The sequence below is a fragment of the Polyodon spathula genome, chromosome 4, assembly GCF_017654505.1.
Source record: "Polyodon spathula isolate WHYD16114869_AA chromosome 4, ASM1765450v1, whole genome shotgun sequence".
NCBI lineage: Eukaryota > Metazoa > Chordata > Actinopteri > Acipenseriformes > Polyodontidae > Polyodon > Polyodon spathula.
The window spans coordinates 31,019,989-31,080,936 of record NC_054537.1 but is presented as its reverse complement, the minus strand read 5'-3'; the positions used below and the strand labels follow the sequence as shown (position 1 = coordinate 31,080,936).

Here is a 60,948-nt window from a genome sequence, read left to right as displayed (position 1 = left end):
CATCTAAACACCTTTGAAGTTGCACACTTCTTATCCAACCAGAGTGCCTCTGTCAGCTGCTGAAATACAGATATAGACAGGGATATATTTATAATGCATTCTGTATTACTGTGTTAGCTTGAGGCAGGCCTATCCCCTCTGTGTGTTTTCGGTGGTGTGATCACGTGACGCAGTGAGAGCCGACAGTGAGGGTGGAGGCAATGAAGAAAGGCGCTGCCTGTCATCCGCGCACTCACACACACACAGACAAGGAAGCGGAGAGCGCTGGCTGGTGAGTCAAGTGTATTTAAAGATGCACTATCCTATTTCAGATCATATTTAAATACTGAACCGGCCCTCTGAAGTAATCTGTTACAATGTCGCAGCTTCTTGCTTTTTTCAATGGTTGTGTTTTGTGAAGGCGCTATGTTAGTTTGATTATGTCCAGGGGAGCAAAGTTAAACAAGCGAGTATTTTAAATACATGATTTCATGCTTTGGACGTAGCGCATACCTGTTTTTAGACTGTTGCCATGTGTGAATAATTCTGTGTTTGCTTGTGACAATTCATAGTTAAATAAATGAATGCCAGCAAACTTCAGTAAAGTGTCGGTGTACTGTCTGTCTGCAGTAAAACAAATTAGAGGGATGAGTACCGATTTGAGTACTAGTACCAACACTGTATCACTACTACCACTTTTATCATGGCCAAACACAACGTTTGCAGGATGTAAAATGCAACAACGTTTTTTTTTTTTTTGTTTTTTTGTTTTGTTTTGTTTTGTTTTTCATACCCTGCACTTATGATATGAGCGAACCGGGCTTGTGTTTGATTTTAATTAATAAGCATGTACCAAAAAATGTAATCCGCTATTGTTATCTCCAAGTGGAAACCGGTTAATTGATAGGATTGTTCATTCATACACAACATGCACGTGTAAAACACGTTTCATATGCTTTTTAAAAATGACTTGTCGGGTGTGCGGTTTTTTTATGTTTCGTGTCATTTCATGTAAGTATAGTATAGCTTTAATATTTCAATTCACAAAGCCGTGAATCAATCTTTATACATTTCTGTCTAATTCTCAATAAAGTGCAGTATCTGTAATGAAATGTAATACTTTGTATTAAACTCGGTGACTGCAACATTTTGGAATTAGCCAACAGTGCATAACAGACTAGTTTGACACTTGTTCTTCCTATTCTATTCCTAGTATGAACGCATAGAATGAATAGGCCTATAGCCCTTTAGGAAATAGAAGTAACGTTTTCCGCTGAAAACCCGTAGTTTCAACCCGCTGTTATTTGCATAGCGCTTAAATTGTGAATATTGTGTTCAATTAGTTCAGTAGATAATTCGCATTACAGCGACATGTCTGTTAAACACACAGTATTCTGACAGTTGGACCGGCGAGCCTTTGCATTGATGTGTGGCTTGTGCAGAACCGGGAACTTTTAAAATCTAAACCTTGCTTGCATTATGGACCTAAGCAAAAGTTTCTATACAGCGTATCGTTTTTGTGGTTATAACGGTGCATTCTATAGACACAAAGGGATACGCTTCTGTAAAATGCAGTGCGTTCTGATTTCAAATTTCAGCGGTTATGTCAATACATTTGATGGGGTTAAATCTGTAAATGTTGAATTGCTTTTGCCACGTCGCCTCAAAATTGCCTCAGGTTTTTGTTTGCAAGATAAGGATTTCTTTGCAGGTGAAGACACGCCCTGTCTGTATTAGGCCGGAGGGGGAGGGGAGCAGTGTTGCCTCAGCATTCATTTTTGTTTGATCACGGGTAACGATGAATGGATACAGTGGATCATAATCATATGCTAAATTGTAACGTGTAAGCACATTGTTACCTTTTCCCGCTCGCTGTGTTTTGATACAATTAACATTGCGTAACAATGGGAGGTGTTTTGCCATGGAGAGCAACCGTTTTTGTGTTTTTTTTTTTTTTCTGTATCGGGGATTTTGCATTTGACATTTCTTTTTTTGTTCATATCCAAACCCCTTGCGGTTTAATGTTTGCTAAGAGATAAACCACACCCCGGTGGGCGTCATTTTCCATCCCACTTAAGGTGCGGTTGTTCCTACCACCCCCCACTTTATCACGTGATAGAACAAGCTGTAGAAAGGGATCGTACGGTGTTAGACTGCCAGTAAGGGGTTAGGTTTTCATAATATGCTTTTGACAGTACAGTTGGTTTATCATTTCATTTTTTAATTACATATTTAAGTTTGTTTGCGATTTCAAAACACTGAAGGCGCGTATATATAGTGTAAACTCAATTTATGCAGACAGCATACTGCATTATTCATGGGGAATTTTAAAAGGTTTGAAAAAAAATGGCACACAATAACACTTCAGAATCTTGGGCCTAAGGGCTTTGTTCAGGCTTTGCAATAAATACATTTTGAATTACACTTTTATTAGCTGTTATAAGTGTTGATGTTTTTGTATCTGTCTCTGAGGTCTAACATATATAAGTGGTTGAAACTCATAAATACCAGGATGCTTAGAGATTGTTTTTGCATTATATCCCACTGTTTCTGAACAAAGAGAGATGGGTAGTTGTGGGTGCAAATGTGTGCTAAAACTGTTGTTTAATAAGCCTCCACATGCCAATAAACCAATAAGGCACACACACTACTAAATATATAGAATAACAGGACCAGGTTTTTATTCTCTGTATTGCATTGGTACAGTAGGTGCTTATATTATGCAATCTCGAGAAATATGAAAATCTCTAATGTTTCATCAACATTATTAATTCACTGTCCTTTTCACATAAGCAAATTCTACTGATTTACCATAGTTTTTTAGTCCAGACAGGATAATCCCTCAACAGGTTTTATTGTAAATCAATTAGCTTTGAAGAAAATCTATGAATTTACCCTAACTAATATTTAGGGAATTGTAAAATAAGAAAGCAAAGCTGGTTTGGGTGGCACATTGGCGGTGGTACGCTTCTCTTTTATTGCAATGTGTTTTGGAACTGGACATCTCCATATGGCTAAAACAACAGGATAGTCCTGGCACCTTCATTCTGAATTCAACCCACTGTGGACCTGGTAAATATTGGAAAAAAAAAATAATCTGGCCTTCCTGAATCATAAAGATGACTTGCTGATCGTTGTGTTTTAAATAAGCATGTTCTCTGTACACTGCACTGTATTGAAAGTGGGCTTTTTTATATAAATTATTCAATAATTCAGTGAGATGTGGCAGTTTGGCTGTGGTTTTATGATACAGTGGCAGCATTTAACACTGCACTAGATAAGCAAATACACAAATCAAGCTAGTGGGAAAAATTAACTAGGCTTCATTGGTATCACAAGACCTTTGTAAGTAGTTGAAGCTAATAAAATAATTATATAAATCTTACATGTTGTGTACTGCCATTTGCTACAAAGGTCTCATGGGTGCAGTTTTGAAAGACACTTTATTTTTATTTTTTTTTAATTTTACATCACGGTCTATGGTACTACATTAGGTTAAAGAAAGTTCTCAGTGTCTTACACACAAGATTGATACTGCTTTACTTCCTGTAACTTCAGCAGTGTTTTCTGGGTCATAATAAGCCAGTTAATAGGGGAAGCAGCTAGTTAGTTATAGACCGGAAATAAGGTGTTGTAAGGGGAATAATTTCACTCTCCCATTGAAATGACAACAGAAGTGCAACACTACATGAAAGCATGACTTGCAAACGAAGATTTATTTAACCTTGTATGGTACCAGACATCAGGTTTAAAAATGAAAATACATGTCTAGTATTTGGCAGAGCGCCGCCAGGGTGTCCTCGGCTCACCGCGCACCAGCAACCCCTGCAGACTGGTTGGGCGCCTGCTGGCCTGCATGGAAGTTGCCCAGAGCTGCGTGGTCCTCTGACACTGTAGTTCTGAGGCAGCTGTATGGCGGGCCTGCAGAGTGAAAAGAAGAGGTCGGCTGACGCCACACGGAGGACACATGTATCCATTTTCGTCCCTCCTGAGTCAGATCGGGGGTGGTGGCATTGAGCCAGGTTGAAATAAACAACAACTGCGCTTACCAAAATGGGGAGAAAATAAGAAAAATAATTGGCGATTCCAAATTTAAAAAAAAAATCTAATTAAAAATGGTTAGCTACAACCACTTTAATCTTAATTTACATATCATCTCCATTTCCATAGATGTAATAAGATGATTAAAGCTAATGTTGATGACAGAAAAGATTTCTATGAAAATATCCCATGCGAAGAAGTTCCCTTAATTGAGCCTAGAGACCCATTTATATGCAGTAGTCTATAATGTTTTTCCACAGGGAGTATAAGGGTTTCATGCACTGACTGTTCCATGCCCAGTCTGATGGTTTGTACTGTCCCGTGACTTACAATTGAAACTCTCAACGTCCCTCTACCTTGAGTGCTTCTTATCAGTGTCGCTTCAGGATTTGCAGCTGCTGAAGAGTACTCTGTGTGAACAGGCCTGACAAAGACATTATTACTGACCCCACATCCATTGCTTTATACAAGAAAAAAAATAAAAAACAGCACTTCAAATTTTATGCTTATTTATAACAAAGTAGTAATTGTCAGATCTTTTACAAAGAACTCCTAGTGAAGGTTAGGTGGCTCTTCTCAATGTACTGTTCTTTTGTTGCAGTTTAAGCACCAGGCTTCAGTAGGGGTTATTGAGTGGTTAAAGAATCAAACTCTTTGGTGCATCTTTCCCTACTGTGACAGTGTTAAGTAGCTTGCTTTCCCAAGACTGTAGCACACCTTATATCTGGTACAAATGTAGTCGCACACAAATGTCAATTAGATTTCTTATTAATTAAGCAACAAGGGGTGTTACATGGTTATAGAACACCCTGCATTGTTTACAAAAAACACATTACTTTCACTGCTGTGTCCTGTGTTTTGTACATATTACAGTTTCATTCAGACTTGGAAATAAAAATATAAAAACAGTCAGGAGTTTGTTGAAAAATGTATTGCAACTTGGATTGAGTAAAGCGTTCCCTGTAAACAGTACAGGGTGTCCTGTAACACAAGAGCCTTAGCTGTTGCGTACTTGACCCCTAAAAAATCATGACTGTTTATTTTTTAAGCGCAGAGAAATGGTAAGAGCCTAAACAAAGAATATCTGTAGTGTGGCCACTCTGCTCAAACAGAGTTAATGGGACAGAAAAGTAGCTGTTCAGGGAAAACGTGGTAAAGTATTATATTGGTATTGTGGTGCCACCTCAAATTGCAGTCATGGGAGTCGCATCTGTTTTTTGCAAAGCTGTCTCTAAACAGACTGCTATTGTCTTAATGGTTGAATAGGGCTGCTGTTACAGAGCGTTTTTTCACTTATAACCAGTTTTATCCTCCCCCAAAAATAAATAACACTTTTTTTATGTCTCTCCATTTACTGAGTTGTTTGTTTTTTTCTATTGTTAGGTCAGTGACGAACAACTAAACATTTCTTCATTGCACTGGACGAAAAAGGTAAGAACATATTTATTTATTCTAGTCTATAACATTTTTTAAATTTATTTTCCTTTCACTCAAATTGTTCAAATTGCAATTTGGACTATAGTACTTATCACCTTACCCATGGTGTTTAAACCACTGTTAATTTAGCTTTTACCCTTAAACCTCTAAACATATGTTTTATTTCATTTTTGCGGTAATATTGTTTTTGATGGAGACGTTAATAAAATGTGCATAGCAGCTACTTGATTGTTGCAGATTGCCCTTGTTTTACAAGAGTACTGTAAACTTGTTTTCCAACAGTTGTACTTCATATCAACTGACGCCCGGGGGGAAAGTTATAATGGAAAGAAGGCTTTGTAATTGTTTCTGGTTGTGATTATTTTTCATGTGATTATAGAAAGTACGTGTCAAAAATCCTTATATTCCATTTGCACATAATTAGGGTTGCAACACATGATGTACTGGTGCTAACAGAAACAACAAGACTAATGTGCATTTTTATTTTAAACCTTATATAAAACCAGTCAGTTGTAAATTAAATACAGAAGACAAACTGGGCTGATGAAAATGGTACTTTACCGGTAACTGCCTTATCCAATTAGGTGCATGTCATTGGAAATATGATAACTGATTAAAGTGGTATTTTAAGGTGCCTTTTTCTAAGTTTCTGTACAGTAGGACGCCTCAAATGCTTCTCAACATACTCAGTACTGCCATCTGTTGGCACAAGGAGTGCTAAACTAAGTTCACTGTCCACTGCTCTCTGCTGTTCTTCATTGAAGGTTATCCTCAGTTGAAGTATTGCAAAAGCTGTGTCACGCCAGTTAAGTACAACAAGCAGAGGGGAAAGCGTGTCTCCCTACAGATCAAACTACCATTGAAGATGTCATGTATAAATTAAACTGCTCATTGTCATGGTACTTTCTGATACAATAGTACACCAATGACTAAAGTCAAATCCCGTCAATTGACACAAATGTTGTATTTCTATCAATGAGTTGACCTAAAGTATTATTTATTTATTTATTTATTAGCAAATGCTCTTATCCAGGGTGACTTGCAGTTATTACAAAATATCATAGTACAGAAAATGACATTACAGAATATCACATTACAGTTAAGAGTAGTTATAAAGTACAATAAAATTGGTAGACAATAACATCAAATTCAAATAAGAGCAAAGTAAAGAATGCAATAAATAATTACATTAAGAGTGAGTTTGACTAAGAGCAGTTAACTTATGGTAAAAATATTTGTTATACAAGTAAAGTTCATTAAGAGTACATAGTAAGAACAATAAATGGATAAGAACAATTTCAAATAAGAGCAGTTACCAAAAACGTGAACATGGATATCTGAGAATAAAATCAAGTGCAAGATACAGTGAATAGTTATAATTAAAAGCAATATTAGAATATGGCAAGATATGTAGCAATTCAGTACGAGTACAAGCTGATGCAAGTACTGGTACAATTGGGTGCCATCTAGTCCAGTATAGTCGAGACTTGTGAGGTTTACAGATGCTGTCTGAAAGGTGTGTCTTGAGGAGGTGCAGGAAGGTTGTCAGGGACTGAGCAGTCCTGATGTCCGTGAGTAGGTTGTCCCACCACTCGGGGCAAGGCAGGAGAAGGAGTGGGCTCTGGAAGCGGGGGAGCGCAGGGGCTTACAGCTCATCTACTGGTGGTGGAAGAACAGAGGGGGTGAGAGGGGGTGTAGGGAGAAATAATAGTCTGGAGATAGGAGGGATCAGAAAGGTCGAGACAGCGATAGGTGAGTACAAGAGGAGCCCAGGACTGAGCCTTGGGGGACACCTGTCGAAAGAGAGCAAGAGGCAGAGGATGAGCCACGCCAGAACACCCTGTGTGTGCGATCGGAGACGTAGGAGGACAACCAGGCAAGAGCAGTGCCAGAGAGTCCCAGGTCAGTGAGGGAGGAAAGGAGAATAGAGTGGTGTCAAAGGCAGCAGAGAGGTCAAGGAGAATTAGGACAGAGGAGAGGGAGATGGCATGGGCAGAGAGTAGAGACTTAGAAATGGAGAGAAGAGCAGTTTCAGTGGAGTGTTCTGGGCAAAAACCAGATTGGAGGGGGTCGATCAGAGAGTGTTTACAGGGAAGCAGAGAGCTGGCGATGTACCACTCGCTCAAGGATTTTAGAGAGGAAAGGGAGACAGGACAGTAGTTCTGGATGGATGTGGGATCAAGGGATAGTTGTTTGAAGGTAGAGGGGAAACAGCCCAAGAACAGAGAGGTATTGAGAAGAGAGGAAATGAAAGGGAGTAGAGCAGAGGCAGCAGCCTGGAAGAAGTGAGGGGGGAGGGGGTCCAGAACACACATGGTTTTATGGCTCTGGAGCAGGGAGCAATGATCAGAGTCTGAGAGGGGCAAAAAGAGGAGAAGGAGGGTAGACTGTAGGGGTTTCAGAGGGTGATGGGGAGTGAGTGAGCAGAGGATGGGGTGGATGGGGAAGGAAATGAAGTATTGAAGAGTTTGTGGATGTCCTGATTTTGGAGGAGAAAGAGGCAAAGTTGTTAGCCGAGATAGAGGAGGGTGGAAGAGGGGGCGAGGGCTAAGGAGGGAGGAGAAGGTAGAGAAAAGTTAACAGGGATTGTTAATAGAAGACTGAATGAGTGGAAGTGGAGAGTTTGTGTAGAGGAGAAGGAAGAGAAGAGCAAGCGATAGAGATCCAAGGCAGCAGGGAGATTGGAACAACCTGCATAAAGGTATGTGCCATTTGTACTTGAACAGCCAATGAACAGCCACTTTTTTAGAAACTACATTCGGCTTATATGTACAGATTCAGTTTTAAAGATATATTTGGGGAAAAAAAAAAAATCTACCAATCTCTTCGGCACATACAAATGAGATCAAATTTTATCCAGATGCTAGCAATTCTTTTCCAAGTGAAATACACTTTAAGAACTACACATTGTAATTCATACATGTTCCGCTTTGATATTATGTTGTTCTCGGATTAAGGAATCATGCAAGCCATACTTGGTGAATGCTGTTTTTTAATTGGCTTGACTTCGGTCAAGACTTAGTAGTTGTATGTACTGTAAGGCATTGTTTTAACATAGTGGCTTGCAGCAAGGAAATACTGGTAAAGTACACTTTTTTCTTTCTTTTTTTTTAAATATATTTTCCTACAACATACTGCAGTGGTAGGGTTACTGTAGACTGCAGTGTACTTCCATTCAGACTCTGCAGCCAAGCTGTCAGCAGGGGGCATATCGGCCTCAGGAGTTTGCAGCTCACACTGTACGTTTATTAATGAAACTAGGAAACAGTTGTAAGTACATGTCTCAGAATAACATTATCTTCAGGTTCGGTTTTGTCTATGCACAGGGAACCTCGAGAACCAGGATAAATACTGCACAGAATCCCTCTGTTTCAGATCCAATCTGCATGATATTGATTCTTGCTTTTAAAAAAGTAATCAAGCACATCAGTGGCTCCTAACTGACTAACTGAACACATTTACAGAGTATCTTTGCATAAACTGATCTCTTTTCGCCAGTTGCTACTGAAGTATTTTCCATTCAAGCAAAATAATTGCATCAAATGCACAGGATGTTCCTGGGATATTTAAATATTTTCCTGACCTATTCTTATGAATTGTTAATACAACGGCTTGTTTCCCTTTCTCTAAACTTATGGACAACAAAATAAAAAACATTTTTAACATCTTCATCTGTGATGTTAATCAATTAAACAGTTGCCAAAATTTTAGTTTACCCACATTTATTGGACGCTATAAGAAATGTATTTTATTTTTCTTTAACTGTGCAATAGAGCATTACTGTAGTGCAGTGTACAGCATAGTAGGCGTTACATTACTGTTGATGCCAAAATCTCTGCAAAAGAGTCCATGTGCCTGAACAATTATAGCAGCTCTGGTCCTGGCTGTTTTTTTTTTTTTTTTTAAATCTTGTGTCTCCATATGGCTGTTAAGATTTACATTTTTGTTCCATTTTAGTGTAGGAGTTGGAGTTTATTATTATTCAAAATGCTGTTACAACTTTTACAACACTGTGTTGGGGAGAGGGAAATAACATTGAATTAGAAACCCTCTTGCACTACAGTGGTAAATGTCTACAGAAACAACAGCTACAGCACATTAATTACCTATTTGATTAACGGCACGAAAAATAATTTAAATCAGTTTTAAGGCTGCTGTTTTCTCGTGGGCTTTGCAGTTGGCTTCAGGTTACTGTTAAGTAGATCAATCTACTGACACTTGTCTTCTTTTTTCTTTTTTATTTCATGCTTGCAGAATTTCACAAGATATCACACTTTCTATGACTGCATGCTTGTCACATATAAACAGGGCAACCAAGTGTGTTTAAGAGGGCACATTGCCTAGTTACTTGTGCCTTGCAATTCATTTCCAAATGTTTTAATGAACAGTATTTCTGTCTATGTTTTGTGTTGTTACAAAGGCTTCTCGTTAAAACTTTTTATTTTAAAGTTTCTATTTGATACTTCTAGGGGTGGTCTCGCAGACCCTGATTGGCACTATTTTATATAGAGCCTTTCATAGTGGACCACCATCACAAGGCACGTTACAAGAACAAGAATATCCATAATACTTCAAATATGAAGAAATGCACAATACATTATATATAGTGGAAAGTGCATAATACATGGAATAGTACATCAAATACAGTGGAATGTGCATAATACATGATAGTAACATGATACGTGAAATAGTAGCAGCATTTACCTAAATTAACATTAGGTAGACCAAGATTAGTGCTAATCAAGGTCTGTGAAACCATAGGGTAGTGTACATCTTGTTGATTGTTTTAAAGTTAAGAATGACATATTCATTGTTGCCTTATTTCTGTTCATTTAAAAAAAAAAAAAAAAATGTATTCCTAATATCTGCTATACTGCCACACTCTATTTATTAGATTTCCAAAAAAAGCAGTTTTTTGCCAATAGCAGCAATGCCTGATATGTTTGATGCAGAACTGGGATTAATGGGTGGGTCACTAACAACTCACTAAGTTCAAACAAAACTGCAGTTCATGGAAACTCTGAGACATGTGGCCACGTCTGATGGGTTTTTTTTTCGTATCCCAGTGACAATTACTCAAAGGCATGCTGTTTCTTTTTCTTTTTGTGGTTTATAAATTTCACTCCACCCTTGTTTAATGCCTTTGCTGTAACCAACCTCATTTTATATAATATAGTAATGTTTTTTGGGGGCCACTACCACCTGAAATGTCTCTCCTTGCTACGAAAGCCCTGTAAATATGCAGTAGTGTACTTTGCTTGACCTTGATATAGTTTTTAATGTATTTTTCGACACAGAAATAATTAGAAATGATCCATCATAAAAATGTAAATCACCATGGCCTACATCTACTGAACGTACATGTAAAAAAGTAATTGATATATGGACACTGCATGTCGTTCAATATTTAAAACCTCTGTGTATAACTCTAAAGTTGATTTTCATATACAGAACGCTACATCCTGCTCCTTGTCACAAGAGATATGAATCCCCAGCACATGATGAAGATGAATATGTCCTTCAGGACTCCCCAGTTGTGATCAAATTATGTGCATTGGGGCTTCCTTTTTTGTGTGTGCAAGTGTGCATGTTTTTGTCTTTCTGATTCTGTTTCCATTTTAAGCTATGGTTTAGCTTATTTTTGTTTCTTCTCAAACAGAAGAGGATTCAATCTGCTTAGCAGAACTGTTGAAAAGCCATTAACCCTAAATAAGCTCAATGAAAAAACAAATGCTGTCACAAGTCTGGCAGTTTTGTTTGTAGGTTTTTGTGTATTTTTGTAATCGCAATTTGTCCTGTCGCCCCCATTGTTAAAGATATATATTTTACAAGCATCAGACCCAAATATATATATATATGTCACAGATACAAACAATAGCAGACATTTCATGAGGCTTTTTACCTCTGCATTCTTAAATGGCCAACTTTATCATTCCACCTAAGACACACCTCAAATCAGTCTTGCATAGTTGCTGCAATGATATACTGTACTTGGCAGTGCTACATTAGTCATCTCAAAACACTTGGCAAGGTGACTGCAGTTGTTGGTCAGGGTGGAGTGTGTATACAACTTGTCTCATCAACCCGTCTTCAGTGATTGCATAAACTGCACATAATATGCAAATGGTGGAGGTTGTGGATTTTGTTCAAATGTCCCTAGCTAGCATGGTTTGTACAAGGCTATTGTGAACGCAGCAGCAGGTTAAGAATTCTCGGGGTTTCTGAGTTAGTGACAAAGGGAAAACATGGTTAAAGCAAGGGGGGGTGGCGTGCTCCAGATGTAGCAGACGACTACTAGACCTGCCCCCAATTCCAGTAAGTTCCGCTGAGGATTGTTTGTGTGGGATTGCTGTATCTAACTGATGAGTTAGCTGGTTGCCATGACGAAGGCCCGGTGCCATGTGACCAGGATGCTGCTCCTCTCCAGGGCTGCCCTTGACGTCACGAGGCAGAAGCGAGAGCTGTGTGTTGAAGAAGCAAGCAAACAGAGGAAGGAACACAGACGCAGCCTTTCCACACGCAAAGTGAGCAGAAACTGTTCAGTTTGGCAGAGCTCTAATGCCTGGTCCCACCCAAGCACTGTCCCCAAATGGCGAGAACAACAACGACATTATCCCGGACAACGGTACCAACGTTATCCCTTTCAGGAAACATACCGTGCGAGGGGAGCGCGCCTACAGGTAAATTGGTGCGTTGCTGCGTTCGGGGGTTTAGCTAGCAGCAAAGACTGCAGCAGAATGAGGAAATGCAGTGGATTGCATAACAACCATAATGTTCTTTTGTAGTTATATTTTACTGGCGCTGTAAAGTGGTGCAGTGTAATTGTGGATAGTATATTTTGCTACGGCTCTAATCACGTACTTGTGTGGTTTTTTTTTTTTTTTTTTTTTTTTATTAAATTGGGTTTATTTAAATTATGCGATGAGGACTGTGTTTTGTTCCAGTCATTCGCCCCTTGTTAAGGTAATGAGATGAAAGCAGGGGCTTTCGGACTGAATCAATAGTTAAAGAGACCCTGCATGGGCTGGCTGCCTAAAAATTGCGGTTTCAGAAAAGGAACGACTGCACAGCAACACTAGCGAAGTCTGAATAACGGTTTGCCCCGGTGAAGTTCTAGAAAATGGAATCCGAGATTAAGGCTGCAGCATTAAACCGCCAGATTGATGGAGCTTTGTAACTAACTGCTAGGACACCCCCATTGATAGCTTGATAGCAGAGGTCACGATGTTCCCATTGAGTGAGATTTTGTGTGGAAACTGGTGTTTTGGACTGGAATTGTTGTTTTTTTGTGTGTTTTTGTTTAAACCGCTGTTTTAAATCATGCATGAAAATATGACAGCTGGCATTAATTTGATGCCCTAATCTACCCACAGGCTGATGTGTTTTATTTATTGCTTTTATTTTACAACACAACGGGCTGATTTATAATTCTAAGTCACGTGACTGCTAAATTTACCGTCATATGCACCAAATAAGAACGCAGTACGAATTCGCAGTGAAATTCTTCGAAGTTGTCCAATCTTTCTGGATAGAATAACAGTATCTATTGTGCGCAGATTAACGAGCATTTATGACATGTTGTCGCGGAGCTAAAAACAGTAGCAGTTATCAAACAACATAAGAAAATTAAAATAGTTTGCATTGTTAAATGAAGATACTTTACTCTCGTGCTGTGTTTGTGCCCTTAAGACAGTTGTTGGGGGAGGGGATTTGGGAATGTTTTTTTTTTCTCCCCCATGAATACATTTGGGATACTCCTGTGCTGTGCTCCCAGTATACTGTTCAGACATTACTGATTTAAAACGGTTACAGTTTAAGGCCAGATAGCGCGCTTTACACTGATTTATTGTAAACTAACAAGTACAAGATATGTAGATGCTGCAAATAGTTTGCTTGGCAATATGAATGTGAAACTTGCAATGAGAGAGAGATTGCTCATGCAATTGGATGCATTATTTCACCTTGGCTCGACCCATTTCTGAATTCTCATTTAGTAAGAGCCAGGAAGATTGATGTAATTTACTCGTCAGTATTACGAAATGCATGTTATGTTTTTGTATGTCTAAAGATCATATACTGTACAAACCCCCGCAATGGACACATTTAGAATTGATTGTGCTTGTTTTTAAACAACAAAGGTCATGTTGCAGCCCCTAAATATAAGCCAACCATGCAAGGATTGTGAATTAGGTAACAAAAATATTCTTAAGTAGATCATTCCACTAACACTTTTTTCAGGGACATGCAGTATAGTTTACTAAATTATAAAATGATTGGTAAAGTAAAATAAATGGTTGACAGTTATAATCTCCACACATAATACTTTCATACAAGTGTTGATGTAATGTTCCACTGCTTCTAGGGCTAATTTTGACCTTTTTAATGTTTCCTAGACAATTTATTCAGTTAATGTTTGTTGACCCCTATCTCTTGAGCAATTAAATGAATATGATTAAAAATCTGGGATTAAGAAAACAAAAACAAACAACCATGAAGTTTACAACTAAACAATATCATAAAAAACACACTCTTAAATATAGAACTAAACTGGCTTCTGGAAGTGTCTGACATGCTGCATTTAAACTAGAAAATGCATTCAATTCTATTCTTGTAATATTTGTTAGACGGACAGACCAGGTTTAAGAGACACTTGTGACAGGTTATGCAGGACAGACATCCAAGTTGATGACCATTATACTACAATATATCCAGAGGTTTAATTTTGTTATTTTGACCTTTTTCATGTTTTTAGGACTATTTATTTTGTATGTATAATGATGCCTTTGAGATTCAGGTTACAAGTTTGGTAGAAGTATTTGTATAATAAAAACAGTAGTTTGTTATTCATAATAGATAAATGCTAAGACCTACAGTATGGGTCAAATTTTGGCAGCAGCAGCTAGCTCTCAATTCGCATTGTCATTGCTGGATCACAGTAACACACCCACTTTAAGCAATAGGTCAGCTACCTGGCATTCCTGTAATTTTATGTCAGCAATGCATGTGCATACAACACCTGCTGTTTTAAACTTCATTGCTAAATCTTCTTGTGTGGCTTAGCACCTCTGTTTTATTACTAAATGTAATAATTGCTTGTACAACACTTGAACTCAACTATTTTACCTAGCAGTTGAAACGTATCTAAAGTAATATCGGATTTTCCAATACTGTGCTGTGATTCTTTCCAATGACTTAATAATTTTAAATGAAGTTTTATACGTTTTTTTGGATAGTGTGCAATTTAGGTCAAGACTGTTTACATTCTGTGGCGAAGGACAAAATATGTGGTTTATTGTGATCACTGTTCGAGATGGTCTCACTCGTGGATTTTGAATGCAGTGATTAAGAGCTGAATAGTCAACCACATGCAATATGTTAGATTAAATTAGAAATCTGAACTCTTACAGTCCCCACCAGTGATTTGTTTAGTAAGTCGAGTAGGTTTGGCTCCAATCTCAACGGATCACTTTGTAATATCAGATAATAATCTACTTAATTCGCAACTGATCTGTTTTTGTGAAATCCCAATTCCATTATGTATGTACAGAAAAAACTCTCTTGTTTGATGAAGCAACATAAATTGGTGACTTTGAGAGCAGAAAGAGATGGTTCCTTTGTTATGCAGACGATATCTTGAAAGTCATTTCCATCGTTTGGTTTTGCCCTGCAGTTCTGTTGGTTCATAAAGAACACCATTGTGAAATTTCAAACAGAAACAATAAGGGAATGTTTTTGAGGGGGGATGCTGTATGTAAGTACTCTGTTGCAAGGAATATGAACTGATGTACACTTGTTTTAAGGAGGTAAAACTAGGAACAACCCCCATGCAAAACATCCCAGATTTCCCAAAGGTCAAAACAATTTTAAGTTTTACCTTACTGTACTGCTGTAGTACAGTAATCTCCTCCTTGAAGAAAGGACTGATGTCTAAAAATTGTTGTAATTTGCTGTTAGTGTTGAGTAGCTGGGTTTCATTCTTTAATGTGGTCTATTCCATGCATGCCAGCAAACTACTCTGTACTTACAGTAAGTGCATCAGCCCTGCTTCACATACAAGCAACTCATTTTATTGATTGCCTTTACTGCAAAAAACATTCTGATGGAAAAGATTGTTAGTGAAAGTAAATCTGCTGAAAAGCTTTACAGTACATGTGTTTTCTAAAGATGTAAAAGATCCACATGTATAGGATATACAGTACAGTACATATTGTGTGCCCCACCATTTCTAGCTCTTTCCATTTTAGAATTTTTTTTTTTCCCTTGCCAATTACCAACGCACTTTTCTGTGCCAGCTGACTGGTGGGAATAAATCCTGTGACTGCTCCCCTTCTTAGCTGGTATGCAGTGCATTCTCTGTAGCTGTAGCCAGCTTGATGTGTTGTTGCTACACACAGTCTCAGGAGAGCCAGCTAGTTAATGGTGTAAAAATTCATCTTTGGCTGAATTATACATGATTATTTTACCAGGAGGGGGAGGCAGGGGGAGTGCTCTGCATGGTGCATAATCCCAGAGGAACTAATCAATTGTACTTTTGAATCAAAACGTCTTACAAATAAATATTTTTGTTACTACTTGAGTGGGCTTTTGCATCCAAACCACTCAGTGGTTGCATTAATAATACAGGGTTACAATAAATGTACAGTATAGTATACAACAAGGAAGTATTTTGAGAGATAATGTGTTGAGACAACAGGCTGAAGTAGTCTGGATCTTTATAACAATACTTTTAAAGTAGGGGTTCCCAAACTGTGTCCGGAGTGTGCCGTGGGAGCAACAGCAGCAGTCTGTGTATTTTCCATGAAAAAATAACAATTTTGATTATTTACAGTGTTAGATTTACATTTAATTTTTGTTTTTTAAAGTGCTAATAGTAGGCCACACTGCCTAATGCAGCTGAACAGGTGGGCCACAGGTATGCACAAAAAATAAATAAAAAAATAGTTTGTGAATCCCTGCTTTTTTTTGGCAGTTGTGATAGTATGCGGGAACCTAGTTAATTACAGCTGCAGTTAAAGCTACAGTGTTATTTCTAACAGCTTGCACATTTATTTTCTTTAAGGCTGTAAAGGATTTGGTCTGGACCCGACGATTTTCTTCTAGCTATAATTGGTAGTCAACAGGAAGATTCTCCTGTCAGCGTCAGCTGCAGCCAGCTACTCAAATTTATCAGATTCAAACTGAAGTAGAAATATTAAGCCTAGCCCCTAACTTGTGTCTCTATGTTAATTATAAATGTATAATTGGTTGGTTCCAGAAGGTTTGGAAATTCCGGAAGCCTAAACTCTATAGTATCTGACTAAACATTTCCATGAAAATGTCCTGTGTGTGACTTTTTGCATAGATTTTTTTTTTCCCTAAAAAAGCTTAATCATTTATAGTATCTTAATATATTGTAAACCACTGTAATTGAAGATGATGTGAAAATCTTTAAATTTTTAATGCAAAATATCTTTTTCATTTAAGTTGTGTATGATAATTAAATGGTAATTGACCGTTTTACACAGGTTTAATCCATTGTAATCCATTAAGTATAGATTTACAGCTGTAAAATTTAAGGCAATGCTTTTGTGAGCAATAATATTTGCTCCAATTGTCTATTTTACAGTGTATGTAATGTGCACCTACATGTGTTTATCAAGGGCTTATCTTTGGTTTTTTCCTGCATGGTATGTAAGCAGGGATGTGCTATTTTTTAAAAAGACTTCTTGTCCAAAGGACATAATGCAAGAAAAGTCTACTTATCCTTTTTAAAAATCTACTTGCCCCTTCCCTGTTTCCTAAAACGCACACAAAAAAGCAGAATATAACTTGTAGGATTTTGGTTTTATTTAACAGTGAACACAATCAATCAATTAGTGCTTAACGGGAAGATCTACAGTAGTTTGTAGCTTGACTGGTACTGCTGCTTTGTGGAATTCTGACTTTTCTTGATCAGTTCCAGAGCGATGCATTTACACTTGTATGAAACATCAGGGGGTGATTCTCTCAGGACAAGAGTCTGAGCTTGCGTACTTTAACTAAACATGTGCTGACGCTGTGCTGTAATGACGACATGGCGTGAGTAAATAAATAAATAAAATCTTTATGTAATTTATTTAAATCGTTTCTCATTTGCTGCAGTGTCTTAAGAATTATGGGAAAGCGGCACTGTGATGACATTGCTGGTTGGCGTGCAGTGCCCGTTGGGTATTTTCTCCAATTTTGACGGAATAATTCCTCAGTGCGTTTAAGAAAACAAGCAAAAAATAACAAAGGCAGATGATAATAAATGCACTAAAATCTGTTGTAAGAAACTGGTACTTTATTGTATGGCTCAGAACTGAAGTTTCTTTTTTTTTTCCCACCAGTCGTTATTTTGTAGTCTTTCCGTGGGTGCCAGGAACACTACATTTGTTTTATCTTTTCCAAACAGGAAGGAAGCAGCAGACAAAATCAGAGCACTGTGGGTTGCAATGGTGGCAACCCGTCTTTGACCCAGCCTTGTAATTCTCCTCCCTTCTCCTGCCTAATTTAGATTTTTCTTCGAGACGTTGACAAAGTGCTGAGAAATATTACTTGTACATGTTTTCAGTTAGCATTTGGACTCTTGTGGTATGGGATTTTAATGATATGTTTTTTAAGAAACATTTTTTGTTTGTTTTCTAGTTTTGAATTCTGTCTGGACTGCTGTGGCACTCATAAATTCTCCTGTCTCTTTTGTAGCTGGTTTTAAGAAACTGGCAAATACGCACCATGTAGGCCAGGGACAAATATCTGAATATTTTAATGAACGTTTATTAACATATGTTTGAACGCAAAAAAACCAATACATAATTTAAATTATGTATCAGAACAAAATAATGTTTTTCCTTGCTACAAATTTGCCAGACAGTTTCTAAAATAGCAGGAAGATTTGCACACTTTCTTGGCCCCCTATTTACTGTGGTAATAGTGATCTCTACCTAAACTCGCCGGCGCTGCTTCAGATTTGGGAAGCTAGTCAGTCTGGGTCCATTTCTGTCTTATGATAGACACAAGTACGGCACTCCAAAATGGTTTTCTAACACTGGCCCAACTTTAGTGTAAACACTGTTTGTATTGTAGTTAATTCACTAGGTTAAAGTAAGACCTTTACAGCCTATTCTGGGATAGTTCTTATTTTAATATGGTGTTATGTATAATGGCTTTGAGAACTTTTTTCAACTTAACAAACATTCAAATGCTTGTCTGAATCTTGGTTAGATTTCTGAACATGAAAATTCCTTGTTTGTCCCAGTACTAGTTACACATGCACTGTATCAAAATGCAGTCTGATACAGTTCATACAGCACAGCATTACCTGTTAGGTTTTGGTAAATTTAATAATACTGATCGGGCACTTTTTTTGTTCATTCCTATTTCAAATTTAAAGACCTTTTTATATGTACTGGCTCTTTCTCTGTCTGTGATCTTTATTTTGAAATTGAATCTGTAATCTGAAAGTTATAACTGATACAGTAGATTTAGTTGCAAATCTTAACCAGTGCAGACTTAGCATGAGGCTGTTTGTGATACAAAGCTTTTTAAACTTCGACACACTGTTGATCATAGCACTGACCATTTATGAAAAGATGAAAATATTGATGTCCTCAATTTTTTGTTGTTTTGTTTTGTTTTATTCAATTTGCACCCCATCACCCCTGGATTGTATTACAACATTGTACATCAAGGGAATGCACTTGTACTGCATTAAGCCCCTATTTTTAGGGTAATCCTGATTAAACACAAGTATGTGGTTGATTTAATCCAGGGTAATTGCATTAGCCCAGTGTTAGCCCTGCCCCACAATATGTGTTCACCTTAGAAACAGCCTCTTTTGAGCATGTGTAACCTCACTGTAGTTGGAGTGGTTGACTACGTAAAGTAGGGATAATCCAGTTGATGATGGTAGTAGATATTCAGTCTCTTTGTGGCTTTGCTTGCTCATGTGGTTGTGCCAAGTGACTACTAGGGATGAGTACTCAAGTAGTGTAAATAATAATTACTCGAGCACTCAAAATTTTTTATTAATATCTCTTCATGAATGTAAGTTCAATATATTGTAGCGACCACAGTTCAGGTTATTTGTTTTGTCTGGTCCTGTGCCTTCACCAGTGTTCCCTCTTAAGCTTTTTAGATACTGAGAAACTTGCCATTTTGATGACAAAGGGTAAATTATCAGTGAGAAACCTGTGGCCGCGCATTAACCCCTTTTTAATATATTTTTGTTGCATTATACAATTTTGAAACAATATTACAACACAAGTATCTCAACAATTTTACAGTTTACTTTAAATTTAAACAAGACATTTTTTGTGGCTCTGCCTCTGATTTTGAATCATCCTCTGATCCTAGCAGCCCTTTTGGTTGTTGTCATAGATACAGACTGCCTGCTTAACTGGTGGCCTGCAGAAAATTGCTTTGTACTACTGCATAAAACATTGGCATCTGCACTGCCTTCAACTGTAACCATCTCTAGGGCTACTAATTGTTCCATTGTTGGGAATACCAAATTCCGTTTTTCAAAAATGTCCAATTCCATTTGTTCCCACTTTTTATCAATGTATTAATAACACCATGTAACAATTTTTTTTTCTTTTGGTTCCTGGGTAGTAAGTTTTATTTCCTAATTGCTTATGCCTCAAAAGTATAGAAAATGGCTATAATTCCCCACAGACTTTGCTTTTGTGACCAGGACAGTGATATTTTGAAATTTACCTATTTTCCAGAACATTCCAGATAGATTCAGTGCTGAGTAAACTTGGAGTAACTTCTAGAACTTTCCAGTAATATAAATAGTAGTATAAATACAGGGGCCTTAAGCCCACCAGTTCAGTTTAGTTCCAGCTGCCTAAGTGGATACATATCTGCATTTTTCTGAGATGACATCAAGAGGCTGCAAGCATCCGGCAGACGCATTTTGCTATGTCTGCGGCCAATTTATCAAGACAAGAGCGAGAAAGTACTCCGTGGAAGCATCTGTTAAGATGTGTGAGGCCTACAAGGCATATTTCAGCATGCCTGTCGGGGATCAAGACAAACGCTGGGCACCTCATTTCACCTGCGAGCACTGTAAAAAAAACTCTGGAAGGTAAGATGGACAATTGTTGCTCGGAATTTTATGTTATAAAATTTGTTAAAATTTTTAAAATTGTAAAAGTTTTTAATTTTAAAATGTTTTACAATTTTCAATGTTATTGAAAAAATATATCATCTATGAAAAATGATGCGAGAATCTCTTGCACATTAGTCATGGGTGAAATAAATGTATTTTTGTAGGATGGTACAGAGGGGAAAAGAGAGCCATGAAGTTCGCTATCCCAAGAATTTGGCGGGAACCCACTGACCACTCAAGCAACTGCTACTTCTGCATGGTGGACCCTTCCAAACGTCGGACTGGCAAGAATGCACCTGCTATCACGTATCTGGACCTTCCTTCATCCATCGCCCCAGTGCCACTCCCATGAGCTCCCTGTACCCACTCCTCCGGAAAGAGAGCAGCCATCTTTAGAAGAGAGCAGCAAGTCAGAGAGCGAGGAAGACGTTGTAGATCCAGATGACAATTTCAGAGGTGGAGCTGAGGAGAGAAACCCATACTACCCCAACCAAAAAGACCTCAACGACTTGATTAGAGATCTTGGTCTCACCAAGTCCAATGCCGAGCTTTTGACGTCTAGGCTCAAGCAGTGGAACTTGTTGGATGAAAGTGTGCAAGTCGCAGATCAGAGGAAGCGTCACCAACCTTTTTCCAGCTTCTTCACCCGTCAAGATGGGCTCTGCTTCTGCCACAATGTGACCAGTCTGTTCGAGGCAATCGGAATCGCCTGTAACCAGAATGAGTGGCGCCTCTTCATTGACAGCTCATCCAGGAGCCTCAAAGCCGTGCTGCTCCATAATGGTAACAAGTACCCGTCTCTTCCCCTGGCTCACTCGGTGCACCTCAAAGAGGATTACAACAGCATCAAGACCTTGCTGGACACCTTGAAGTATGATGAGTACGGCTGGGAGGTCATAGGAGACTTCAAAATGGTGGCATTCCTGATGGGTCTCCAAGGCGGTTTTACCAAGTTTCCCTGCTATCTTTGCCTTTGGGACAGCAGGGACACCAAGGCGCACTACCACAGCGGGACTGGCCACAGCGGACAGAGTTCTCTGTGGGGAGGAACAAGGTCAAGTGGGAGCCAGTGCTGGACCCCCGGAAGGTGCTGATGCCACCACTGCACATCAAATTGGGCCTTATGAAACAATTTGTCAGAGCTCTAGATAAGGAGTCGGCAGCCTTCAAGTACCTTCAAGACTTCTTCCCTAAGCTGTCTGAGGCAAAGGTCAAAGCCGGTGTCTTTGTCGGACCACAGATAAAGAAGATCCTGGAGTGCAATGAATTCCCCAAGAAGCTCACTAGTAAGGAGAAAGCGGCTTGGAACAGCTTTGTCGCAGTGGTTCGGGGCTTCCTGGGCAATCACAAGGCCGAAAACTATGTGGAGCTGGTTGAGACTCTGGTGAAGAACTACAGCACAATGGGCTGTAGGATGTCCCTCAAAGTCCATATCCTTGATGCTGATCTTGAAAAATTCAAGGAGAACATGGGAGCGTACTCGGAGGAGCAAGGCGAGCGCTTCCACCAGGATATACTGGACTTTGAACGCCGCTACCAAGGTCAGTATAACGAGAACATGATGGGATACTACATTTGGGGGCTGATTCGTGAAAGTGATTTACAGTATAATCGTAAATTTCGAAAAACTACTTGCTTCTAAATCTTTTGTAGTCATTTTTATATTACTTTAGTATAAATACATGTTAATTTGGATTAATATGTTGTTTTTTTCTGACTTTATGTGAACGAAAAGACACACATTCGCCCATTTTCTCATTGGAAATAGGTCAATTTCAAAATATCACTGTCCTGGTCACAAAAGCAAGGTTTGTGGGGAATAATAGCCATTTTCTATACTTTTGAGGCATAAGCAATTAGGAAATAACACTTACTAGCCAGGAACAAAAATTGTGTTACATAGTGTAATTAAATATGTCTCCCTCTCCTGCTCTGAGCCTCAAAACTAGGGATCGTTACAGTATTTTATTCACATATACCGCCTTAACACAGCAGGCTGCTGCAGCTCAACCTGGATTCGGAGCTGCGCATGACACACACGCAAGAGATAAACATTACTTTTGTTTTTAATTAAAAACTACTTTCGTTTTTACAGTTTTGTATGTACATACCTGTTCACACTCATTTACACACTAGTTTCTTTTTTAAATGTTTATTATAGTTTTTCATTTTTTGAAGTAGTGCTTTATATGTGGTAAGTTAGAAAATAAATGCTTTTATGTTTGTGTTCACTTAAATATGGCGCTTCGGCTGTGCAGATGTTTGATATGATGTGCTTAATTAAAACTTTTGAGTTGTATCGGATAGTTGTCTTTCATTTTAATATTAATGTTGTTTAAAATGTAACTGTCATAATGACTGCCGGCGACGGTTTTAGGTATGAGTATAACCGCGGCTAGTGTTAATTTTTGTGTTGCATATGTAGAATAATATTGTCTGGCATTAGGTTTGAGTACTCAAAATGCTTAATGTAAAATTCCCATCCCTCGTGACTAGTTACATTTCCTTTGTGTTTCCTTGTATCATCACAGTTGTCATTGGTGGCCTACAGACCAAATTAACCAGGGCTGTAATTATTAGGTTGTCTTTGTTGTACTGTAGTAGACGTTTGTTTTTGTAGTGGTTGTTTCCATATTCTTTCTGTAATTGCATTAGAGTTGATCCCTAGTGGTGGAGTGCAGGGTAAGTTCTACATTCAGGAGTTTGCTGGTTCGAATCCTGGTCGTGTTTAGAAGCTAATCTTGGCTAGGGGCCCAAAGGGATATCACTGCCATGGTCTTGGATTGCAAAGAAAATCCGTCTGGGCTTAGGCTTGGTTCACCTCATCATGACTCTGCAAACCCTACAGCAAAGTAGGCTTAGCAGACACTCCTGGTTACAGTCTTAGGGTTAGGGATTTGATTTCATAGACCGTAAAGGACTTTAAGAAAAGATCATTTTTATATTTAAAACCTCTTCTAATCTTGTTCCTGTTTCATCATGTATATACCAAGCGGATTTATGTCTAGAGCAGTCAAAATATTAGTTTTATCAGTACTACAACACCTACAGGGTCCTTTTAATTTTGCACAGACATGTCGCTCTGCTCACAAACCATTCATATGTCTTGGAAACAACACCTTTAAAAAAAAAAACATAGAGATTATAGATGGAATGCACATTTGAATTTATTCATATATAAAAATATTTTATCATGATGAAGAGCCTGAAATGCAGTTTACAGTCTTGCCCAGTGAGAAGACAAGCAATCATAATTTCACTTTTTCTTAAAGCTTACTTTTTTAAAATTGTTCAGTGTTGTACTAGAAACCTTGTAAAACGAGCAAAATGTAAGATTTTTGAAAGACCGATTTTCAAACAAAATAAAAATATTGATCTGCTGTCAAAGTTATTATACTAATTTTAGAAGCAGAGGAGAGTGCCATTTGATTCGAGTACTCGGAAATCGTAATGCTCAAGTACTCGTCTCGAGCAGCAATAGATCTCAAAAATCCCACCCCTACTATCAAAGACCGCAGACTTTTTTATATCAGTCACAGTGCTCTTTAAAATTCCAAAATATTGTGCTGTTTTATCCCTGGTAATTACCTTTTCCAGAAGTGAAAGTATTTCCAACTTTTTTCAATTGTAAGCACAACTCGCTTTCGCGCTGTACAGTACCGTGGGTGATGTTCATCTCTTGAATTTTTTTTTTTAAACCATATAATTTGTGGCAAAGTTACTTATAACAACAAACAAAAAAAACGTAATAGGTTTCTGTTTTGTTGTTGTTAAATTTACCTTTTAATTTACACTATTCTAAAAACATTATACTATCCGAAAATATGTTCAATATGTATAAAGTTATATATTCACTAGCAACTTGAATTACAACCATAAATATAAACATTTCAATATATACTTTGATGTGTAGGTGTTTTTTTTTTTTTTTTTTTCTTTTATTTATTTTACTTTGTAGTTAAGTCTGCAATGTTAAAATGTTATTTGCTTAGAAAGTACTAACCAGGGCTGTCGGTATCAGAATGTAATGTAAAGAGTCTGTGTGTGTGTGTGTAGATCTGGTTAATAAAAATTTACCAAAAGCACCTCCCTAATTAATAGTAGACAGTACTGCAGACCCCGATTTGCACTGCCCCAGCACAACTGCCTTGATCGGCTTGGGAACACATTCAGATATCTTGCAAGGCCAAAATATCACGGTCTGGTACAGCCTGCAAAACCTTCAGTGGGAATGCAACATCTGGGGCCCTCACAGCCCACTTGGCAGTGGAAGGAGGGTATAGGCCTAAATGTTGGGCACTTGCAATAGGTCAAACTGTCACTTTTGTATGAGGTCATTGCTGCTCCATAGGAGCACAGCTGTGCTACTAGTTAGAACAGTGCCCAGCCTTGGCAGGTCTATTTAAGAAGGATTTGAGACAATTTTAAAACGGAGCAGCAAAATGTGAATTCGTGAGTTAAGTTATATCTAAATCCCTTAAGGACAGATGAACAAGAGGGTCTCTCACGAGTCATGAATGAAGAGTCTGTTTCAGAAAACACAGGCTCTGTTCTCCCAGGGTCTGAATAAGAACCTTCGGCAGGTCTTGCGTTAAGTGTCTGGTGTCCTGCAAGAGCCAGCAGTGATATTCTTTAAATTCTTCGATCTGCATGCGTTCCATTCGTGGCTGCTGCTATGAAGATGTGTGTTGCATACAAAATTGTTGCTATTTGTTATTATGTTATGGGTTAAGCTCAGCTCAATGCATTGATTGATACGTTTTCAATTTAGCACTTACCTTGGCAAGAGAGAACCCTGCGGTAAGCCACTTAGTTGCTCATTTACTGTAGACATGCTTACTAATGCATTCAGGCCCTGAGTCCTGACTATAGCACAGTAAAGCCCATATTGAAGCACAATGTCCTAATCCCCTTTTGTTATGAAAAGGTTTCTTGCATGTCCTTCTTGTTCAGTGGGAAATGGGAGCTTTCAATTCCGAAAGTTATTACCTCACACTGTTTGTTCAAACTCTTCGATCAGTTTGGTGCCTACAAAAAAGTCTAGTGATGCAAAAGTACGGATCCGCACACAAAGAAATACGTTGCATTGTTCTAGTTAATTCATATTTATTAGTTAAAAACAGAAAACAAAAATAAGGCAAAATAAGGCAAAAAGCCGTCCTCGGTGCTTAAAATGAAAGCAAACAGTCACCACTCTTAATATAGTTGTGTACATGATTGGACACTAGTGTGTCCAATTAACAGTCAAATCATTTCAGGGAAAAACATAATTGATCACAACAGTGATTTAAAACGCCACCGTATTATCTTTCACACTAATCAACCCAAAAAGGAAGTTAAATCAGATTCTTCATTCATACCATTAGGTGTCATTGTATTTAGGGTTTGTATCCAGAAAGATTCCCGTTCTAAGAGTTTCTTATTAGTATCACCACCTCTTCACCCTACTAATACTTTTTCAGTACCCACATATCTTAAGGAATGTATATTGTGTTTTGAAGTCATCAAAATGTTTAGAAATTGGAGATTTTTGATCCTTACGACGTATTGAGCTTTTGTGCTCGCTAAGACAAACTTTCAATTGGCGAGATGTTTTACCAACATACCCATTACCACATGGACATAATCATAAATAAACAACATGTGTGCTATTACATGCGATTACATTTTTTATTTGAAAATCTTTTTCCAGAAGTTGGATGTGCAAATGTTGTTGTTTTAATAATATTGCTGCACAAAGTGCATTGTTGACATGAAAAACAGCCTGGGGGAAAGGGAAAGAGGGTGGCACTGGAGGAGTAAAACCATCTGCTTCTACCCAAGAGTCTCTCAAGATGCATCCTCTTTTATAAGAAAGGGGGGATTTTGAAAGGAAGCTGCCAAAGTGTTATCCGATTTCAAAATGTGCCAATGTTTTCTAACAATACAGCGTATATCTCTACAAAGTAGACAAAAAAAACACAGAAAAGGTTTTCTCTTTTTTGGTTTTTGGCTTTAAAAGATTATTTCTGTCCTTTTTTTTACTTTTCAGTAAAGCTGATTTTTCAGGATAACCATGATCACAAAATCTTTGTATCATCTCATTGGCATTTTTTTTTTTAAATCCTCTTCTCTGTCACAAATTCTCCGCACCTGGTATAATTGACTTAACGGCAACCCTGTTTTGAGTGAAACAGGATGACGACTATTAGCAAGCAGTAATGTATTTCTACCTGTAGGTTTCTTGAATAAGGTAGTACGTTCTTTATCATCCCCTTTTAAATAGTTACATCCAAAAAATTAACAGTTGTCTTTATTCTGTTATAGTAAATTTTAAACTCTCAATACAACTATTAAGAAACTCCACAAAATAATCCAAATTTGTTTCTGTGCCATGCCAAATGAGGAAAATGCCATCATGTTTATAGAAACCATATGGTTGTGTTAGAGGGTTTCCAAGAAATGTACAGTAATATATATATATATAGTTTCCAGTATCCTCTTGTGCATAGATACCACAATTACTGCATAACCAGTGAGCCCAGAATGATTTGTACGGTACATAGTGTGGAACGTTTTCCAAGGGTAAAACACAAAGAGATGGAACAAAGGGTCTGTAGTGATCTTTACCTCCACAACATCATCTAGTGTCTAGAAAGCCTGGTGCAGCAAGGATGGGATAGCTGAGCTTTCCTCTTTCTAAACTGCAGCAGGCTTCAAACCTGCAAAGACCTGATTTGATCTTTTAGTTATTGGAATTGCATTATAAACAGCAACTACAACCTACAGTTACTGGCACTCGATTTTGTTGTTATATTTGTCTTAGTTTTGGTGTTTATGTATTTTAGACCAAGGTAATGTGTGGCACATTTTAGCTGATTAAGCTTCAGCAAAGCATTGCATGTTTGTCATTAATCACTGCAAGGCTCATTGAACTAGGCTTGGTCTAGTGCTAAAACTATGCATTTCAGCCTGCTTGACTGCTTTTGATTACAATATAAAGTACTCTGGGAAACAAGATATAATTTGCATTTCAAGCTGTGACAAGTTTCCTGATGATGACTATTGATATGTATTTTGTCCATGGCAACTGTGACACAAAACATCGTCGGGGTGGTGTTAGTTAAACCTTTTATGACGTGTCTGTCATAATCTGAGTAAACTGTCGGTCGTACATTCTCTACATGGTATGGGTTTTATCAATTCAAGTGATTGAATAGTGTAAAGGGTAGGGCTGGTTATCGGCAGTTTCTTAACAGTATGATATGTGTCGCGATATGTATCACGATACAGTAAATGCAGCACGAAACATAAAAACCATGCAATTGTGTCATTTGCTTGTGTTGTGTAATAACACTGGTAAAGCACTTTTGGTCAAATGACCAGTTTTGCTTTTGTTTTCTGTTTTATCCTTTTAAAATTACATTTCTTTAAAACAAAATTACAAATCGGGGATCCAGACACAGTTGTTGCCTTGGTAACCAATGGCTCCATGGTCAAATCCAGTTGCTGGTGCCACTTCAGTGGCAAGTTGGTTGCTACCATAAAGTGATACTAAAACATTAACTTAATGTCTATACTCGCTTGTTTGTTGCCACATTCTGCTGAAATGGTTACTTTGTGCAGCTGATGACTGCAATGAACAGCATGTTTATATTTTAAATATTTTGCAAGCGTGTCTGGAATTTGTGATGGCACCTCTAAATGTGTACAGCTTTAACATGGGAAACTGCATGCTGCAGTGCAGCAGCTCCAGTGCTCAGTATCACTGAAGTCCTGATCTGACAGCATGTAACACAGACAGCTCTTATAATTACATCCTACCATTTATTACTCGGTAAACCAAACAAATTTAAGTTGCAGTGAGTTGGTTCTGCTATTTACGATATTAAATACTAAATGTTTACACGACACTCGAACACGTCTGGTCACCGTCACAACTGCTGCATGGAACTAGGGTTACCGTATTGTGCTGGTGTGCTACCTATCAGCGCTTATAAGCATCTGTATTTGATTAAATTGTTATTGTTATTATTGGTGTATTTGTTACTGTCCTTCTTGCACTTTAGTTTATTAAGTGCATGTTTTCCCCTTACAGACCGACATCATAGCGCGTTCATAAATATTGACACATGGTTTTAAGGGAGAGGCAGCTTTTTTGAGTTACAGAAGCAAATGCATCTACCCCTAAAAAAAAACTTGACACATTATTTCTTTTTCGCATTTGCAGCCGTTTTAGCCCCAGTCTGGAGCACTGCAAATTCGAGCCTTACTCATTTTCTACACCGCGTGACTTTTGTCAAGAACATGAAGCGAGTCCACACTAGATTTTAAACAGGGTGGAGCAGGTTGCGGTTCACAGTCACCCTGGTGAGATTATCAATATTAATAACCCGCATCCACTCAGCGTCTGTTTCACTCAGCTGCCGGTGGACTTGACCAAAAAAAAAAAACTGAACACGGTGATTGATAGGTGAGGCTGCTAGAGTACATACTAATAAATTGTATTCTCTAGTTATCAGTGGACACAAGTTTGCATGCTCATGTTTATGTTAGCATTTATGTTCAAATTTTACTTAAAACAGTGTGTCGATACATGTGTCACTGTATCGATAATCTATCGTCAAGAATAATGTCGCAGTTCACCATGTGAATCGATGAATTGGTACATTCCTAGTGAAGGGTGCAATTATGTTTAAATTCTGGGGGGGTAAGATTAAAAGTAAATGAAGTGTGCTGTATAATAAATGTGGATACTGAAAACATGCTCCTGCTACTGGAAGCTGATATGTTTTAAACTAACTGTAGTCGTCTTTATGGTGAAGTTGGTTCATTTTTGTGTGACATTTTCTGCACAGCTGCTTATTTTGGTTCTAAATTATTTATTTGGTAGACACCTTTATCCAAGACAACTTACAGGTGTTACAGGGCAGTACAGGGTTACCTTGCAAGATTAATATTTAAATACTCTGTAGTTTACAATAAGTGCAATAATTCTGCTAGAATACAATACGAACTAGGATGCAACAAGTTAGGATTACAAAATATCTACAATGACATAGTGGTGCAGTAGTGCATAGCTGAGGAAGCAGTAAAGTGCCAAATGCTCTGTAATGTTTGAAATTTCTACCATGTGGTACTTCACAGAGATTGACTGCTGCTTTGCATTATGTGCCCAATATTATTGTACGTGTAAACGTGTGATGTGTTTGACATTAGGTCTGTACTGTATCTTATAAAATGTAATTTTAATAAGATCTCCTCAGCAGCTGTTTGTGCTACAACAGCAAGGTGATTTACAGTAAAAGAGAAAGTGATACTAGATAAAGTGTTAAGCTTCCCTTATTGACGCACTGGTTAAAGCAGTGCAAGTTTTACAAGTGTAACAGCAAGCAGTTGATTTATCCTGTTTTTGTTATTCATCTGATATGACTTGGAGCAGTACAACAAACTGTAAAACATTAAATTATTACCTACATTTCAACTACCCTTTTCCTGTTCATTACACTGTGTTTAGGCGCAACTTGTTAATAGTTTCTTTCATTATTAATGTCTTTATTGATGTCAGCATTTCTACAGATTTTTGCAGACATCTAAGGTACTACTTCCTGGAAGATTAACCTTTTCATTTCCCGTACTAAAGCTTGACCGTACTGTAGAGGGGCAAACTGCTACACAGGAAATAGCTGCTTACATTCTGAATTTGTAGTGAACCCTGGGTCTACTACTTGTAGTATATTATGAGTAGGGCTTTTGTTTTTCGGTTTTTATTAATTGTGTTTTCCGGTGCTTATTTTTAGCTATTTTCGAGTTTTGTGTAAATCCGTTTTTTCCGGGGCTTTTGTTTTTGATATACTGTATGAAATTCGTGTTTTCGGTTACTTTCCAAAATGATTAAGCAGCAATGATAGATACAAGTCAGGAAGGCGGGACATTGCCCAGCAGCACTGGGAAATGTATTTATTATTATTTTTTTGTGGTAGGTTTTATTTTTTTAATGGGAAAAGGGTAAAGTCAATGTGAATTGTTTAACCATTTCCACATTTTTCCGGTGTTTATTGGCTATCCACCGATTTTTTTTAATTTTTATTTTTTGTATCGGGTGTTCTGTCGGGTTTTATCTGTTAAAACCGAAATTCAGAGGCCCTGATTATGAGGTACTGTACTGTAATGTCGAGGCAGCACCTGGAAAGATGACCAGTTTCACACCAACCGTACATCTCTTAACATTTCCATATTTTTGCAAAGTGTTCAGGAGGCAATGGGGCAGCAAGATTACTGTTGTACACCTGAGAGAAAACTGACAATGAACCATTCTGTAAGGCTCATCACTGCAAGAATAACATAAGAACTATAAACATAATACAAATAGAGAGATTATTCATGTTCCTCTTCTGGAACACTTTTTAAAAAGCAAGATAAATGCTTCAGTGTATACTTTATTATTTGCACAAGTGAGGTTGTGTGAATGTTTGCCCATGGAAGCTCAATAACGTGAATTTGCTTGGCCCAGCATGCTGGAGGATGGAGGACTGCAGCGAGAAGGGGCGTCGCTGCACTGCTGTGCGGGAGAGTGTTTAACCAGCATGCCAGACTATTTTGTAACTGCAAATACAGCATCTCAATATTTTTTTTATGTTTTTTCTTTCAGCTGGGGAATGGCGGTCAACGTGTACTCTACCTCAATAACCCAGGAGACTATGAGCAGACATGACATCATTGCATGGGTCAATGACATACTCTGTTCAAACTACACTAAAGTTGAACAGCTTTCTTCAGGTAAGAAACAAACTCTTCTTCCTTTACAAACTCTTTAAAAACAGACGAGGGTAACTGGAGGTTTGGCAGTAGCCAAACGGAAGGTTTTGGGTCATTAATGCACTGAGTAGCAAAATCTTTTCACTGCTCAGAAATTGCACCTTGCTGTACTGCTAACAAACAGTGGAGTTATTTTAAACATATTAGGTCGTTATGTGACTGAGATAAAGCAAGCTGTCTTATCTTAAATGGCTGATACAGAATCCAATAATCTAACTTGTAGTTGCCAAGCCATGTTTGTAAGGGGGCGATCAAGGATCAGTTGGCCCACCCCTTCCTGTGAACCAAACCTCCGCTCTCTGATTATGCACTCAAGTGATTGTCCAAGGGCACGGCCTGCCCCATGTAAAGCATCTTTACTGTAAAAAGCAATCAATTCCCAATCTTAATGTTTGTGATTTTATATATCATTTTATTATACATGAAATGTATTTTTTGTAGAATAAAGAGCGGGGGGGGGGGGGGTGGTATGGTTGGATTATTTTCTTGGTTTATTGTTTAATCCCTAAGAATCTTTATAAATGAATGTTGGTGTTTAGACCAATGTATTGTATAACGTATACACCTCATTTAGGGTTTTCAATTCATTTTAAGGTATGTGGCACTTCCAGGGTAGTAGGGGGCACTGGTCTCACAGTGGCACATAGGGCCGATTGGGAGAGAGTGTGGGAGGGGTGTGTGTCCCCATTTTTTTTTTTTTGGGATGGTTTAAGCATGTGCTAGACTAGTAGTGGTCTGCTTGTAGTGTCTGACAAAGTGCTCCGTGCAGTGAAAGCACTTTATTTCAGCACTGCTCGCAGCAAGGTCAACGAGAACAAAAATTGACCTTTTGGAGCATAAACCCTGCCGCACAAGATTAAAAATGTGTGTGGAATTGGTGATCGCTCCTGTTGTGTAACATGGGAAACCGCATGCTGCAGCTCTCGTGCTCGGCATTAGTCAAGTCCTGATCTGACAGCATGTACTGTAACACAGACAGCTCTTATGAATTACATGTTACTGTTTATTTTGCTATTTTCGATATTAAGTACACCACTGCAAGCACATTGTGCAAATGAAAATATATGACAATCTGAGAGCTAAATTTAGTGAATGGCCGTTTTATTTTACTGCAGTCAAGTAAACTGCAGTGCATTTTATTTGTAATTCTTTAATCAGCAGTCCACTTCCTAATTACAGACCCAAGTATTTCTATGTGTTCTGTTTTCACCTTTCTGGTCAGTTTAAAAAATAAACTTCATTTTCCCTGCAACAGCTGACCCTGCTTTAGTACAAAACTCAGACTACATTACTGTTTTTATTGTGGTAACGTCATAAATTACCGAGCCAGCTTCTTTGGTTAAAGAGATATTATCAGCTCATCGTCTAACTAGGGAATCTGCTGCATGATTCAATCATCCTTAAACTCGTATCGGTAAACAATGTTGCGGCTGATAGAAGATGCAACAGACAAAATCTGTTCATGTGACTTTATTTAGACACTCTACAATTTGACTGGCAAAAGATAAGAGCATTTTTTTGGATTTCACAAGAAAAAAAAATTCAACTTGGTACGGTAACCTTTCACTTCCTTTTTTTATTGAGCTTTTTGCTGCATTACAGCCCTTTATTAAAATATTTATCTGTTTTCAGGGCATTTTGTTCATGCTCATGTGCAACACATCATTTAGTGTATTTTTATTTTTGCTCTTGTTCTAAATTTATTGTATGCAACTGTTCATTTTAAGCTTTGTAAGCTTTTTAAGCTTTTTTACACAAAAGTACTCGTACATGTTTGTCACCATAAAAGCTGTTGCATTAAACTGGGGTCATCATATTCTGCTGGTGTTAATAATATACAGCACCTCTCTGCTTTTAAGCATTTTAGTGAGGCGTTTTAATACAAAAATTCATCATAGTCAAATTTGGTACAGATACTGACATGGGTGTAGAGATTAGAAAAATCTCATGCTCCAAAAAAATGGATTAATGGGTGCCATTATGACATCTTTTTTCAAAATGCCTGCCACAAGGGAAAGAAATGAAGTATGCACCGTTTCTCTCAAAATGCAATTAGATAAGTCAGCCTTGACAACAAGCAAGAGTTTATTTTTCATACATGCAATTGCACAGTTCAGTTAGATATTAATGAGAGCATAACAAATACAAAAGAAAAAAACAAGGGAAATACAGATCTTTTCAAGAAAGCTGGGAGACACTGTACAAATGGATTTTATATTTTTAAACGCTGCAATAACAGTTCTGCTTGTGAAGCAGATCAGGTGATTTATTTGCACTATGCGGATCCTTCTGTTCCCCCATTGGTGCTTGAGCCCGGGAGCGCTCACAGAATCAACGCCTGTGCACCGATTATCAGTGATGTAAAGCCTGCTTTTTCAACAAACTGATTGTCGCTCACTAGCACTGTATTGGTATAAGAAAAGTGTGGTGTTTTTAAAAAAAGTAATTTCACCTTCCAATCACTTTAAAATATGCTGATGATAATGTAACCAACACCAAGCTACAGACAGGTAGTCCCAAGCTTTAAGCGTGTTACTGTTTTATAGATAAGAACTCAACTTTTATTATGAATATATTGTGTTATTATGTTTTAAGCAACATACTACGATAATGTTCATTATGGTAATTGTTTGTTTGTTAGTTTTAAAATGTTTAGTAAAACGTGACCTATTGTTTGACCTCGTTATTACAACGGGCCCCCCTTTGCTAATGACATCTTCAGTCAGGGTCGTAACCAAGTATAAATCTCCACATTTTTGTAAAATGACTTCACACTTCCTTCAAAGATGCAACATGTTTCAGTAAATTCAAATGATAAACTTTGCGTCCCGCGCAGAGGGAGAACACAAACGTAAAACACCATTAAGTGGGTTGACTTGCAGGGGAGAAGAACAGAGGTTTCAGTTCAGTGACTGTTTTGTAAGCAAATGCGTATTCACCATTGCTACACCCCGTTAGAAAATTGACTGCCCTGCATTTTCTTTATGCAAGACTGAACGTGAGAGTGTATGTGTACATTTGTTTTAAGTACCGTACTCGGACCAGAGGACTACTGAGACACAGACATCAACTAGTACTCATCAGATTTAATTCGCCTCGGGTGAGCGTTAGTTTCTAACCCAATATGCAACTTCCCAACACACTGGACTTTCATGTCACTTTCACTGGACTTCCTCATCTGTGACAGTCACTGAAGCATTATTATTCCAGATAACTTCATAATATGAAAGGGAACTTCTATTCTTTTTATTTGGTATAAAATTCTTGCTTCCATGACAAAAAAGTATGACTTATACAGAGAAAATGCAATTAGTGTAAAGTAGGCGTACATTGCTTGGAGTATAAGGGGTTAGACCATAATTGAGGTGAAACATTGTTGGTTTTTTTTTTGGTTTTTTTTTTTTTAAGTTGACACCCTGATGAGTCCCAGTTTTGGCACTTTTGTTCATCGTGTAAAGATCAAGTCACTAAGCTACCTAGCTATTTTTATAGCAGCTGACAAGATTTCAGCTGATATCCCATCCTGCCTTTATTCTTAAAGGTATACAGTCTCTATACATGAACCCCAAATATCTTTGAGAAGCATCTGGGTACATATTTTTACGATCTCTCAACAAAAGGAATACACTTTTTATTTTTTGGTGCATATGTATAGCTATTATGTACTATATCGCCTTACGGTACGATAATACGACAAACAAAGGACTGAATGATAATACCAGAAATAAGCTTAATATTTTTAAATAAAGTAGCCAGTGCAAATATAGTATTAAGGTCTCCACACACCGGACGCGATGAGATTTGTCCTACGATAAAACGGTACTTTCTCTGCGACACTACCTTTCACACCAGTGGCGAGAGGCGCGCGTGATGTGAGAAGCGACTCTCCTCTGACTGTATCATCAGCTGAAAGAAATTACATGTGTGATAGTCCTGTAATAAAAATATAGAATACATAATAGCTTTTCAGAATACTTATTTCAGTAAAGGTCAACGAATCATACACGCCAGCTTCCAGTTCCCTGGAAATGGGCTGCCAGACGTTCTCCTTCATTTCCGTGTCTTTATAATTGTGCCCCTTTTATTGTACAGCTCCAGTTATTTTGTTACTGCAAGAATTATCTTCTGCTATTGTTTACTGAAGGCGCGCAAGGGAAGCTGTGGACACTGTGTGGACCTGGGCCCACCATCAAACATTTTGGCATCAGTGTAGTGGATTCTCAGGCTGGCCTTCAGAATCTAGGCATTTCAGCAAATCTGACTTTGTTCCTTGACGGAGTTTCCCGTAATCCAGTAGTGATGGTGGGTAAAGCTGATTTGTATTGGCAAAGAAAACTGCAGGATCTCCATCATGCTTTTGACATCATTGCGGTGAGCAGCCAGGTGGGAACCTTTATTCTTGGATTAAGGCTTTGGTGACCTCAACAAAGGCAGTGAGTTTTTCTTGATGGCTGCATGAGTTGACTTGGTCATCTCAACAAAAACCTCCTGCTTGTACTTCTGATATTGGTCTAACCCTAGAGCCTCAATGTTACGTTTTTGCAGATTTTCTTATTTCAGTTCCATTTCTGGTATTGTCCAGTAAAAATGAACCCTACTGCCAAATGTTTAACCTCGTCCCATAGCAATGAAACAGGCCACCCACATATATTTTATTCTGTGCTATCTGCCACTATAGATCTTTTATAGTTGATACAAGTCTGTGCACATTATTTTGTTAAATACTGTAAGGCAGTAAAACAAATAATACTGTACTATGCTGTTTGTGTTCAAACCTCTTTCCTTCTTGTCTGAATGCTCTTGAATATCAGGTTTGTGGTATGTTTTGGTGGAGGTGCGTGTTTATTGGAAATCGTGGTGGGTGTGGCCAGTTGCCCAAAGTTAGAAAATGCCCAACTTACATTAAGGGGTTCACTGCTAGCACCAGTGCTCGCTGATGTAGAAGCATGTCCCGAAATGATATAATGAACCACAGCAGTATTGATTGGAATGCAAGAGAGGTATCCAGAATATTAGATTATTTCACCCCATAGTGTGTTTGGCTTTTTCCATTAATTCATTTCAACTATAATCACTTTTTAACTGATTCAAAAAAAGTTGTAAAGCTGCCAGTTGTGAAACTGTAGCATTTTTGGTATTTGGGTCAAAGTTCGACAGGCATTTGTAAACATTTTCTTGCTTTTTTTTCATTCTATGGGTACACAAGACAATAATGAAATGTGCTGAAAACCATCCAACCATTGACTCTAAAAAAAATTAGAAAAAATTAGGGTTGTTCCCATCTTTGTACAAATTAGAATTTAGCTGTTGGAATGATCTGGCTGTTACAGAATCTTTGGATAAGCTATTGTGGTCACAGGGATGGAAACAAGACTCCCATTGCATAGCAGTTTGAGTCATTCCTGGTTTTACTACTGAATTTATTAGAACACATCTGAGCTTGTTACCTGGGAACTGTGGCTAACCAAGACTGAAGTAAAACCTGGAATGGGCGAAACTGCTATACAATAGGAGTCCATAGAATTTCCATCCCTGTGATCATGCTGTTTTCAGGCATATTATGTTCTTGTTCTTGCTAGGGCTCAGGTGTCATGTGGAAGCACTTAATGTAGAATAAACAAAGGAAATGCATTGGGGTTCAATCGGCTACCTAATATCTTAATCGATTATCTCATACGCATTTATGAAGAATAATTGATGCATCAGCAACATTTCATTTTTTCAAAATCAAGAACAAACATTAGGATTTTTATCAGAAGATCTGATAACTAAAAATGCTGCTGGTCGTAAAATACCTTATTCGAATTAACTCCTGACTTGCAGCAGCACTTGAATAAACACCGCTCTGAATAAAGAAACAAAGGGATTTTTTTCTACTCCTGTTCAAAAAATTAAATAAAGAAACGTGCAACTCTGGCTCTGTACATGTGACGCCCCCAAAGAGACTGCAGCCTCAATCCGGCATGTAATGCAAACTAATGCGCACACACACTTTAATAAGCACATTGTATTTTATGGTACAGCCCCGACAGACAACCCAAGATGAACTACTTGCAGCACAACAGTCATTCCAGTCCTTTTTTCCCCCCAGCAGAGTTCAGTGCCAACACAGCAGGGGACAAAACAAGGGATGTCTGTTTACCTCGTCATTAGCTTGGATGGTGAAAACTTAAACTCGGGAACCTATAGATTTGCCAGTCACTCTAGCGCTATCCGAAAGTTGGTCGAAGATGTCTTCTTGTAGGAGTTTTAGTTGTTTTTGTTTTTTATTCAACTGGTATTTTACTCAGTCCTGTACAATTATATACAGAGAAATTCGCTGGTACAGTTCTCCGCTGACTCCCAACTCCCACCTAATAGGCTCTCGTTAACTGTCAGCAAATTGTACTGTAGTCAAGCCCCAAAAACACACAAGTGTAGTGCTGCAGTTCGCAGCCTCTCACGGTGCCGCTTCTAAAACACTTTAAATTATGTAATAAAATATTGTAGCGTTTGTAAAGCATAGTATTACTAATAAAGGGCGCGCTCGTTTAAGTGCCGCAGTCATTTTGATCAATTTAAAATAAACGAAATAAACGCCGCGGTGCCAAATTGAAGTAATACGGTAGGTAGTTAAGCAGCAAGCCACAACTTGTATTCAAATGAGAACACCTTTTGGTAAAACATTAAAAAAAAAAAAAAAATCTTAAGGACCAAGTTCAGTTAACAACTGAAAAGAATATGCGTGCGTCCGCACCATATGTTTTGTTTAAGACTTTAATAATAAATCAATATTTGTTAAATAAATTCAATATTTAACATGTAATTCAATATGCTCGCTAATTAACATTACTGTAACAATGTCAAATTTACCATCACCAATAAATGTGAGATTTTAATACTGTATGTGTTCTGTTTCATTTGAAAGATGCTAATGTTGCTTTGCTCGTCATCATTCTGCTTCAGTAAATAAATATGTGGATACTTTCCCATTTTATTTAAATGTTGTTATTTTGAATTGAGTCTTCCATTTATCTTTGAAAACATTGCATTGCATACAAACATTGTGTTTAAATTAAAGGAATCACAGTTGGTGTCACATGTGTTCTGGTATTTTATAGCTTTCTTTAGGTTCATTACTGAACCAAAGTGCTGTATGTGTCTTTCAACTGTACAGGAAGCCCTGTTCAGATACCCGTTGTTGTAAAATGTTACCAGGTCTTGCATGACCTGAGAAGGAAATTCATGTTGAATTCGAGACTGAAGCTATTTTTTATTTATTTTAAAAGACATTGCTGGAATTGATGCTCGCATTCACCAAGTCAATGTCTGTTATAACTGTACAACAAACGGATTGATGCTACACCACCATTGTGCTTTTAAATGGAACAGTGCCTGGAGCAAACTTGCATTCAGCATGAGTGGCCAGTGTAGTGATTAATGCTGCTGGGTTTGTCCTTTTCTGCAGGCGCAACATACTGCCAGTTCATGGATATGTTGTTTCCGGGCTGCATCAGTCTGAAGAAGGTCAAATTCCAGGCCAAGCTGGAGCATGAGTACATTCACAATTTTAAATTGCTGCAGGCCTCTTTCAAAAGAATGAATGTTGATAAGGTGGGTACAAACAGCAGAACAGGGTGTTGTGTCTCAGGCATTTAAAACCAACTATAGAGATGCTGGGAACCTGAGTGCCCTAAATTCTGTGGTGTTTTTTTTTTTTTTTGTGTGTGTTTGTTTGTTTGTTTGTTTTTGTTTTCTGTTTTTTTCCTCCTGAGGTAGATGTAAACCTAAGTTTATCCCATTCCAAGTTCTGTTTTATGTTAAATATCCTTTTTTGCTTGTTTTTCAGTTTATATAAATAGCATTTTTACTTTGGGTTCAATATCCAGTGTATTTTGAGCTATTTTGAATCCTTGCCTAAAGCAAAATGAATAAATGCCAGCAAATTGGCATATCTACTGTACACCAGACTTTTTTTTTGTTACAGGAGAAAAATGAAGACCAACAGTTTGATTTCTAAATTACAAATGTTTCATCTACAGTGACAATTCAGGAGTATAATGTTGTTTAAACCATGTGAAATGTAATCGGTGACTTCAATAAATAACTATCTCAGAATAACTGTAGAATAAAATAATACAGACCACACAAGTCTCAAAAGCTGCCCATACCTTTTATGTACTCAAGACGACAATGTAGATATTAATTATGTACAATATTTAGGACCAAGGCATAGGCTATAGTAGTTCAGTTACTTTGACTGTATTTCCATTGACCCTTTTTTTTGTATTTTTTGTTTGTTTTATTTTTTAGATTATTCCAGTAGAGAAGCTGGTGAAAGGTAGATTCCAAGATAACCTGGACTTCATCCAGTGGTTTAAAAAGTTTTTTGACGCAAACTATGATGGCAAAGAGTATGACCCGCTACAAGCCAGGCAAGGCCAAGACGCCACCCCACCCCCAGACCCTGGCGAGCAGATCTTCAACCTGCCCAAAAAGTCTCACCATGCAAACTCTCCGACAGCAGGTAAGGCAAAACCGGAGCCAAGTGGAGTTCATTGGTGCTGTTCATTTATCATGGGCTGGGAAGCGGTCCCTGTCCACATTCCTCCCCTTACATCAGAGGAGCAAAAGGGAGTCTTTTTGCTTTAGTCGTGGAGCTCATGAGCATTAACCAGAGCACCAGAACCTTGTTACAGGCATAGCCTAACTGCCCAGCTCCATTTGCATCTGTTTTTGGTGTACAATATTGTGAAAAACAGACATGCAACAGTAGTCTGGCAATTTAATTCAATTTAAAAAGGTTCATCATTTGTAATCCAATGCTGTCTTTTTTTTTCATTTTAAAACGTAAATGTAAAAAGTACTGAAATGCCTACATATTGTTTCACTGTGAAGTTCATTTTGTAAACGTGACTGGCACACAGTGAGTTCTGTCGGCTCCATCTTGTTTGTGCTGGGGTTGAGTGTTGCTGTCAGCAGCTCCTGATCGAGGCAACTTGTAGTTGGTAAGCTTTTTAATGTGAAGGTTTAAAAATCCAAACTGATGGTGAGGTTAGCTGCTAAGAAAAAAATTACATGAACAAGGTTATGCAAAAACAGCCCTGTTCCTTTAAGTACGAAATGTAAGCATTCCCGTATAGGTTAATGGTTACATTTCTATTTCAGGAAACCTAACGCTCACAGCATTTCTAATATTTTAGTATATTCTTGGATTTCAATATATATTCTCTAATATCTGGGAAGGTTTACTTAATATTTAAATGAAATGTGACTAGGAGATATTTGAAAAAAGGCACAATTGAACAGTCATAACAGGCACTTTATGCCCCTGTCCATAGATATGTTATTTAGATGACCTATATACCGTACATGTTAGTAAGCCTGACTCACAAAAGCTGAATATTGCATATGATTTTAGAATTTTAAAAATTAAAAAAAAAAAACTCTTGTGACAGATAAAACAGGCATGGTAAATAACATCAAGACAAAAAGCACTTTGTATTTTGATAACTAAAGGCTTGTTGAAGAGTGTGCACTCCACCATTCTGATGCATCAGAGCTCTGGGTATCTGTAAATGATGTAGTTCCTGCTTGCACAACTGCAAAATTATTTGTTTGCGACCAAATAATTTATATGGAGTAAGAAATTGAGAGGGTTTTGCCAAGAAGACTTAACAGCATCACTTTTCTATATTTTTGGGAGGGCGGGTGTGAATTGGCGAACCGGAATCCAGAATTATTACAGTAGTCTAAATTGTAAAAGGTGTCATTAGAGCGTGTAATGGAATTCAGAATGTACTAAAGAACTATTGATTCATGAACCTTAAATCCTTGGCTTTCTATCTCTCAGATCAGTTCTACCATACCTGCACTGAACACTCAGTGATAAGCTGGAAGGTACTGTAATCCTCAAATTAACTAATCGATTTTAATAATGTTTAGCCTTTACAGGTTAAACGCGAGGCTTTACACTGAAGTTTGATAGTGGTCATCTTAAAGGTGTATGTTTCATAGTCTGTTTCCCAATCTTTAGTATTAGTATGCCTTTTACTGGCCTTATTTGTGCTCTTATTGAAATGAAAATAAATCTTTGAAATATTTCTGAATGTACAGCACTAGTTTCAGTTAAGCAGCATGGGTAAATTGGAATCTTTGTAGAAAGGGACCTTTTCTGTTCAGTAAAGTAAGCATGGGACACTATGTGTGGACCAGCAAAGAGGACGGGCCTACTCAATATTATTATGCCTTCTCAAAGTGATTTAAAATGTATTAGAAATTAAAATTGCAAAGTAAGTCATTAACACAGATGCTCATGGGCCTTAAAGGTAGGAAAATAAATATTATGGAGAAGGCTTAGGGGCTACACCTTTCAGCCTTCACTGGTTGCAATGTGCATACATAAAATTACAGCCAGTTAAACACAGCGAATCGGCAGTCATGAAGAGAAGCTTCCCTTCTGTCTTTGGAATCCTGGGTATAATCACTTAGCTGAGCAATAAGATTAATCAGTTCCTCTCCCAACAGCTGTGTGGTTTGATGCAGAGCCACTACACTGGAATCGCTGGAACAAAATGGAAGGTTTGCAGCTTGTAAAGAAAGAAGACACAAGCTGTGCTTCTGCTGGGTGCACATACAGAGACATGCACATACAAAGACAGGAAACTGTTTATATTGGATATTCAGTTCTGTAAAGGAACAGTCACAATGCATCTTAATTGTCTAGTTGAACATTCATTCAAAAACTGTATGATCAGAAAGAAGCTGTATGATAAAATTAAAGGTTAAAGCCACAAACATGTAATATGGTCATCACATGATGTCTAATCACCAACAGATGGCAGAAAATAAATGTTAATGTGGCAGGGGTCCCCGCCCCTGTGTGTATTTTATGTTACATCTTGTATGTTTAGGGTTTTCCCCATGAATTCTGTACCGCTGGGCGGCAGAACATTATAGCCGGGAGCACTTTTAACGGAAAAATAAACTTGCCTTACCTTTTAATAGATAATACGACAAAGAATTTGAACAATGTGTTGTCTTTCATGACTGTTTTTTATTATGGTAAATTGCTGTGCTTATTTGGGTACTCTACGATTTGACTGAGGAAAGATAACGTAGCTTAACTGGACAAAAAACCAAACAAAAACAAACTACCCTTTTCACTTGTTAATGCATGTCTATTTTTGTATTTTGCTGTTCTACTTTTTTTTTTAATGTTTATTTTAACCATTTTTTTTACACAACAGTACTCCCACACATTTGGTCGCCATCATAACTGTTGCATGAAGCTGGACTGTAATAATCCAGCACCTCTGCACTTAAGCATTTGGAATTGTATATCAGCTGACAAGTGTTACTTCTTTTATCCCATCACACCTTTCTTCTTAAAGGCGTACAGCTTCTATACATGAACCTGGGTACTTATTTTTACGATATCACAACAAAAGGAATATGCTTCTTTGGTGCATATGTATAGCTGTTATGTACTATATATCACCTTACAGTACAATAATACCACAAAAAATGGACTGAATGATAATACCCGAAAATCTTAATATTTTTATTTAAGTAACCGGCGCAAATACAGTATTACCTGGTGGATTGCGCCGATCGTCGGATTATTCTGAAAACCCTGCATTCATTGTCACTTTTTGTTTTGAAAATAATCTGTTATTTTTGTAGCAGTTTAACATTTTATCCTGTCGAAGTGCTTAACACAGAAAACCCGCCCATTCAGTTCTCTGATTGGTTAAATGTTTTGTCAAGACGTAACACAGCTGTCATGTGGTTCCATGATTTTTTTTTTTTTTTTTTCACCCAGCAACGTGCAAGTGATCTAGTCTGCTAGAAGTGCAATCAATCCTTATTGTTAAAGGCACAGTAGCATCTGCAAGACGGGCAGATCGGGTTTTTTCAGCCGGGCAGCGACAGTCACTTCACCGGGCGGCACATCCGGCTGAAAAGGCCTGGGGAGAACCCTGATGTTGTGTGTGTGTATTGGTTCACGGAGTGTGGGTTATGTAGCACAGGTGCTGTAAAATGTGTGATTTGATTTAAGTTTAGGGATTGCACAATCACTTCACGTGCAGATTAAAGTGGGTATTTGTATGGGGGCACGGTAAGTGCACAGTTAGTCCATGTGCAGACTCAAGTGAATGATTGATTAGCAATCAAGTCTCAGCACAGCTGTATAAAAGAAGGAATGTTTCATGCACATAGGATTGGGTGTATAGCGAGGAGGTATGGGAGGGAGAGAGAAAGAGGAGAACAAAATAATAATAACAATTGCTACACGTGGTGGTGCAGTACCAGCACGATACTTGTTATAGGTCAGTGTTTGTTTGTCAGTTCGTTTGGCCACCACACCGTTTTGTTTTGTCAATGTGTTCTGTTTAAACCTTTTATTTTGTTCATTTAATAAACGCGCAAACAGTGTATTTATCATTTCACTCGCAGTGCTGCACATTCTTCCGGGTCTGACCTCACCGTTCAAGCCAGCTTGGCATAGTTAGCCAATGCTGTCACTTTAGTTGTAGATTTAAGGTATCTCCTCACTGTTACTCATTTATTTGATTTTTTGCCTAATATAGTCTTTCCAGTTCAAAAAATGAAGGGACAATTTTATCTTGACAGAGCTGTGTGTCCAAGGTCCTGATGTTGTAATGTGTTCCACAAAGTATACATTAAGAGGTTGTTGAAAATGATCATCACAGTCCATACTACCACAGCCACCAGAGATGTCACTTTTGTCAGACATTTGGTTGAAAAAACGGTAGAGAAAGGCAATGAAGCGTTAAACTTGTGTTTAAAACTGTTCTTAGGCCTATCAATTTTCTTGCCAATTTTAAATATCAGTAAAGCATAGTGGTGTGCTTCATGAGCGATTTCAATTTGAATTGCAAATGGCATTCCAGTATCACTTGCCATTAAATGAAAATACAATTCATTATCAGTGGTGGTAATAGTGTTTAAAATTGCAAAGAGAAAGATTTGTAGTTTCCAAACTATAACCTCTAACCTAGTACTAGACACAGTATTTTTCCTTATGAATAGAATAAACACCGAGGTATTGGAGGGCTTGCCTCACATGAAAGTAATAAAATGTAATTTACATTAAAATGACTCGTGTTTTTTTTGTTTGTTTTGTTTAAACACAGACCAAATGTTTTTACTGAATTATATTTTTAGTTCCACTTCCGATTTTGTAAACACTGTCAAATAATTGTAAGCCAAACTTAGTGTTTGAATTTCTTTTTTTCACTTTTAGGTGCTGCTAAATCCAGTCCAGCAACTAAGCCCTCAACACCGTCATCCAGGCCATCATCTGCGAAAAAGACACCAGCAATAGCAGTGCCTGCAAAGGGTGAAAAAGAATTAGAAGCGCAGGTCACACAGCTCAGTGAACAGGTACTGTGCCAGGGAGTCGATGTTGAGTTCATGTTGCAAGCCTAGTTATATTTATTTTCTTACTGTCGAAATGCTTAATTGTATTTAAGTTCATCATTCACTAACTTGGAGATTTCATATAATTGAAGCTTTGCTAAATAGTTTTGTTTCATCTAGAGCTGCAACGATTACTTAAGTAAAAAAAAAATCTTGATTTTTCTAAATGTTGTTTTGAGTAATTGTCATAATTTCAAAATGGCGGACGCTCCACGTACAAATTCTGCTGCACACAAAATAATAAAACTAGAATGCCTAAAAAAAACTGCTAGATAAAGTTTTCTCTAGTACATAATTAAGCACAGCATACTCATCTTGGGCAGGATAAACATGGTAAAAGCTGTGGTTTTAATTCCTCTGAGCCCATGCCAATATAATGCAGTGGACAGTGGAACATAGCAGCATTTGAGATTTAAAAAAAAAAAAAAAAAAAAAAATGGGATTCTTCGTAACTTTTTCATGCAAATCTTTATTTCAAGTGGTCATTTTACAGAAATTCCGCATTGAACAGGTAAAGGTTTAGAGATGTAGTCTAGTTCCCCACTAAATGGCAGCTAGTTATTTTAAACCATTAATTATGTAAGCCATGGTATCTCGGGGGGAGAGACATTTACACTAGATTACATGTCCCAGGATGTAGCATTAATGGTTTTATTGTTTTAAGACAAGAACACTACAAGCAATATTTACTCTGTAAAGGATAGAAGCATGTAAAGAAGCACTGGATAAGAGAAAAGATCAGGACATTATATCTACTGAAGAAATACATGGGTGAAAGTGCACCATCTGTAGACAAAATTCTGTTAAAATGGCCTCTCCCAGGTCCATTCCTATGGTTCATGTAGAAAAGCCAAAAACATCTTGTGACCTTTTTAGTATATTTTTCTCCTGTTGAATTGTAACTTGATTGAGACCATAGACACCTAACCCATAGAGCACAGGGGAGGCAAACTATATATTTTGCCACTCACTATTATTGTGTTTTGTGATGGTTTTGACTGTAAACGGTTTCAAATGTAAACAAAAAAAAGGAAAGTCATTCATAAGATGCCATAAGTCCAACATAATTAAAATAAATAAATAAAAACCCACAATAAAACGGCCCCTATACGAACATTGGACCCTCTATAGTCCGCTCTGCACTATTTACAACAGCTAACGTTAGCAGCAATGTGACTACAACAGAAGATGCTGGCCAGTTTGGATACTACAAAAAATGATTCATTAAATATAGGCTAGGTAATTGTTAGTTTAGTTTGTTTTATTCTCTATTAATTAAATTATATTCAGACGGGTATTTGTGTATTTTTCTAAACAAGGATGTCAGTAGGTTTGTGTTGCTCTGGGGCCATGAATGGGTTTAAGATCAGCAACAACTCTAAATAAAATGTTACTGTACTACTAATAAGCACTGCTAATAATCTGAAGCCGTGGTATTGCAAAATAGCAGAATCTCATTTTTACTTTAGAAATGTTTTTTTTTTCAAAAAACTTGTCGTTCTTTATTAATTAATTTTCAGTTTTCATATTGAAGCCTGTTGTGTACAACTCATTCAAGCAAAGCAAGTAGGAATTTGCTTAAGACATTTTTCAAGTCAAGTAATCTTTTTTGTATATAAATAATGACAGTAGTTTAATCTTACTTTAAAGACACGCACCTGAATCGAAAGGTAATTAAATTGTTTGCTTATACTCTCCCTGCCGTTCGGCGCACTGTCAGCCCTGGTTAAAGATATAAATAATGTACCCGATCAGAAGCAAGTGTAAAACCTGCCTGAATATTAAAGTAAAAATACTTACAATATTTGAAGACTAGCAAGAAGTTACTTGTTGTAGCAGCAGTTGCATTTTTGTTTTACATTATTGTTTTTCCCTCTAACTCAATGGACCATATTTAGAAGCAAGCACAAAGGCAAAGACACAATTTCTTAGAAAGAATAAGACCATTTTAATGGTATAAAACAAGAAACAACTTTTGACTGTTTACACTATAACTTTTTTTTCCTGAATAAAACAGTGTCTTTGCATTTGCTTCAGAGGGAAGCCTTTTTTTTATATATAGTAAAACAGTGCTTTTGACATGACGTATTTTGGACTGCTTTACTTAGGGAATAATTATCTTCTAAAGAACAGTACCTGCTTTTCTTTAACACTTTCCTTTAATAAACTACATGTGGGAATTCTAGGTGTAGCACTGTGCAGAGAATTGCATGTATTTGTATTTGATGCAGCTCAGTGAGTACATGTTGTACATTTTATGCTGAAACATCTCCACTCAGCAGTTAGTCCTTCAGTTTGCCCCTCTACTGTTTAGCAGTAGTTAGGCGCCTATGATTGAGACACAAAATTATTTGACCATTGCTTCTGACATTGATTAAAACACTGAATTGTTGTACTGCTTTTAGAGTGAAACCTATAGACACCAAAACTGACTTGTATTATTGAATGAGAAAGGTTACTGTTCCAGAGCGGGGGAGTGGAGAGGGGGGGCATTGGTTTTGCCCCAGGAGTTTGTCAAAATGACCATTGGCCACTTTCACCCATGTGTTATTGAAAAAACTAGAGAAGAGTCCTTTAGAATACATACGATATGTGGATGGCATATTTTAGAATATGGACATAATGGAATATGGAATAATCTCTTTCCAATTTCATAAAGTAGCAAATAATATCCACCCTAACATGACAAAATCTGATCTTTGAATTCTCAGATACCTTGTTTAAAATTGATCAAGAATATATCAAAAAAGATCTTTACTGGAAACCTACTGATATGCTTCAGTATCTAGCCATACTAAAAGAGCCATTCCTAAAGGACTAGGTACAACGAGAAAAACAATCTGTTCTGATGAACATAAAAAACAGGCAGAAATTGAAGAAAAATCTTAAAGAAAGGATATAGTTTATTGAGAGAGAATTAAGAGAGTTGACACTCAATACATAGTAACTACTTGAGTATAATAAGAGAAAAGGTTGAAAGAATACCATTAATAATTACATATTCTAAACATTTTGGTCCACAGTAAACAAACTGATCATAGACATGTTTTAAGGACATTAAAACCTGTAAGAGCACATGTGAAGTATACCAATATATTTGTAGATATAAGTGAAATCGCAAATACAAAAATTGATATTCAGTCACAAGACACTTGTAATTCAAAACTAGCAACCTTGTTTATGGTATATAAAATTGTTACAAAGTAAAATCCTGTAGGAGAGACAGGTACAACATTTATGTAAAAGAATACAGACTCAAACATTAAATGTAACTATTAGTTCAACAGTTTTACAAAATATGAATATAACATGAATGACTTACAATTTGTAGTTTTAGAAGACATGCAATTAGATAATGGACAATATGGAAGAATAAAGGAAAATAAATGGATAAATAGCTCAATACCATTGTGGAATATTAGATTGTTACTTCATTAACTGTGGCCTGTTTTGTTTGCAGTTAAATTCATTAAAAGCTGCAATTGAAGGTGTGGAGAAGGAGAGGGATTTCTACTTTGGAAAGCTGAGGGAGGTTGAGCTTCTGTGCCAGGAACAGGGACAGGACAGTGCCCACCTGGTCGAACGACTAATGGAAGTCCTTTACGCCACAGACGAGCAGGTCAGTAGTTTTTTAGGTTTTTTTTTTTTTTTTTTGGCCCACATACTGTAAGTAGACCCCATTTGTGCCTAAGTGCTTTACTTCGATAAACTGGATTATCTGTTAGGGGTGTTTTGTAGACTACAGTGATGGTGCAGCTCAGGGTTTAAAAACAGCCCCCTACAGGTGAAGCCTGGCTAGACCGAACCATTCTCATTAAAACATGCCCTACTCCCCCTGCCATTGTGGGCCTCCTTGCTAGACCAGGTTGTTGGTATATATTTTTTTTTCTTCTCACAAGATAAATGTATATAATTTAATAAGCAGAAGGCTGCCAACATATCTTGTTTGGTGTACTGCAGGGGTCGGCAACCTCAGTGTAACCAGGGGCCGGGCCGCTGGCCACCAACAAAACTGAACTATTTTTAACTCAATTGTCAGGTTGTAATACCTACACAATACCAACATACTTCCAGAAACACACTGGGATAATCATAAAGTACAATTACACTGTATTTATTTAAAAAAATGGAAATCTTTGAACAAAGACATTACCGCTATACCGCTGCTATCATCTTTTCAGTTAACAATCTTAAACCACACAGAATTCACAATGTAAAACCACACAGAATTCAAACAGTGCTTATCTGTGCAACAGTAAAGACAAATAACTATTAAGTATTTAAGTACTATTAAAAAAACTCCAATGAAAAATAAGTGCACAAGTACTATTTGAAGGTATGTGGATTCCCACCAAAAGCAGCCGTAACACACAAAAGTAGGTTTAATCTATTCCCATTTAACATTACATGTGGTTATTAAATTGAACATTTTGCTTCCAGCAAGGGGGAAAAAAAAAACATTTCTCTTAAATTAAAACAAACAATTAATTTAATTTGGCCAACTTCACCTCTGTCGTTCCGCTGGCTCAGCACTTCACATACAGTTACTGCATAAGCATTGATTACGTACTTCCACGTGACGTTGGCTGCATGCCTTGGAACTGTTGCCTAACAACCACTGACAGACTGCGTGCGGTGTGAGAAAATCACTCCGGCAACAACACCACAGAAGCTGGCTGCGCACGTGCCGAGGCGGCGGATCTAATCAATGTTTTTTTTAAATGTAATACATTGATAAAGAAACTCAGAGGGGCCGCCACTTGCCGACCCCTGGTGTACTATATCATGTAGGCGCAGTCAGTCTGTTAACTAACAGATGTAGGCTGTGGTTTTACAAGTGTCTGAAGCTAGGCATGTTCTCAATAAGATAACATTGTTTGCTGAGCCTTTTACTGTGTAAAAACCACACTTAAACTTGAACGCTGTGAAGAGTGTTTGTTTGTTTTGGGAAGTGCTGTGTAAAAACATTTAAGAATTTAACAACTTTCTTTTTTTCCTTTTAAATAATGCAGTTGTAAATAGAAAAAAAAAAACATTATTATCCTGGTAGAGGCAATTTTTGTAATAAATGGCATAAAGTGTCTAAGACAATTTGATGGATTATTGCAGTTATCTGTTTATTATCCTGCTACAGAAAGGGAGCACACAAGATCAATCATTCATTTAATACCCCAACCTGTCAGTTATGTTTTTGACGGAGAGGGTGAGGATGTTAAACTGATCTTGAAACCAAACTATTTAAACTACAATAGTCAAGCTTTTAAAGTTTATTTGCCAGAACTCGGTCGTTTTACGTAAATATTGTGTGGTGCTTGGCTGATTCTGGGATGAACTTGCTTTATTGTCATTGTTTCATTTTGTGGTACAGTAGAACCTGTCCTATCCAATTTAATTGGCTTCAGGGGCCCTTCGGATTTGAATTAAACCGGAACGATAAACGGGGGGGTGGGGGGGTGAGGAATGTTTCACGGAACAGAAACAAAAAACGAAACAAAATTAATTTGTTACGTTCTAACAAAAACGATATTCAAGATTTCGTTTATCAGTTAATAATGGAAAATAATCTGGTTCGAGTCCCTGAATGTTGAAGCATTATAAATGAACAGTGTCAGGCATGTTAGTATTGATATGGTGCTGCATGTATATCAGTGAAACTGATTGCAAAACAATGCACTGTGTTACAGTGTTTGGCATTGTACAAAAACCACATTACAAAAACGGTTCTGACTGTGCTTGCTTAGTCCGTGCCAAGGTAATCTGACTTTTTTTTTTTTTTTTTTTTGCACCGTAAGTGCAGGTTAACCCGAGACACAAATGCTTCAAAACAACAAAAAAAATAATGTGGCTTTGGAACTGGCTTTGGAAGTGGATGAAAAAGTTGTGTTTTATGTGAAGTGACAGCATGTAAAAAATAAAACTGAATTCCCATAATTACGACTGTTTAAAACGTGCTTTCAACAAATTGACACAATTGTAACTGTCGCAATTGCCGGCGGCTTTAGTACTTCTCATTATAATATTTGAGAAACCTCTCTTCCCTATTTTTGCGAATTTATGCAGGAATGCCCATAATTAGATATTCAGCTAAGGCTGAACTGCAAACAAAACCTGCTGCCGCAAAGCATTTCCTAAAAAGTCGCCAACAGCATTGCGCTTGTTGCAACACTTTAGTACATCTACCCCTCTACATCCTGCTTGGGGGGAGGGTGGGCTTCAGCTGTAGTTTCAGTCCACCACCACCCAGCAGAGTGGAAGCACACTTGGAATTGGTTGTGATTTGCTGCTTGTATTTCTGCAGGAAGGGGCAGGCGAACTCCATGAAGACCAGGAGCAGCCAGCTCATGGGGAGGTCCAGCAGCAGGAAGAGTACTGACCGGAACTTTTCACAGTCGCAGTGTTCATTTTGTGAGAACTCGTTTTTTATTTTCGTTTTGTTCCTGACGAACAAGCACATGCTGTCCTCAAGGTTACTTTAACACGGTTTATTCACGTGCTGTAGCGAGAACCAGTGAAATACTGAATTCAGTTTCCATTGATTCTACAAGACACAGACACAGCAAACAGTGAGGCATACTGGGTGTTTTTCTAGGGCTACGTCGTTTAACCACTCCACTGAGGAGCAATGGGGTAAGGGGCTGTGTGTTTTCAAGGGTATATAACATGCATTGTCAGATTGTACATAACCTGCTTCAGTGCCACCTCATATGCGTCTAAATTCATTTTTGTTTAATGTATTTTATTAACATATCAGTATGTTGATCTATCTCAATGAAAACTGTACACAAAATGAATGTCTCCTTTTAAGAAGACATTTGAGGTAATAGCTGAAAGTTTTTTTTGACCGCTGCAGTTTTTTTTAAATTTAATTTATTAAGCTTAAATACAGAACACCTGAAATTTAAATAAAAGGGGATGCATCCATCTTTAGCACTTCCATATTTAAATTCACAAGGAATACGTGCATATTTTATACATATCATGCTCTGAAGAAATCTGCTGCAGCCAAGTGGCTGTACTAGTGAAGTTGTATAAGAGATCCACTTGTTTGTAAATGTGTAATCACAGTACCAGGGAAATAAACTACAGTTTAATTCACATAGAGGAATTGGGTGAAATGCAGTATTCCAGTACTATGTTTGTTTTGTTTTTTTCTAATTATGCATTTGCTGTTACTTTTACTAAGTAGCTCACCATCATGCTTTGTTAAATATTACATGTAAACTGAAAAGGAATGTAAGCATATGTACTGTTTATAGTTATAAATAGCAAAGAAGAAAAACATATTGCAAGTGTTAAATAGATGCAAGAAATGTCTTATTCGGATGTATTTAACTCCTTACATTTACCACAATTTGTTGCATGATAGGGTAGATTTTTGTCTTTTGATTATGTGAATAACTTGACCTGCTTTTATCTTTTTAAATATTTAATAAAAAAAAAAAAAAAATTGTGTTAAGTGATATGCGTTTTATAAATGTCAGCCCACAATTTATTTTTGTTTGTATTATTATTATTTGGGACTGGTGGGGATGTTCATATACCAAGCTACTGCTAAGTATGATGTTTTTTCAAATCGATTTGCCCTATCCTTGCAAACCCTGCTTTGCAATAATATCGATTAAAGAAATGACACCAGACTCTAGTGCAATGTTAAACTATTGCACCAGTGCTAATGTATTACTTAATTAAAAAAAAAAAAACAGATTTTGTAATGCCACACTCAGTCTGAAGATTACACTCTGGAATGTGTTTGTTCATTTGGTATTTCTCTGCAGAAACAAAAAAAAACAAACAATTACAGTTTCTTAAACCTAAATATAAGGTACTTTTAAAATTCTGTTTGGAAACAAAGTCATGGTGTCTCCTGTTTTTTCTTATACTTTTTTCTTTTGTTGTGAAAGGTTCAACATGTAACTTTTTTTATTGTATTTATTTTTATGTTATTTAATTATACAAACATATATAGGTAAAGGTTTTTCTGTATTCACTGCTTTAATATAGTATTAAACTTTTTTTTTTTTTTTTTAATGAAAACTTCATTTCAAAGAGGTTCAGATGCCAGCAAAAGCTTGAGGATGTTTTGTAAAAAATGTTAGATGTTTATCTGGCCTTGGCTGTGTCTGATTTTAAAGCGTCTTGGTGGTAGTAGTGGAATCAGGTTTTCTCGTTTAAATAATTCATGTTATCATATTTAACCCATTGTCGACCAATCCAAAAAGCAACAACTGATTAGAACTTAACATAGACTTGAAAACTAGGCAAAGTTATACTGTGTGACGACTCCAATGTAATTTGTATGTCTAAAGCAAAACAATGTTTTAATATATGCAACACTTACAATAAAACTTACTGAGACCAGTGATCTATTTTTTTCATTAAATGAAAAATGTCTATTTCCCCCAATGAATAACAAAATGAAGTACTTTCATTTTGCTGCTTTTAATTAAACTTCTAAGCCCCTTAAGAACTGAAACCCCAAAACTTTTAGAGCTTATTAAATGAAGCAAATAATTGTAACCCTCTGATTTATCTGTTTTTGGTAACCCTTGAAATAGTGAGCTTTTGGGATATAAATTCACCAGACAGGTTTAACCTAACACATACTCCACCAAACTTGGATTTCACTTCTGTAAGACCACAACAAAACATTACTTGTATCTTCAATCGTCTCTATATTAATTCCCCTTTCTCCAAAGTGTATGGAAGCTTGCTCCCCGAAGAATGGCTGGGTTTCTTAAGATGGTGCTGTTACTTTGTCAAGATTTCTCCCAGTATACACAACACCTAGGCTGCGTTTTGTGAAAAGTGCAATACAGCTGAATACGTTGGGCTGATGTAAGGATACGTGCAAAGTGATTTGCAACTGCAAAACACAGATATTGCTGCCAAAAAACATATTTAGCTGGCGTGAAGTGTGACTTTACTGGTCATTAAAAAGCCAGTGTATGTATAAAAAATTTGATTTACATATCAAATTAGCACTTTCGTACCATTAATCCATCTAAATTGTATTGAAATGTATTCAAATGAAGAAAAGAGCATGGAATTACCCTCCCTTTCAAGGTGCAAACCATTGTGGCTTGAAGCGAATAATTAAGAGCTTACTCATTAAGTGTTTCACACCGCTTTCTTCATGAACACAACTATAAATACAATACAATGACAAATACAATTAAATGCAAATCAGAATGCAGAGTATTAAAAGTAATAAAAACAGTATTTGGCATTTTGAATGCTTCATACACTGCTGCAGACTCGCTTAGTTTAAAAAGATGTTCAATGAATCACAGTATTTGATATTGAACCACATGCAGGACTGTTCTGTGCACTTGTTCATTTACACTTTTGATAGTTGTGCGAGATTTGTAGGCTTCAGACAGTCTTAGCTGAAAAAGCATAACTAACAATTCACGAGGCGTGAGCTGGGGGTAGAGATAGGGATAGAGATAGGGCAGAAGAAGCAGAAGAGAACGGTTAGTAGGACAAAGTGCCGGCTAGAAAGGACCGGACCTAGGATAGAAGAGCAGTCGAAGCCCACTCTAGTAGCAGACCAGCAAAGCTGGACATGGAAGCTAGGACAGAAAGTGGTCACTGACTGAGGGCGGCGATGCCGACACGAGCTCAGGGCCGACGGACCTAGCAACCGAAGACAGGAAACAGAAGTGGTCACTGACTGAGGGTGGTGATGTCGACACGAGCTCAGGGCCAAAGGCCTAGCAACCGGAAATGGGATACAAAAGTGGTCACTGACTGAGGGCGGCAAGGCCGACACGCTCAGGGCCGACGGACCTAGCAACTGAAAACATATATGAGGGTTATGACTCGTGGAGCCGCCCCTCAGAGGAAGATGGTTCCGGAAGACTGGGACACGAAAGGAGATAGAGAGGGAGAGGTACCCAGCATCTGAGACTTCTGTATAGGGGCGCTTGTTAGACCCCCAATTGGCCGAGATTTCACGCTGCCTGGGACCTGAGATAAGAACAAGGCATAGAGGTTAGTATGGGACTCGAGCATGAGTAGCCACGTCCCGAACTGAGACAGAGTATAGAACGCCTTGAGTGAGGCAAGATAAGCGCAGGAGCTGCGAAAGAACAGAGTGTGGCCGGGGGTCCGCTCTGACTCACATGGTGAGAACCTCCCTGAAGGTCAAGGGTTAGCTGAAGCCATGCCCTGAGGTCGGAGAAGTGAGATCACTTGCCCCCCAAAGGATGGACCCCCGGCACTCCACCAAATCACCCACACCGTGAGACAAACAAAAGAGCACATGCCAGCGCATAACATAAACAAAAGACTAGAAGGACAAACGGGACAAACAGGAGAATGGTTAGTAATTTAGTAGGATATGACTATGTGTATACCTGCTGCTCAGTGGAGAGGAAAAAACCCCTTGAAGCTAATTAGGGGAAAACCTCTAGTGGCTCCGGCAGACAGGTAGCCCCCACTTCAGGCATACTAGCAATTTTGGAATGGGCTGCAACTATGTCAGAGGGTGAATGAACATAAGAATCCACTGCAGAACAGGACCGTGCCCCATGGTCTTGATCAGGCTCTGATTGATGCTGGCCCTTGCAGCGGAGGTGGCTGCAACGATACGGAAGGCATGGGGTAAATAGCTGAGGAGGGAGGCCTGTCCTGGAGAGAAGGGTGGAGAGGTGGGTTGAGAACCAGAGACAAGTGATGATGGATCTGGAAGAACTGATGAATAGAGGGTCCGGGAGGGGGGGGGGGGCAGGGTTTCCTGCATGAGAGATACCTTGACATCGCTGAAAGGGCAGAGAGCAGACCTTGAAAGCTGAATGAATTGAATTCACCGGAGTTGGTCTGTCTTTGAAGTGCGCAGCCAAATAAGAAAATAGGAGTTGGAAATAGAAGAGAGGTCACAAACGAACATCCACCGAGGGGAAGCAAGAAGCTGAGGGAACTGTGAATTCGGAGCTTCTGAGAAAGCCAAGAAGGCTGTAAGGTAGATGGTCTCCATGAGTAGATCCTCGTAGGGGGAGAAGCAGCCTTTCCGAAGAGTAGAGATGATTCTAGCATTTTTAGAAGGAGCAGCAACTATATCAGGGAAGGATGAATGAATGTAGGAATCCACTGCAGAGGAGGACCAGTTCCCCCACCTTCGTGATCAGGCTGGGGGGGGGGAAGGGGAGAGTCGAGGAGAGGGTGGAGAGGAGGGAGGCCTACGAGGAGGCGAAGGTGGAGAGGAGGGAGGTCTGCTCGGAGGAGAGGGTGGAGAGGAGGGAGCCATGCAAGGAGGCGAGGAGGGAGGCCTGCTCTGGAGGAGAGGGTGGAGTTGAGGAGGGAGACCTACTCACGAGGCGAGGGTGGACAGAAAGGAGGCCTACTTGGGGGGCAAGGGCAGAGGAATGGAGGGAGGTCTGCTTGAGATGAGTCGAGTGATGATAGGAGTGAGATGAATCAATGAACAGATGGTCTGGGGGGGGGGGGGGGGGGGGGTTCCTGCTGTGGAGATGCCTTGAAAAGGGGGATAGGGAACTTGATACTTGACGTGTGAGTGGACCGACCGCGCTGAATTGATCCGTCCTGAGGTACGCAGCCAAGTGATGGAGTAAGCATGGAAGGTGGCCGAGAGGCAGCTGATCTCCATGGGTAAATCATTGTAGGGGGGGAAGTGGCTTTTCAGAAGAGTTGAAATTAGCAAATGGAGAATATATTTTGATATAGACAGATGGGAAGGTGAGGCAGGGGGAAAGCTCTTAAGAATCCCACAGAGGGTCAGACAGAATGCTGAATATGGAGAGACTGGAGGGAGTTGGAGAGAATCCCTAGCACGGACCATGAGAGCCAAGTTTTGATTGAAGGGCTATGATTATTCGAATCTGGGCGCAGGGGATTGAAGACGCTGAGCAGGCTGTAGAATAGGAGCTTGAACAAGGTGGAGGGCTGCAGACATGTAATGCTGAGCAGATTGAAGGGGGTTACGGAGAGTAGGTTTCAGTTAAATAGCATCTGGAGAAGCTGAGGATTCTGGATGGGGGTTGTGGAATCAAATGGGACCAACTGACTGAACTTGGATACCGAAAGTAGAGGCAGAAGAAGAGCTGGAACTGAGGGCTGAGGTGGCAGCTGGACTGAACGAACATGAATCGGCTACTGGGGAAGCACGGCTCCTTTGCGCTCCATGTTCTAGAAATGAGGGTAAAGATGAGATGCTGCTTTTCTATGTGTTAGTTAACACAGGATCGATCAGCGGTTTGCTACTATCATGTCTGCTTGAAATAGAAAAGGAAAACTCACATTCAGAGATTTGGGTTTCGCAACGCCAGTTATTCTCTTAATAGTGATAATCCTTAACTCATAATCAAGACAGATTTCCAGTCTCGTACCGCATCTCAAACCAAGTATTAATGCTGTAACATTTGGGAGGAATAGGATTGCTGAAGAAGTACACTGTATTTTGATTAGATGGAGATTAGCGTTAGCTTTGATTGTGGGAATACTGGCACGATCTGCGTATTGGAGGAAGGCTGGAGCATTGTTGGCTCTGGAGAAGTGCAGCTGCAGACTTCAACAGTAAACTAGAGCAACTTTGCAACTGCGGTAGTGAACAGATCTGAAGAGGGAGTGGAGATCTGCTGTAGTGAGGAACAATTAACAGTAGAGGGCGTGATCTGCTGAACAGAGCAGAGGTCTGAGGAAGAAAACAATGGAGTGCTGTCAGTAGTCTGCAGAGGCCCAGCTGTGAGAACAGAGATTTGGGCAGAGATGAAGATTGCAGAGATCTGAGACCGCTGCAGAACCAGAGAGGATGAAGAATATGTTGCTCCGAGGCATCTGCAAAACCTATTGATTGGTCGGAAGCAGTTTATTGTCTATTGGGGTAGGAGGACATTGACTGGAACATTGATAAATCGTAGGACATGGTTCCATGACTGACTAGCAGCTCGCGTTGATGAAATGATGACTTTTGATGAAGCTGGTCGGACAGGAGGAGCAGCTCCAGATGAGGAAACACGAATCTGGGAACAGGAATAAGTCACAGGAATGGATGCGTGATGCAGGAAAGCAGGACGTTACTATGATGGTAGGTACTGAACATCTCAACAGCTGAGTAAGGTTGCTTCATGACCAGGTCCTTGAAGAGGGGAACTGTTGAAATTGGAGAATGTCAGTTGCTACAAAAGGTTGAGGGGGTCTCCTGTAAATCCCTCGGAATGACGACAAACTGCGGGATGTGTAGAAAAGCTGGAGCATGTGAGCTTCACAGTGATAGCAAACCAGCTTAGAGACTGTATAAAATTTGTGGTGTTACACTGCCATCTAGCGGTTATGATTAGAATTAACCATTGGCTTGAGTGAAGCCAGGTAGAATATTTGGTTATTGTGATTAAAATCCTTGTCGGTGTAGAACAACAAGTGCGTACTCTTTTAGATTTTAATATCTTCATTACATGTTTTAGGACAGTCAGTCACGTATATGAATACGTTAACGTGGTATTTAGATGTCACAATTCGGCGAGTTGAACAAGCCCTCGCAGGTTGTAAAAGCCCAGCGGCAAGCAAGCCAGAAAATTGCAGTACTGAAATATGGAGCTCGCAGTGCAGAGTAAGCTGCCTGGTCACCATGGTTACTTGCCACTCCCCACAGTCACGCAATGAGGGCGTTGCCGTGGTAGCCATGAACTGAGAAGCGCTGGTGGAAAAGTTGCAAAACAGCAGTGTTGTTGAATCTTGTTGTGACGAGTCAAAAGCACAAGCCGCCACACGGCGAAACAGAGCACAAAACTGAATGGACAGGTCCCTAAAACGTTGCTGGCTCTGGGAGCGGAGGAGGGGCGCTTGATTGCAAGCGAAAAGTAAAGGAATGTTCAGCTGACAGATTTTTATGGTGGATTAAATAGAGGAGCAACGGCAAGGCAAACGCTGACGACGGGAATGTCAATGTCTGTTGAAGGAGCTTTAGAGATTTTAGTGGAGGGCCAGTTTGTCTAATAAAGACGCGGACGAGATGAGAAATGAAGCCGCGGTTTGAACAGTGCTGTTGCTGGGCTGGAGGCTGGAAAGAGCAGGAAAGACTAACGCTGGAGCTCCTGCAGCCGAGTGGAGAAGCTGAATGACGAGAAACAGCACCGGAGCAGGTAGGAAAATATTTGATAATATCTTGGTAGCGCTGCGCAGAGAATTGACCTCCAGTGAAAGGCAACGAAGTGTAGATTAGCGGAGAAACACGAAAAGACAGCGTCTGAGCGTGTGCTACAAAAAAAAAAAACGAAACGCTAGACAGCAAAGGTGCAAGTGATCAGGGCTTAAATAGTAAATAGGAACTAATTGACAGGAAATTGGAAACTACCTTGCTACACGCCTCCTGAACTTATGCAAGCTAACATAAAAAAAAGCCGCAGCGGGATGCTCTTCTGTTTAATGTCCTTGACGGAAAGCTTGAGAGTTTTAGTATTCATTATTTACCTTACTGAGAAGTTTAACAAAAATTGATTCTTTATTTCAGTATTTAATTTGCATTTAACAAAGCATATCTTAAAAATGCACCAAAACATTGAAAGTTATTTTTATAAGACTAAACAAATTATATACATCATTTATACTGCAAAATGTTAACGCATTATTTAATATTTTAAAGCGATGGACTCTCCAAAAATGTAATTCTCACATTGTCCCTAATATAGACATCATTTTCTAAGTTAGGCAGTGGTGTAGTGCTTTATTTAGAAGCAAAGGGTTGCTATTAACTACCACCCCCAACCCCTGCCTATCCTTACATCAGCCCCAAAGTGTGTCTTGAATTGAACACTATTACAGCATTTTGTTTACTGCTCTATGAGAGTGAAGGGTAGAATATGCAGTGATTATGGTGTAGGTAGAGAGAGAGAATAGTTTGAATAAGAACACAGCTCTAGCCACTGGCATTACCTAGCATAAACACCCATGACAATCTCTGCACATACTTCAGTGTAATTCGAATGCTAAAGAGATATAGTACTTTAAAAAAAGAAGAAAAAAAATCTGCAATAACCCTCGGTCAGAAACAATAAAACTGAGACCAGTGACTTTAATTTCTTTAATAAATAAAGAGTAAGCAGTTGAAAACACAAACATGTTTTAGAGTACTTATTTGTACAATACATAAAAAGCAACTCGTACAGTCCAGTTACACTTTAAATGAAAATACAAATGAAACACTGGTATTTAGCAAATTACACACGTGAATAAATATCTTTCATATATTTTACATGTGGGTTGCTTTTTATAGTATTAATATTTTAAAGTACAGAATTCAAACCCTTTTGGTTACCAGAATACTATTGTGCGTATACATACAAATACTGTATATGCAAATAAAAGTATCAGTGTTCTAAACAATAATAATAAAATATTCCAGATAGCTACATAAGGTTACTGGCAAAAACAAAACTGTTCAAAAATAAATTAGTGGTATGATTTGATTAGTGTCCTTTTACTAGCGCTTCTATTTTTTTCTAGTGTTGATCTATGCTCAACTTTTACCCATTAATACTGGCAGCTTAGTTTGCATCCTTTTAATGATAATTTAAAAATAATAACAATTTAATTTAAAAAAATAAACATTCTTAACTCCTAATAAAATACGTGGACCTGTGCACTGAATACAGAGCTGAAATCCCGGTGTTATATTTTTGTTTTTGTTCTCAGACCTTGGTCTCTTGAACATTAGACTGCCAAGCTGTTTAATGATTTTGTGGTCTGAACAACATGACCGCCATGGGGACTGTATTAAACCCATAGGATTGCTACTAAAGTTAAGATTCAGAGCAAAACGGGGCGTTACACACAGATCCCCAAATAAGTGAAATTCACCTAAACTATTTCAACAACAGGAAGATACAGTAACTACACTCAAAAAAGCAGACCAATAAAAAATGTACACTGCCTAGCCACGTTATTTGGACATGTACCTAATGTGGGGTTAGGCCACTGTTTGTCCTGATCACAGACTTGACATTACATGGCATAGACTGCACAAGAGAATTATTCTATGAAGTCATTAGATTTCATACAGTTGGTGCAGAGGTAGTCAGAGAATCGTGATGATGAAAGCGTTGTTCATGTTAATCCCAAAAATGCTCAACTGAATTGAGATCTGCTGATTGCGACGCCTAAGGAACATGCTTGAAGTACTTTGTAAACCATTCACGCACAAT

The 60,948-nt window shown here is 38.3% G+C and overlaps 2 protein-coding genes across 3 annotated transcripts in view; one reads left to right on the top strand and one right to left on the bottom strand.

The window, feature by feature from the left end:
• Positions 1–230: 230 nt before the first annotated feature.
• mapre2 (microtubule-associated protein, RP/EB family, member 2) lies at positions 231–53,149 on the top strand. 2 transcript variants are annotated; one of them, XM_041247656.1, is made up of 8 exons: positions 231–271; positions 5,404–5,451; positions 31,200–31,327; positions 38,814–38,959; positions 39,659–39,872; positions 44,616–44,755; positions 48,252–48,410; positions 51,090–53,149. In XM_041247656.1, exons 3-8 carry the CDS (start codon positions 31,207–31,209, stop codon positions 51,162–51,164), a joined length of 855 nt encoding a protein of 284 aa, XP_041103590.1. In that variant the 5' UTR covers positions 231–271; positions 5,404–5,451; positions 31,200–31,206; the 3' UTR covers positions 51,165–53,149. The 2 variants fall into 2 exon arrangements, with proteins under 2 accessions (XP_041103590.1, XP_041103588.1); XM_041247654.1 differs by lacking the exons at positions 231–271; positions 5,404–5,451 and adding an exon at positions 11,896–12,137.
• A 7,195-nt stretch (positions 53,150–60,344) lies between these two features.
• Positions 60,345–60,948, bottom strand: part of LOC121314415 (ethanolaminephosphotransferase 1-like) — a 24,315-nt gene continuing 23,711 nt past the window's right edge. Inside the window, exon 10 of the mRNA XM_041247653.1 lies at positions 60,345–60,948. This exon is cut by the window's right edge and continues 1,809 nt beyond it. The gene's annotated coding sequence lies outside the window, so the exon portion shown is untranslated.

Excerpts from the sequence above, each read along its gene's own strand:
- mapre2 (XM_041247654.1), top strand. The coding sequence starts at position 12,016 with ATGCCTGGTCCCACCCAAGCACTGTCCCCAAATGGCGAGAACAACAAC. Across the intron at positions 31,328-38,813 it reads AGTTGAACAGCTTTCTTCAG|GCGCAACATACTGCCAGTTC; the intron begins GTAAGAAACAAA and ends CCTTTTCTGCAG. Across the intron at positions 39,873-44,615 it reads TGCAAACTCTCCGACAGCAG|GTGCTGCTAAATCCAGTCCA; the intron begins GTAAGGCAAAAC and ends TTTCACTTTTAG.